Here is a 72089-nt window from a genome sequence, read left to right as displayed (position 1 = left end):
GTTGAAATCAGCTCTATAAAATCTGCGGGAATTATTACTTTTATAGTTTTAATGTGTTTTTAGGAGAAAATAGTAAAATAGGCATAAGTTTCTAACTATATAATTAGTTGTTACGGTTTGCAAACTATATCTTTTACTAGCATCTCGAGTCTAAGAGACTCGATTTTGGGTCTATAAATCGAGTTTTTGAGAGTCGATTTTTATGGTCTAATTTCATCTGATGTGGCATATTTTTCATGTGGCATCTAGTTGGAAATCGAGTCTTAGAGACTTGATTTACATCTTATATCTCCTTATTTTTCTCCGTTTCACATCTGAGCTCTCCCTTTGCTTCTTTCTTCCTCACTTCCTCTCCATGGCTCATTTCTTCCTCCTCCACGCTGCCACAGACTCGCCGCCGCGCCCAGATAGTGCGACCCAGGTCCAGGCGACCCAGGTCCGGGCGACCCAGGCCGCGCTCGCCCAGGTAGCGCGACCCAGGTCCGCGCGCCCAGGTAGCGCGGCCTGGGTCGCGCAGCGCAGTCCGCGCGACCCGGGCGCGCGGCCCGGGTCGCGCGGACTAGGGTCGCGCGACCTGGGCCGCGCGCCCAGGTTGCGCGGACCTGCGCCTGCGCGACCCAGGCCGCGCTACCTGGGCGCGCGGTCCTGGGTCGCGCGACCTGGGCGATCGGCCTGGGTCGCCCATCCGCGCGCCCAGGTAGCGCAGCCTGGGTCGCCCAGACCTGGGGACGTTGGTTTTTTTTTTTTTTTTATGGGTTATGCTCAGTTGTGATCGGTGGTGGATGGATTTTGATTTGAGATAGGTGGGTTTTGGTGATTGTGTATTTTAGGGAACAGAACTTAGATCTGAAAATGTTTTGGCTGGTAAATCGAGTGTTAGAGACTCGATTTTCAGGTAGACTCCACGTAGGAAAAATTGCCACATCAGATATTAAAAATCGACCCTCAAAAACTCGATTTTTAGACCCAAAATCGAGTCTCTTATACTCGAGATGCTAGTAAAAGATATAGTTTGCAAACCGTAACAACTAATTATATAGTTAGAAACTTATGCCTATTTTACTATTTTCTCCGTGTTTTTATAAGCTGTCAGTTGTTGCAGTCCCAAATTTCTTGATTTCTGATATATCATTGTCTACTGTCGTGACATTAGGTGATCTAGTGAAGATGGCAGCAGTGAATATTGAAAGCATGCTTCCTCCTGAGCAAAGATTTGAAAGGCTGTCTGGGTTGTTACCATATCTTTCTGTAAGGAGGGCTTGCCAATTGATTTTTTTCCCCTTTTCCCCTTTTGTGTTTTATTAATTAATTTCTTTCCTTCTGCTTAGAATTTTTACTATATTCAACTAGGTTTTTTTTTTTTTTTTTTTTTCAAAATGTGGTTTAGTTGTGAACTCTTTAGTTTCCATTTATTCAAGTTCTATAATGATTTGATCCTCAGGTGCTCCCCCTCCCCCCCCCCTTACTTGATCTTTTGTGTATTCGTTTTTCTTTTATTTTGTTTCTAGTTTTTTTGGACTTAAGAAAACATTAACAGTTCCGAAGGAGATATAATTTTTTTTCTTAGTTTGATTTTTTTGTTACCTCACCAATAGTCTCTTGCTGGTTATGAAATCTTTGGTTATGCAATGGGGTTTGTACCTCCATATTTTAATTCATACAAATTGAATTCTTCATACCAAGATTAATGGTATTAATAGCAATAAACCTCCTTATTCTAATGTCAACTATAATTTTTTTTCATCGCCTTTTTTTTAATCAGGCATTGGGCTATTTAGGCAATGGCCTAAGCCCCTAATCAAATAAATTATATTTTATTTGTCTTATAATATGGTAAAAAAATAATTAACTCATGATCAAGGCAGGCCTTCCACCAAGTAAAAAAGAACATTCTATTGACCAGTAGAATGTTTCGTCTTACAATGTTCAAATTTTAATTAACGCAGTCTATGTTATACAATTATTTTTTGCTATCATAATATCCTCTTCTTAATGTTGTGCATTATGTTTATGCCTTTAAGAATAAAAATATTATATTCTATTTATGCGTTTTACTATATTTGCAATAGTTTAAGAGTGAAAACTGTCATTCTCATTATTATTTTGTTTGCTTACTCTATCTATTCAAATTAACATTGGAATTAATAATTTTCCCGACATTCATTAGTTATAACTATGGACATTCATTAGTTGTGAAAAGAGTTTTCAAAGTTTCCATAGTTATAACTATGGATAAATGCATGCGGGGTAGAAAGTCAGAAAAATGTAAACTGTGATTTTGGAGGGAGTTACAGTACCAAGAAACTTTGTTCAAAAAAAAAAATTATCCTCACATTACCATTGGAAATGAAATATGCATTGAACTATTAATTAAACAAGAGTTTACGTCACTAAAAAAAAAAAAAAAGTCTTAAAGTGATTGCCTTTCTGCCCAATTTTACCTAACTAATATAGCCAATGGAACATGATTAATTGCCTTGTTTAGTGCTTCATGTTAGATTTAAAAATGTACGCACTCTTCATTTTTGTAAGACAATAGCAAATATGGATTTGAAGCTGGATTTGTCCCTCCATCACTAATAAACTTTGAAAATGGGCAGCCAAGAGACCATAACTCTTTCAAGATGCCTCAAGACAGTTAACCACAAAATCAGCTCTATATATTGAAAGTGGTTCAAGTCTCCAACAACTATATGTCCATAAACTCACATCATAACCCACGCCGCCAGATAAAATCAATCATTGGGTAGAAATGTTGTTGATTTCGTCATTTTTTGGAGGTTCATATGGCGGCAGGTTTTCAAGTTCTGCTTCAGTAGCAGCGAGATTCTCTTTAGCTTTAATGATTCTTTCTTGACGAGATTCTTCTTGCTTGCTCAGGTCTTCCATTTCTTTATATTTTTCCCTTGTACTTGCACCCCTATAGAAAATGTAAATGAATGTAAAACCTGAGGATTTAGGATTTCAAGAGTGATACTGTCATTAAAAGAAGCTAGAGACTCTCTTTCTTTTGAATTTCACAGCCAAGTGCCTGACATAGTGGCCTAAGTGAAAACCTTGCTAGAAAGTGATGCTTGTTTTGAGGCATCCAGATGATGAAGGAGTTGGTAGAAGATTGAGAGGAACTTCTTCGTAATGTCTCTTTTCACATTGACATGAATGGCTATTGATACTGCTACTAATATGTCTTTATGGAAGATACCTACATGTAATGGTGTTCTTATCTGTCTTGTAATGGGAAATTGAAATCATATCGTGTCACTTTAGGTGCTACATTGGAATTCAATCAAAGTTGCTCAGGTCTGGTTTCATATTTCTAAGAAAAAATTATTCATTTTTGTTAAGCTAAATTTTTATGAAATAGAATTGATTGATTCTCTCTACCCTGGTCTCTTTTTTTTGTCTCTCCCAGTGGATGCTCCAAATGTAATGGTGCAACTGGTTACATTGGCTCCATTGGAAAGGACAAGTTTGGAGAGGAGATGACAAAAAATTAAAAATCAGCGGGTGTTAATGTGAGTTTCTCTTTGTCTTAGACTTACAACTGAACTTTGGTTATGTCTTCACCTTCTTCCTCATGTTAAGACGATTATCAAAATTGTAATTAGGTACATTATTACAAGGATGAATCTACATCAATTGGAACATGTGCTGTTTGTGTGGTTGGTGGTGAGAGGTCAGTTCTATGTCATGTCTGCACGTAATCTCGAAATGCAAGCTCAGTTCTATAGGGATTGCTTTGGTTGCTTAGTTTCATGATCATTTACATGTTGAATTGGATGAGTTTGGTAGGTTGTGTTTCTTGGAGAGATTATTTTGGTGCTTTCACTTGCATAAATGAAGAAAATATTTTGTAATTATAAGTAGATAATGCATATGCCAAGCAATAGCCTACACGATTGGCCCATGTCCTACTCTAAAAGTTTCCAACTCATGGCTCCCATTATTACAAATCTGTTATATGAAAAATTGTATCTCCTTTATTATAATGGGACTTGTGTTGTCTATAGTAGCTTATGATTATCAGGTACACATCTTATATTTATGGAATTATGAGAAATATATTTGTCTATTGTGACTCTAGTGTTAGATGTTGGGACATTTACACTGTTCAATTCTAATCTGCAGGAAATTGGAGTTTTAGTCACAATATTTTTTGCCTGTTCCATGCTTGCGTTGGCCTGATTTTGCCTTCACTTGCAAAATTGAGGACAATGTATGTTAAAGTAAGTTTTCTATCTTATAACTTTTGAAGAGTCAGCTATAAATTTTGTCAAGAAAGAATCTTCTGTGGTGCCTCGTAGCTGTACGTTTCTTGTCACACGATTGTATTTATTCTCAGGTTTGGAGGTTCATTTACATTTTCAATAGGGGGTGCAAGTACGAGGGAAAAATATAAAGAAATGGAAGACTTAAGGAGCAAGAAGAATCTCGTCAAGATAGAATCATTAAGCTAAAGAGAATCTCGCTGCTGCTGAAGCAGAACTTGAAAACCGGCCGCCATATGAACCTCCAAAAAATGACGAAATCAGCAACATTTCTACCCAATGATTGATTTTATCTGGCGGTGTGGGTTATGATGTGAGTTTATGGACATGTAGTCGTTGGATACTTGAACCACTTTCAATATATGGAGTTGATTTTGTGGTTAACTGTCTTGAGGCATCTTGAAAGAGTTATGGTCTCTCTTTTTTTGCTATCATAAAATGTATTGGTGTACCTATAAAATAAACTGTGATCTTGTTGTTGTATTGGTGCAAGAGTCTCCAATGGACCACATTGTATTTATAGGTATTCTATTTGCAACTGTAAAGTCTGGAATTATATAAGGCCAGTAGCGCGCCTATGATTTAAGGTGGTTTGTAAGAGGGAAAAATTTAAAAATTGAAACTAAACTATTTAATTCCAAAAGTTTGAAATTAAACATTGAAGTTTTAGATTAATTTCATAGTTTTGTTATTTTATAGTGTTCTGAAATTAGTTATCAAATTTGGAAAAAAAAAATATAAATATATATATATATATATTCCAGTAGAAATCGAGCCTTTGAAACTCGATTTTTAATGGAAAATCAGTGGAAATCGAGCATTTGAAACTTTATTTCCAAAGGAAATCGAGTTTCAAAGGCTCGCTTTCCTGTTCAGTGGCTTTTTTTAATATATATATATCCCGTGGAAATCGAGCCTTTGAAACTTTATTTCCAAAGGAAATCGAGTTTCAAAGGCTCGATTTTCAGTGGCTTTTTTTAAAATAATATATCTCGTGGAAATCGAGCCTTTGAAACTTTATTTCCAAAGAAAATCGAGTTTCAAAGGCTCGATTTTTTTATCATTGGCTTTTCTTAAAATATATCCCGTGGAAATCGAGCCTTTAAAACTTTATTTCCACAAAAAATCGAGGTTCAAAGGCTCGATTTCCTTTTCAGTCGCTTTTTTTAAATTCGTCTTGCCACAATTTACGCATATGCCACCCAATGTAAATCGAGTTTCAAAGACTCGATTTCCACTAGGATTTTTTTTTTTTTTTTTTTTTTTTTTTTTTTTTGCAGCTACTCTTGCAGCAGTAAACCAGAATTAGTTTTCCCTTCCCTTACAGCAGTAAACTAGATCCAGAACACATCACATAGGCAGCGGTAAACAACTAGATACAAGCATATGATACCAATCAAAGGGAGAGTACATCAGAAACAAACAACCGGATTAAAACAGTTACTATTCATTGCTGGCATTATAGGCAAAAGCTGCACAACGCAACTAATGTAACGAGTACAATGGATAGCAAATAGTTCAATTACAACAACATTCAACAATAAACAAAATATAGAAGATAACAACTAACTGAAATTAACATAGTCTACATTCGGCAACAACATTTAGCAATAAACAAAATAACACTTGTAGATAACCACAACATTCAGCAACATCATTCAACACTTGTCCATACAAAAGATAACCACAAGTCCCACGTACATTGCCAAAACTTCAATCGAGTCTCTGCTCGCCTAACAAACATGAAAATACAGTCGTTAGTTTCCAAATGCGAAGAACAAAAACCAAATGAAATTCAGAGTATATTATATAAAAACAGTGAGGGCACTTGCCTAGTTTGTAGCACTACCACTTGTCGAAGCCCCACGGGAATTGGGACAGCTTCTACGGTTATGCCCCTCTTGATGACACACTCCACATCGCTGCCTCGGTTGAATCTCCCTCAAGTCCGGATCTTCCCTCCGGCTTCCCCGTTCTCGCCGTACCCCATCCATTTCATTCCTTATTCTTGAGGCCACAAGACGACCTTTAGCCCGCAACAGCTGTGGGTCAGGCACCCACTGTGGTCCGTGAACGTCCCTCCACAATGACTCTGACTTTGGCACCACAAAATGATGTGAATATGTGTGAATGGCGTTGTTCAAACTGTAACATGGGTCAATATAGCTGGTCGCATCGAAGTGCAGACCTTGAAGAACTTTAATTGCATGTGAACAAGGGATCTTCAAGTTTTGCCACTTTCCCCAACCACATATTCTATCAAATACGTGCACTTCATGACTGTGGTTTCCCCCTCCACCTCTATGGTCGTTGTACGGGGTAAGCACTTGATATACACCAGTTTCATGATTAAAATTCCTCATAGTGTGACCTGCGGTTTTCTGCACATTTTTGTTATAGATCTCCATTGCATAATCACTCCACACCTTACCTCGAGAGAGATCAGAAGTAATTTTTTTATGTCGATCGTGGAAATATGCAACAAGTTTGGACCAAGTGAACTCAACCATTGCCGCAATGGGCAAATCGCGGGCACTTTTAAGTACCCCATTAAAGCACTCAGAGATATTGGTTGTCATTGCCCCATAACGTCTTCCACCATCATGTGACTGGGTCCATTTGTCTAGATCCTCACTGATTAAATATGTGTATGGCATACAGCGTGCAACATGACGATCAGTAGGGTCTACACCCCTCAGTAAATTAATCTCGGCCTCCTTAATGATTTGCATTATGGATTCAAATTTAGCTTCATGGGTTGCATATCTAGCTTTCAAGGCCAATGCCTTTAGAATCGGGTCATCAAAGCGTCTGTTGAAGTTGCTAGCAACATGTCGAAGGCAATATCGGTGATATACCTATTCTGTTCCGTCCCTCCCTCTAGGCCACTGTCGAATGGCATTTTTGATACCCTTATGTCGGTCAGAAATAATGCAAATGCCCTTGGCAGGTATAACATGCTCAATCGAAGCCCAGAGACACTCTGAAAACCACCCCCAACTAGCCTCTAACTTCTTGTCCACAACAGCAAAGGCAAGAGGCAAAACCTTTTGGTTAGCATCGGTTGCCATTGCAATCATCAATACCCCTTTGTATTTACCATACAAATGAGTCCCATCAATACCGATCAATGGCCTGCAATATTGGAATGCAGCAATGCATGAAGGAAATGCCCAATATACATAGCGCAGTAACGCAGAATTCTCGTATGGCCTAGGTATGGTGTGATAGTTGTACTAGGTACCCGAATCCTGATCCAAGTATGCCAACAACAACTTTCGCAACCTTTGGTAAGACTCCTCCCAATCCCCAAATATCTTAGCTATTGCCTTTTGTTTTGTATCCCATACTTTATAGTAAGAAACCTCATGTTTATACTTAGTATGTATGATGTCCCAGAGATCTTGTATACGAGTAGTGTGATTTTGTCGCAATTTTTCCACAATTTCTGATGCAACAAAATTAGAATCCATCATTTTACCGTCTCTTCGCAGGCCAAAGGGTATACAAGTGTGTGGACCCACATAAGACGTGACCATCCATAGACCATTAAGTTTAACCTTCATGAATGCCCCAATGTACCACTTGCAATTGTCGTCAACGCATGCAGCGCACAATTTACTTTTGGTCGACCTCCGAATTATAAAATTTCTATTATCATTTGCTGCATATATTATCAATGCACGCTTCACCGCCTCTTTATTTGCAAAAGTCAACCCTTTATGAAAATGCATCCCATCTTCCCAATTAGAAACAAATGGTATTTGAAGACGTGAAGGATCAACCATATTTTCCCAAGTATTTGCGTAAAATGAGTTGGCAGGAGGTCTGTAGGTAGTGGTCGTATTTGTATCATGCTGGATGCCAATATCATCGTCTGCATCACCTTCATCATGATACTCCATATTTTCCTCTTCAAAATTGGGAACAACTTCATGGTCATCCATATCGTTCTCAAAGTCGTCTCGCTCAATCCTCTCTTCGTATTCATCCACATCATCAATATTTTCAACATCATTCGCGGTATGATCTTCGTCTTCGTCTTCCTCCTCTAAATGTGTCTCTTGAAGATGGATGGGTTCACTAGTATTGGCAACATGATCTTGAGATGGGAGTGTATAACCTCCCATTGTATACCCTCCCATTGTAGTACATCCATCATCTAGGGCTGTAAATTGTAAAGCCGTAGTTGTTTGTTGCACCACCTCAGTATCAACTTCTACAAGCGGTTCCGAACTTACGTACAACTCAGCAGCATTTATTTGGGGCATTTTTTGGATCCTATTAAACATCATCTTTACATGTTTGTCTTCTTTGATCGCCATATACCCGTAATTTATCCGTTCATGAAGGACTTCTTGTGGGTAACGATAAATAATCTTGATGTCATACCAAGCAGGGTTCAAATTCAATGAGTGCATTATTTTCCTCTTCAAATCATCCAACGTCTTCAACTTACGACGTATCATCATGTAGTTGCATTCAATACTTAGCCCTCTAAATGGGAATCCGTCAATCTCTCCAGGATTATCAAGGGGTCCACCATAGTATACATTTATATCAATATTCTTCAGAGATTGTGAACCTATTAGAGAGTAAAGTATAATATGTTAGTGACATATTTTATCTATTTTATTTAACATTAATTACAAAACCTTGAATATCTACTCAAAGTACAAAAATTACAACTTCTCACCCCACAATTGCATATACTCACCCCACATCACATACAAACACACTCAATCATTATCATTTCATACTCAAACAAATAAAAAAAAACTAAAGACAAAACTCACCCCCATTACAATATTTCAACTCAGTTCTAACAAAAATATAAATAAAAATATCAAACCAAACAACAAAAGTCATGAGGATGTGCAAATGAATGAGTGCAATTATGTAACATCATCATTCCAGTGCAAGAAAATTCATGGCATACCCTATTACACTACTATTAATGAAATAACATAGAGAAGGGTTCATCAGACAAAAAAAAAAAAAAAAACACACTAATGTAAATATGATCATGAGCAATCAAAATTAGACATATCATCTAATTTCAAAATCAAGGCATTAATATACAATTAAATATACCAGATGTGATATACAAACTCAAATTTAATACAAATTATGGAGAAAGGGAAGCAGATAAATTCACCGAAAGCTAGCAAAAAGACTTCCTAGAGAGTGAGGAGACCCTTACCTGACATGAGGATGTGCAAATATGCTACTAGGATTGTATGAGAGTGAAGAGAGGAGCAATGTATGTGTGAGAGTTGAGAGAGGAGCAATGTTTGCTAAATGTGTATGAGATGGTTTTGCTTTGCTGGACATTCATTGAATATGGGATGGTTTTGCTTTTCTGAAGAAATATGGAGATGGTTAGATTCTTGGACAGTTCTTTTTTTGAAGATTCCCGAGAGACCTACAAGAGACCTACAGACATGGAGACCATGTCTTCTTTTTTTGAAGACATACAGACATGGAGACCATGACTTCTTTTTCTGAAGATTCCCGAGAGACTTACAGGAGAGCTACAGCTGCAGACCAGACATGGAAGTGACAGATGGGACCTCTGACTGGTGAAAGACCCTATTTAAATATAGAGTTTCTGAGACTCGGTTTCATTTTTAGCAAACCGAGTCTCTAAGACTCGAGATCTAAGTGGCGTCTACGTGGACTCTCCGATAGGAATCGAGTCTTTAATGCTCGGTATAAAACTCGAGTCTTAGAGGCTTGATTTCCAAATGGAGGCCACGTGAATAAAACACCACATCAAACTGGAAAAATCGAGTCTTTAAGACTCGGTTTTATAGCCCAAAATCGAACCTCTGAGCCTCGAGATATTACTAAATTATATAGTTGGCAAACCGGGCCTGCTATTTTTGCCTCCTATTCCCTCATCTGTGGAAAAAAAAAAACATAGAAGCAAGTTTAACGGTCGACTTGTTGAGAGTTCGGAGTTGAGATCCACAGAATCAAATAAAAAGCGCGCGAAAGAGGTTCCTAGGGTTACTCTCTTGCAGAAAGAAAAGCAAAAATCTCAGCAATGGCGATCGACTCTCTCGTCCTCGGTAATCCCTTTTTCCTATTCACAATCTCCCAATCCTCACCAACATCTAACACTCACAACCACAAACTTTCCTCGTCGATTTTCTGGTTCAGGGGCAGGACAACAAGTCGGGAAGAGCTGCGTGGTGGTGTCGATGAACGGGAAGCGAATAATGTTCGATTGCGGTATGGATATGGCTTATCATGACCACCGCCGCTACCCCGATTTCTCTCGCATCTCCAACTCCGGCGATTTCGACAGCGCCCTCACTTGCATTGTCATCACCCACTTGTACCTAACTTTCTCAACCCAAGCTTATTGTTTCTTTGTTGTTTTTTTTTTTTTTTCAGTTTTGATTGAAATCACTGTATTTTCATTGATTTTGTTAATTGGATAGCCATTTGGATCACATTGGTGCTCTTCCTTACTTCACGGAAGTATGCGGGTACAGCGGGCCAATATACATGACGGTGAGTCTTTTACGTGTTCGATGAAATGTTTGGCTGAGATTTTTTTTTTTTTTTTGGCTTTGTTTTATAGGAAAAGTGCTTGACATATATTTGTGAACAATAACTCTAGAATCACGTTTTTTTTGGGCGGGGGTCTAGATGGTAGACAATAAAGTAATTTTGTGGTGAGCCCAGATGAGAATCCATAACAGCTTGATAACTTAACAGTTGTGAAAAGTTTTGTATATGTAGAATTGCGCATTTGTGAATGAAGTGTTATGCTACCTAATTTAGATTCTATGGGCCCAGTCATGGTCTAGCATCTTGGGAGTATTATGTGAGTTGGATTTGGAGACAGCTTACAATCATGTGAATTGGAATTTTTTGGTATATGTGTTGGAGCAGTGTGGTTTTAAGGAAAAAAAAAAGATGGTTGTCTCATATCTAGCCATGCAATATCTTAGGCTTCCAAAGAGGATGTTTCATATCTAGCCATGCAATAGTTGTGCCATCAGGTAGCGAACCTTAAGTGGTCGGGACATAAGGCGTTTTTATTTTGGTGCTGAGATGCTCTTGTTTAAATGTTGTATATTCCATGCAATTTTTTGTTCTTCCTTATTTTATGTTCTTTGGCTTGTTAGCTAGCAATTTTTTAGCAAGTAAACGATTGAGCAGGGGTGGGAGAGGCACGTTGACTTGTCAAATGGTTTATCAGAAGTTTGCAAGTGGACTTCCATAATCATGATTGGAATTTGATATTTATGTTGAAAATGATTGCACCACAGTATCCAACAAAGGCATTGGCTCCTTTGATGTTGGAAGATTATCGAAAAGTGATGGTTGAACGAAGGGGTGAAGAAGAACAATTTACTTCAGAGCATATTGTGGAATGCATGAAAAAAGGTACATGGATTTCCTTTTTCTGTACCAGCATATTTAATCTTTCTCATTGCCACTTTAAGAATATTTTTTTCCTTTTTGGTAAGACTAGACTTGTGCAATTTTATGATTCCTGCTTTTACTCTATGTTCTTGATGTCCTAGTGGTCATCCTGATTTTACTCTATATACTTTCCAAATTCAACATCTACTACTTCTTTCCTCATATATGTCTTTTTCTTTGTGTCTTGATTTGGTTCCTCTTTGCAGTTATAGCTGTGGATCTGAAGCAGACTGTGCATGTTGATAAGGATCTTCAGATTCGTGCCTACTATGCAGGACACGTATGGCTTCTGAAGTTCATCTATAGATTATTTTTTCAGTTGGCGGCCATGTTTTGCTTTCAATTGGACTTATTAGCCTTCTCTTTTAAAACTTCCAAAAATGTGTTATAATCTTTCTAGTATCTTTTATCTTGTCCATGACAATTTCATTTTTATTCTTACCTACATATTTTGTGATGTGGGAGACTCAAGAAGATTTTTCTTTAGTATTATTCATTTTTTCAGGTCAGTGTATTTTTGCATTTTTATGTTTTAGGTCCTAGTAGTTTATTAGGCTATTATTATTTTAATATTTGGAAGCAAGGTTATTTTTGTACTAAGGCAATTAGGTTTTTTTACACCAATTAGAACTAGGGTTTCCTATATAGGCAAGTTGTTGTACTCCTTTTAGAGATGATTTATGATTAAGATTTTGATGAGTGAAAAAAAAATGGCCTTTTTGTTTCTTAGGTTTGGTGCTGACTCCAGCCAACCCTATGTGCTATTTACTAGTGGTTTTCCTTACTTGCCGCTAACTCCAAGTCAGGCCTAGGTGCTGACTCCTAGGTTATATCCCTTTATTTTCCTATCTTTCAATTTTACTGTTCAGTTGTTACGGTTGTCTTGCGTCAAACTCCAAGTACTATTGTTGGTGTGTACCTCTTTATCCACAAGCTTCCTTACCCTGCTTGAACCACTCTATGTTTACTTGGTATTTGGGTGCTGCACTTTTGTGGCTGCTCTCCTCCCCATGTTTGACACCTTAAGGGAAAAAAAATCTAGGACTTAAAGCTCAGTTTTATTGTACCAGCTTATGCATATGGTGAAGCCGCATTCTGGAATTCTATGAATTTTAATTTGTACGAGCTATGGTTTAAAGAGGTGGTGGTACTCTAATGTTTTGACCCCCTCCTTTTTCTAGGTATATTTGACCCTTAATTAGTTTCCTTTTTTGATGCCATTTGGGATTTTCTGTTCGATTGGGACCTTGGTCTGGTGTCAAGCTCAAATAGACAGCTTTTCTTTCTGATTAGATTAAATACTTCCTCATTGATTGACACTTATTATCAAATTAGGATGGATTTACGGTCAAGTCCTTGACTTTGGTCAGTGCAGGACAGATTAGGAAATCTGCCTAGGGATGCTTATGTAATGGGCTCTAGGGTTTGAAACTTGAGGTTTTAGGCCTCCCAGGGGTTATGAAGAAAGCATTTTGGATTTGTTAGTTGGTTAGGGTTCCAAAAGGATAGAATTTAATTGCAAAGGACAGATACAGAGAACAACAAGTTGCAGGGTTTTCCAGAAGCATTTGATTTTATTTTATTTTAAAGGACTGAAACAGAGACCAACAGGTTACAGTATTTTCCAGTAGCATTGGAAAATTACGGTTTAGTGTTATGTTTTCAGTGTAAGTGGCTTGCTGCATCAGGAAACCAAGAATCACTCTGGCAGTGATGACATCAACTTGACCCTTCTTCCATGGCTGATTCAGAAAATCTGTTACATAGTATTGATATAGAGCATAATCATTAACATCTAGTTAAAGTTACATCATTATTGATAATTTTGACATGGTTTCCCCAAGATGATCTTTAACACAATCATTTCCTTAAGTAAGTCACTTTCAATGCTTTCCATAAATGATTTTGAGATAGCAGTTTATTTATGTTTCTTTTCAATGTTTATTATAGGCTCATCTCATGTTGTTAATTTAGCCTCCTTGTTATTTATGTCCCTAAGGTTCTTGGAGCAGCAATGTTTTATGCAAAGGTGGGAGATACTGCTATGGTTTATACAGGAGACTATAATATGACGCCAGATAGACATCTTGGAGCTGCTCAAATTGATCGACTGCAGCTGGACCTTCTTATATCAGAGTATGGAATATGTGTGTTTAGATTAATATGCTTCTCTATTTGTTGTTGTATTGCTTATCTGCTATTGTAAAAAAATATCTATGTTTTCACTCTTCCTATTTTTGTTTCTTATCCAATTTTCTCATTGATATTTTCTTTCTTTGAGATACACTTCATTGTTGTCAATGTGGATTAGGGAGACTTCATAGACAACATTCTGAATTGATAGTCAGACTTTGCTAATGGTTTATGGTAGTTTCTTTCCTTTTGGGTGTTATCAAAATTGTAGCTGTCATATGGGGTTAAGTCAAATTTAATTATGTCCCTCTTAAATGCCTTAAGATACCAAAATCAAAGGCAGACTTGAAGGTGAGAGTGGTTCTCTATAGGCCACCACATAGTAGACACTGGTCTTCCTTTCTCTCTCTTCATTCTGTGTGTTTTTAAGTGATTGTGAATGGGTGGATGGGCACAAGTCTTCCTGTAAGATTTAGAACAATGATAACAAAATCAGTGGATATTGAACTGCAAAATATATCTATGAATTTGACATCTATGTATATATTTATTTAATAAACGTCAAATTTTCCACTTTGTTTTATTCATTTATTGGTATAATCAAACATCAAACCATTGGAGCTCCTTTCTTGATCTTTTTTTTCCCCATGAGAACATATGCATTTTACTAAGAACACCACCACTGAGGGGTTCAACATCTCACTCTTTAGGTAATACCTTTGAAGGGATTGAGGATATGGGGATTGGCCCCCAGAAATTATAGCTGCAGGCCCAAAGGACTAAGTTGTGAGAAGCCCTATTAGCTATTCTAGGTGCGAAATTTACCAACTCAAGTTTAGAAAGAAGCTCCATTCTTACTTAGATATTATCATCTAAATGATTGGTTTTGTTTGGACAAACTATAATTTTCTATTTTAATGATATTCCTGTTGCAGGTCCACATATGCAACGACTATACGTGACTCAAAGTACGGTCGGGAGAGAGAATTTCTTAAAGCTGTATGGAATATCAACACTATAATATTTCAAATATTCTTATATTTCTACTGATTTTTGTTGCATCAGTTCTTGCCCCTTTTGTTCTCAATTTTAGTCTTTGGGATATACAAGTCATGGAACTTTTGAGCCTTTAAAATATTTTTATACCATTACCAATGCCCCAGTTGGTCCTATTCATGTGACTCGCTATCATGAAAAGAATTGTAATAGCTAAATGATGGTGTGCAATATTTGTTAGCCATTGATCAACATTTAAGACTAAGAAAGTCTTCATATTTTGACCGATCCAAGGTGAAAGGTGGGGCTGCTTCCCACTTTTCACCTTTTTCAGTAGCCTCCTTCGCTTACAATAGATATATTCTTTGTTGGGTAAGTGGTTATGGTGTTTTGCTACTGAAACAGATGCTTTTTGGAGGAGGGTTGTAGAGCTTAAATATGGTACTAATTGGGGTGGGTAGTATTTGAAGGAGGTTAAAGGAGGGTATAGGGTTTGTTTATGGAAGTATATTCGATCGGGATGGAATTACTTTGCCAGGTCTGTGTCATTTTCTGTTGGCAAAGGAACTGATGTTTGCTTTTGGCTTGACTGGTGGTGTGGTAATGGGGTCTTAAAGGATGTTTGACGTAGGAAAAATTGGAGAAATTTGTTTGTGTGGTTGTGGTGAGTTAAGGGTGGCTGTTTGCTTATTATTGTGCAGTAATATATTATTACTTTTTGTAGGGAAGTATCTAAACAGGGATCTAAAAAGGCAGAGATAAAATAAATAAATAAGTTGTTCCCTTTAGTATGTTTCACATTAAACATTCAAAGACCATGGGCAGGGCATGACCCAGACTTTTCAGTGACTGATGTAGAGAACCAAATCTAAATGCATCACTCCCATTTCCTTTTCTTTCTTAATAGTAATTTTCAAACTTTCTTTTGATATGCATGTGGTCTGCATATGTTTATTTGTTTCTTGTGTTAATGTCCTGATTATCATACTTTTTGAACTCACATGAAAACCTTTTTAGAGTAATATTATGCGTATATATTTGTTTGTCTCCTAGTTTAAGGTTTTGCGTGTTTGACCTACAATGATTCTTTGTTTTTCCTGCTTAACAAATGGATGTAGGTTCATAAATGTGTTGCCGGTGGAGGAAAGGTGCTCATTCCTACATTTGCACTGGGAAGAGCTCAGGTGTTCTAATCAATATATTTATTAATTTTACTTTATTTGATTGTGATTTCTTCAAACTTGGAGTTTAATTGTCATGATCCAAATTAACAAGAAACAAATTTAACTACATGATTGACTTATCCATCAAACAAACATCATTTAGAGTGCTTAAATCTTTTCTTTAGAACCTTAGTGGATTGGTCATCTGCTTTGCAAAACCAATCATTCTCTTCTTTTCTTGATTTTCATGATTTATATAATTTTTGTACATGATTTGTTGACTCCCTCTACACTTCTTGTGTACTAGGGCATCCCCTTTTTTTATATCAATAAATCTTATTACTTATCGAAAAGAAAAAAGACTAAATCTCAAAATTAAATAAAACTTAAATAAATGAAGTCTTAAATATTCTTTGCATAAATATCCTTAACTAGAGAGAAACTCCAATCTCATCTAGTCCGAAATAAAATAGGAACAGCTAAAGTTCTGTAAATAATGTCAACTATGGTCAAAGTCATTTAAGTTCTCCAAAACTCCATCTTCACTTACCACCGAGTACCCCAAGGCTATAAATCCTAGCTAAACCTTAATTTAAAAGTTATCAATGAAAGAGTGAGCTACACAGCCCAGTAAGCTATTGTACATAAAATGCAACTAAATAGAGTCAAGTTATGCCTGAATATTAACTTAGTAACCTTAAATATAGTTCCAAAGCATATATTTACATGGTATAAGTTCATTACGAACTATTCTCTAGTATTATAAAATTGTTGTGCACTATTTTTTTTTTGATAACCTTATCCCTTATCAATTAGGAACTCTGTATCTTGTTGGAGGATTACTGGGAGCGTATGAATTTAAAGATTCCCATTTACTTCTCTTCAGGTTTGCTTTATTAGATTTACTCCTTTTTTAATTGCATGCATGATACTTGGCCACAATGTATGTGGTGATCTATCAAATGCTGAGTTTCTTTTAAACCTTATCGTTTTGAATGCATGAGTTATATATTGAGATAAATAACAGGCGCCTGAATAATGGAATTATGTATATGTAAATGGTGGCATATTACTTCTATGTATAAGAAAAAATTCGTATTAGAATTATCATGGTGGTTATATAGTCCATGCTCTTTCAATTTATCTCCTCCTTGTGGTGTTTTCCCCCTGAATTGATGATATTATTTTTTGTTTTTCTTCATTTAGGTCTGACTATGCAAGCCAATATGTATTATAAAATGCTTATCAGTTGGACCAGCCAGAAGGTGAAAGAGACATATTCTACACATAATGCATTTGATTTTAAACATGGTACGTCTACTTTTTTATCTGCTATTGAGAGATTGTATTAAATTTAAGTTGTTCTGTAGGATTTGCAGTTACTGTTTCTTCTGGTGTATTTTCACAGTAAAATCTATTGAATTAATGGTTTTCTGAAGCTTCTCAATCAGCTAGTCTCAGTTTCCTTTTTCACTCTATTGAATTAATGGTTTTCTGAAGCTTCTCTGGTGCATTATGCGTCGGTGCTGTGGTGAAACAGTGGGTCATTTGTTGTTACATTGTGGAAAGGCTTATCAACTGTGGTGTTTTGTCTTTAGGAGTTTTGGGATTTCATGGGTTCCCTCATGTACGGTGTCAGATTTTCTATTTAGTTGGTGGAATTGGTTAGGGAAGCATTCATCTTACATTTGGAACCTAGTTCCGTTGTGTTTGATGTGGCGTATTTGGAGGGAACGCAATCGGCGAATGTTTGAGGATTTGGATAGATCTGAGTACCAACTGCTTGCTTTCTTTTTTGGTTCTCTTTTTGATTGGGCTAGGGCTTGGGGACTCACATCTAGTGACTCTCTTCCTCTATTCCTTAGCTCTCTTCTTCTTTGTAATTAATGTTTTTCTATGTTTTTCGCTTTTTCATCTTTTTTGTACTTTTGTTATGCTGGTGCTAATTTTCATCTAGCAGTTTTTTTAATATACTTTTTCTTACCTATCAAAAAAAAAAAAAATCAGCTAGTCTTAGTTTCCTTTTTCACAAGATTAATTTCTTAAGCTAGTCTACAGCAAGGCTTCCTAATCTTCTTGTTACAACCTCTCAGAATTTTAAGCTGCATATTTAATAGGGGATAAAAACTCTGAGGACAATTGAACTCATTTAGCCATATTTTTCTGCTTTAATTACTAGTGTAGTTTTTCAATGAGAAAAGACTACATTTCATTAGATGAATAGCTTACTTTCCCATTTAGTATTTACAGAAAAACAAGGGACAACCTGATCTTTCACATATTGAATTGCTTGCTATAACTGAATCCTGTCATGTAGTCATATAGTTTTAATTTACTACAAGTGGTAATATAAATTTCTGCCATGGACTCAATTCAATAGTAATAAAACATGTATAACCAAATCTACTTTTTTTTTTTTTTTTATAAAAAAATATATGGATCCTACTTCCAATCAAGAAAATTCTTGATTGTTAATTCACTTAATGGTAACCTCCTAGTCTTAAACAAAGCAATACAAGAAAGAAACACAGGAATTGATAAATCAGAACACATAACATAGAAGGGGAACTTTTTTTTTTTTTTGCAATTTCTTTTCACTAAGATTTATTTTCACAATAAAAAAAAATTAAAATTTTCAGGCAAGAATATAGGGAATGACTAAGTCTTTCTGGCTTTCTTGAACTTTCTTCTAGTCCACTTTCAGGCTCTTCTCTGTCCGGCACCCCTTTTTCTTATTTCCAATGATATGGTCTTTTCTTTTCTTCAGATTTTCACCTTAAAAAGCTCCAGGCCTTCAATAGAAACTATTTCATGCTCTTTTTAGGGTATTCATCTTGTAATGAAAAAGATTTTCTCACATGATTTGGGCAGAGTTTCTGCCGTCTCTTCCCACAAATTTTCTTTTAATTCAAGCAGAGCATTCTCACTTTTTTTCTCTCAGAACTCTCTATCTCTCAATTTTTTTTCCTGGAGTGCAGCCCCCATCTTATTAGAGCAAGCTAAGTGAGTGTTTTGATTTAACTTAGCCTCCAAAATTCCTATCACAGAGATCCAGCCACTGTTTCATCTTCATAAAAAACATTTCCCCACTGGATCTCTAGTTCTCTCTCTCTCTCTCTCTCTCTCTCTCTCTCTCCCTAGCACCTTTCTATAGTTTTGACTTGTACACTTTTGATATGCCATTGGTTTTCTTTGTTTGATAAAATCACAATTAGCATGACATAGTACATGTTCTCACCAGATTCTGTTTCTGTGATAAATAAATCTCACCAATGGATTTAATTTTTAAGTTTTGCAATTAAAAGTATTAGAAAGGCAAAATCATCACTATTTTCTCTGTTTCAAAAATTAGAGAAAAATACACTATTGCTATTCAGTAACTACTCCTCCCTTACTATGATGTAAACTGTAGATTTTCATTCCCACAATAGCATGTTTAGAATGCTTGCTGCACTATCTAAATAATTTAAATTTCTCAAGTCTTTACTTGTGTTTATTTTTGTACTCCTTCCCTCAAGCTTTTCTGGTCAGAATTTTTTAAAGGCTAAAAACTGGCCTCACTGTGTCTGTAGAGATAATTATCATTTCAAATAGTGCTCTCAATATCATTTAATTCATTGGAATTTATATTGCATTGCATGATGGTTAATTATTTGATAGATTCTGTGCCATACTGACTGTGTTTGGATGTTGCAGTTCTTAATTTTGATCGTTCTATGATAGCTGCTCCTGGACCCTGTGTTCTTTTTGCCACACCTGGTTGGCTCAGTGGCGGTTTTTCACTTGAGGTTTTTAAGCAGTGGGCTCCATCTGAATTGAATCTTGTTACATTGCCTGGGTACCAACCTTATTATTTTTTTCCTTTTGGTTAAGAATGATTTTACGTAGTTTGGAACCTAAATAATGATTTTATATACAATCTGACTTCCAACTCTCTGAAATGGTGGCAGGCAACCATTTGATGTGAATCACCTCGTAAATCTATAATACTGTTATACTTATCAAAAAAATCTATAATGCTGTTATAAATGTTAAAATGAAAAGCACAATGTCTTGTTCATAGGTTTATTGGGTCATTTATACTGTTTCTTCACATTCTGATGCTACAAATCAAACATGCTGGTATTGGTTTAAAAAATCTTGGACTAAAGGTCTCTCAAATGGCATCTATCATTTAGTTAAACCCACTCACTTGCATCACTCTTCTCATAAGGTGATACTCAAGGTTAAACTCATATCTGACTACTGAAGTTATTGTAATGTATCTTCATATGCTATTTTTGCATACTGAATAGAGATATCAAATTGTTAACTGCATGATGCTCAGTTTATAATTTGCATTGTGATTAATACCTCTGTTAAAATAGGTTGAAGTGAATCCAAATTTTCAGCATGCCCCATCATGCATTCCCTCTGATATTCTTATTTGATTTTCTGAGTTGGAAATGTACACTAGAACTAACCTCCTGACAGAACGAATTCTTATTGTACTGTCTCTAGTAGCATTTATTCTAAACTTTTTCACTAGGTGCATATGAGCTTGAATCACAGAGATCTTTAACTGATATATGGTTCTCTTGGACGAAACATTAAATTTGAAGCTTCTTAAGTTTCATGAAAAATTAACTGAGAATTGAGAATCCGTTTAAGCATGATTCTCAGTTCAAAGGTACATGATGTCTTTTATTATCTGAAAATGCTGGATTGTAAAGTTAATCTTATATGAACCTAATAAGTAGCACAAATGCAACACTTCTTGGGTGCTTTTAGACACTAATCAGCACACATCCAACTCTAGGATATGGCCATCTTTTACAAAGTAACAGGGAAGTAACTGTAGGAAAAAAATACAATTAATGTTTTTAACATTCGTTCTGATCCTTTTGTCTTTGAATCTTACTTCAATGGATAATGTAGGAATGCATGTTTGATAAAATTTCTAACTAGTGCACAAATGAGCATCTGCGAGAGCTTGCCAGGCCCACCCTGTGCAATTTTACACAAAACATGTGGCCCCACTCATACACATGTTACAAACCCACCGACAACTGATGCTCTCATTCCTCAAAGTTATTATAAATTACAACTAAAATGCTATTTGTTTCTCAGAAAAAAAGAAAAAAAAGAAAAAAAAAGGCTATTAATCTTCGTTGTACTACGTCTATTGTAGGTACTGTGCGGCTGGAACCATAGGACATAAATTGATGTCAGGTAAACCCACCAAAATTGATCTGGACAAGAATACTCAACTTGATGTGCGATGCCAGGTTAATGTTTATCTCTTAATTCACATATACTTTCTGCATCTTATCATTTTTTTAATGAGTTTTGTCCTTGTTTAATGGTGTTAAGATTCCTCTTGTTTTATCTTAACCTATATTTCAATTGGCTAACAAAAAAGTAGGCTTGATGATGCTTGAAGCTCGAAGACAATTTTATTTATCAATTGGATTTTATTTAGGTCTTATTAGTTAATTAGGTTACTAGTATTTTATATAATTTCTTAGTGTCAAGAGTATATTTGTGATTCACTAATTGGATCTCCTACGTCAATTAGAATTTAGGCTAAGTCATAATAGTCTATATAAGTATACTATTGTACTCTTATGGAGACAAGTTTATAGCTTGCTTGATTAGTAAAAAAATTTATTGAAATTTTCCAATGGTCTTGTTCTGATTCCAGCTAACCCTAGGTGCTGATGCCTAGGTTATTTTATTTAAGTTTTTTTTTTTTTTTTTTTTTTTGTGTGTGTTGTTACATCCGTTTTAGTGTTGTCCTGCATCAAATTTTTGCATCGGAGCTTGCTTGTTCTACATCGTAAAGCCTTCTGCCTTAGGCTAGGCCCTTCATTGATTGTTTTGTTTTTGAGCTTGGCCAATTAATTTAAGAGTGGTCCTCTTCACTCACCGTTCTATCTGTTTTTGTTTCTTCTAGAATATTAAATCTGGTTTCTGTTTTTAAGGTTTGCTAATTTTGTTAGGAAAACTTTGCACGAATCACTTTTTCTCCATTTGTTATGGCAGCATCTACGCCCAGCACCCAGGAAGAGAAAAGAAAATCAAGATTCTATCATCCTTTTCATCTGAAATAGTAAATCAATGTCATAAAAAAAATCGTAATATTATGATCTTGATATATATTCTTGAAGGGCAAAGCCACAGTTTAGGCAAAAACTGCCTCTACTTACGACAAAAATATTAATTGACACATGAAACCAACACCAAGATGATCTTGGTCTGAGAGTGAGGAAATAGTTGAGCTACAATACTTTCTCTGTGATATTCAAGATTATTGCTCTTCATAAAATGAAAGGATTTCAAAAGAAGAACAAGACAGTGGGGTTTAAGAATGGAACTGATGAACATAGTCTCAGCTTCAGATTTTATTCAATTCCTTCTCGTTTCTCCTTTTGGTGAAAGTTTGGATAGGAGTCAAAAGGAAGAATTTCTGTTGTTTGGAGCCATTCTTTGCTATTCCATTTGGAATTTATGGAACCAGGTGTTTTTTGAAGGGTTGTTGATCAATCATGATGAGTTGGTCCCTAGAATTCTAAATTTCTCCCAAAAAACGCTTCCTAGAGTGTTATCTGATACTTCCCAATTCTTTTGGAGATTGGGAGTCATCGAAGAGGGCGAATTCCTTTTCGTTTTGAGAATATGTGGTTAAAGGCAGAGGGGTTTTTAGATAAGGTGAAGTCCTGGTGGGAGAATTACCATTTTCAAGGGACTCCTAGTTACATTCTTGCCAAGAAGTTGACTGCTCTAAAAACGGACCTAAAGAAGGGGAACGAAACAGATTTTGGCAATATCACAGTTAAGAAATAGCAATTATGGAGTAAGTTAAATGCTTTAAATGTAAAAGAGGACAATCAACCTCTATCAGAGAAGGAAAAATTGGAAAAAGCAACATTTTGCGCTGAACTTGAGAAGGCAGCATTGTTAGAGGAGATTAGCTGGAGACAAAAGTCCAGAGTGTTGTTTTTAAAGGAGGGCGACTCCAATACGAGGTTTTTTCATAGGATAGCTAATTCTAATAGAAGAAATAATTGTATTGAAAACCTTATGATTGATGGGACTTTGTCTTCCAACCAAGATAGGATCGTTGACCATATTGAGCAATTCTATATGAACCTATACTCTGTGCAGCAAGGGCAGCATCCTTTCCTAGATGTATTGGATTTTCCAAGGATTTCAGGGTATAATGTGGATTGGTTAGAGAGACCCTTTGAGGAAATTGAGATTTTTTAAGTCATCAAGGAGTGTAATGGGGATAAATCTCCTAGACCTAAAAGTTTTTCAATGGCTTTCTTTCAAGCTTGCTGGGGGATTCTCAAATCAGACATCATGGCTGTGTTCCACCATTTCCATGTTACAGGTCAGTTTGAAAAAAGCTTGAATGTAACTTTCATTGCTCTCATTCATAAAAAAGCTGCACAAGTGGAAGTAAAGGACTTTCGGCCTATCAGCCTTGTTGGGGGGTTTATAAAATTCTTGCTAAAGTTTTGGCTATTCATCTTTGCATGGTCTTAGGAGAGATCATCTCAGCTCCTCAGAATGCCTTTGTTCCAAATAGGCAGATTCTTGATTCCGTTCTTATTGCTAATGAATGTCTTGACAGTAGATTGAAGTCTGGTCAGCCAAGGTTGTTATGTAAATTGGACATAGAGAAAGCCTTTGATCATGTGAATTGGGGGTTTCTTACTCACTTACTTGAGCGTTGTGGATTTTCTGATAAGTGGAGGCGAAGGATTTTTTTTTGTTTATTAACGGTTCTTTTTTCTATTCTTTTTTCCATGGGTTTTTTGGAAATTCAAGGGGGTTGCGGCAAGGTGATCCTTTGTCCCCCTTGTTATTTGTGTTGGTTATGGAAGCCGTCGGTAGAATGTTGGATAAGGCTGTCCATGAAGGTTGTTTGTCAGGTTTTAGTGTAGTTGTTTCTACTGGAAGATCCTTGATGGTTTCCCATCTTCTTTTCGCTGATGATACTCTAATTTTTTGTGATGCTAATATTGATCAAATGCTGATTCTCCGTATGGTGCTCATTTGGTTTGAGGTTGTGTTTGGTTTGAAGGTAAATTTGGGTAAGTCTGAACTAGTGGCTGTGGGGGCAGTTCATAACATGGATATTTTGGTGGCTGTCTTAGGCTGCAAGCAAGGGTCCCTCCCAATGAAATATTTGGGTCTTCTTTTGGGGGCAAAATTTAAGGACAAGTCAATATAGAATCCAACTCTAGAGAAGATGGAAAGAAAATTAGCAGGTTGGAAAAAATTATATTTATGCAAAGGGAGGTAGAGTCACTTTAATTAAAAGCACTCTCTCAAATCTTCCTACTTATATTCTTTCTTTATTCCCTATTCCTACTTCTATGGCCAACTGTATTGCTAGACTTCAGCGGGACTTTCTATGGGGTGGCCTAGGAGATGAGCCCAAATTTCATCTGGTTGATTGGTCTACGGTGTGTACTCCGCTTTCTTCAGGTGGGTTGGGGATTAGGAACCTGAGAACTTTCAATGTAGCTCTTCTAGGAAAGTGATTATGGAGATTTGGGCAAGAAAGGATGCTCTATGGCGTTAAGTGATAGAGGTGAAGTATAGTTGTGATTGGGGTGGTTGGTGTTCTAGTTCTTTCTCTGGTCCATATGGAGTCAGTTTGTGGAAAAATATTAGAAGGGGGTGGCACTCCTTATCTTGGTTTATTATGTATGAAATTAGAGATAGATCAAAAGTGCAGTTTTGGCTAGATCGTTGGTGTGGAACTTTTTCTCTCACAGACCGCTATCCTGAATTATATAGGATTTGTCGTAGCAAAGAGGCAAGTGTGGCGGATCTAATGACGTACACCAATGGAGTCCTCCATTGGGAGATTCAGTTTTGTAGGGAGGTGCATAATCGTGAATTGGAAGCTTTTAGGAGCTTCATCAATACCATTTATAGCACTCCTGTTAGGGGGATCGGGGAGGATAAGAGATGTTGGCTGCCTTGTAAGAGTAAGTGGTTCACGGTTAGTGCATACTACCATCTTCTAGTTGGCCATAGTAAACAGTTTTTCTCTTGAAAAAGCATTTGGAAGCAAAAGATTCCCTCTAGAGTGGCTTTCTTTGTATGGACCGCAACCTTGGGAAAATGTTTGACAATTGATAATTTAAAGAAAAGAAAGGTTTGCATTTTGGATTGGTGTTATATGTGCAAGTGTAATAGTGAAAGTGTTGACCATCTATTCCTTCATTGCTCGGTTGCTTTGGAGTTGTGGGATATGGTCTTTGGTTTATTTGGAGTTTGTTGGGTTATGCCTAAGTCTGTTGTTGGGCTTTTTGCTTGCTGGCAAGGTTGTTTTGGTCACCATCGTAATGGAGATATATGGAAGGTCGTTCCTCATTGTTTGATACGATATATTTGGAAGGAGAGAAATAGTAGGTGTTTTGAAGACAATGAGCGTTCCATGCCTGATCTCAAGCTTCTATTTTTCTGAACCTTACTTGACTGGTTCTCTGTGTGGAGAAACCAACATTTTTCTTCCATTTTGGAGTTACTTGACTTTGTAATGTTCGTTTTTGATTTGTTCACACCCCTATATACTCCCTGTGTACTTGGGTGTCTCTCTCTTTTTGATATCAATGAATCATTATTACTTATCAAAAAAAAAAAAAAGAATTCTAAAGCTTGTAGATGAGCACAAGCTCACCAGAAGGCCTGCTGTTACCCAATTACCACTGAGTCTTCTTCCCTAAAGTTGTCTCCTCCAGATAGACAGGCCTTAAAAATCGATGTAGGTGCAGCGGTTGGCCCCAGGTTCTCTTCAATAGCTGTTATGGCAAGAACCTGGAGAGGGGAGCTGGTATTTGCTTGCTCTCAGAGAATAAACACCTCCTTCCCTCTCCAAGTTGAAGCTAATGCCATTAAGTGGGCTCTGATTCTGTCCTCGAGGCTGGTGGCCAATTCCATTTCCATTGAGACCCCAAGATTTGCTATGATGTCCTAGCTGACCCCAGTTTGATCCCTCCTTTGAGAATTAGAGCCATTTGTCTTAGACATTCGTAAGCTGCTTTCTGATGCTCCTAATGTTTCTGTTTGTTGGGTGTAAGAAATGTAAATGGGGCAGCGCATTTTGCTTGCCAAATGGTTTCTTAGCTGTAACCTGTTTGGTTTTTTTGATGTAGGTTGCTGCCCACCCTGTTTTGTTTCTGTTATCAGGGACGAGGCTGTTATCTGTGTATATATATTTTTTGGTTTTGGTTTTGCTCAAGAAAGTCTTTCATTCATAAAAAAAAAAAAAAAAAAAGAAAGACAGTTTGCTCTGTCTATGCTTAAAATAACGGTAAATTTCTTGTTAAATCTGTGTGAACGAGTCTACCTGTTGAATGGTCCCTTTAACTCCTTAAATGAGATACAATATGCATACTCTTTAAATAAAGCTCTCTCTCTCTCTCTCTCTCTCTCTCTCTCTCTCTCTCTCTGTGAGAAACTGAAATGCTTTTGTGTTAAAAAATTTCCCATTATCTAAAGTTTGCCGGAAATTGTGTTTTATATTGCCAGATTCATCAATTGTCTTTCAGTCCTCATACAGACGCCAAAGGGATCATGGATCTTGTCAAATTTCTCTCCCCCAAGCATGTGATACTAGTACATGGCGAAAAACCTAAGATGGCTACTCTAAAAGGAAAAATACATTCTGAATTGGGAATTCCATGTGATGACCCTGCAAACAATGAGACAGTTAGTATTTCTTCAACTCATTATGTGAAAGCAAGAGCCTCAGACACTTTTATCCACAGTAGTTTGAATCCAAACTTTAAGTTTTCAAAAAGCATTTCAGAAGATGAATCTGGTTCGTGTTTGAAAGATAGAAGGTTCATGCCGCAGCTGCAAGTAACAGATGAAAGGACAGCAGAAGGGATCTTGATTGAGGAAAAGAATAAAAAAGCAAAGATTTTACACCAAGACGAGCTTCTTCTCATGTTGGGAGAAAAGAAGAATGAGGTTCGGTTTGCTTACTGTTGCCCCATACATGTTAGCAACTTGGAAGAGACCAAAAGCACATCAGATAATGTGCTTTGCACATCTGACAGATGCTCTTGGCTTCATTTGTTGAATAATAAACTTTCAGGTCAAATTTCTGGTGGAAACATCCAAGATTTTGGGGAACATCTTCAAGTAGAATCATTTGATATATCTGTTTGTCTGAATGACAGATGCCCTTACAGAATAATTGACAGTAAAAAAAAATCTGAAGCAGTGTTTTTTTGCTGCACTTGGTCAGTCTCAGATGAGAAGCTTGCGTGGAAAATCATTTCGATAATGGAGAATTTTGATTGTGAATCTCATTGAGTTATATATGGTGAAGTCTGCCATGAGTTACTTTCTGTAATCAATTTATGACATTGAGCTTAAAGGAATCACCTTATAAAATAGTACGATTCTTGTGAGTAATTTTTGTCTTTATTTTTAATTATGTTCCAATGATGGGGTGGTAGGTTAAAGTACCATGCTAGCTAACCATTTCAATGTTTGGGAACTTTCTCTTAAGTCAAGGCGTGCAACTTCTCTGATACTTTAGGGGGTGTGTTGGCAAGTAAGTTCTAACACATTTTTACACATTTTAAACAATTTTACACATATTTTAACACACTTTTTCACCCACACATATATCAAAAACACTCAAACAACATTACTCAAACTAACCAACAAACATGCCCTTAGTTTTGACAGAAGGGAAACATTGTTGTGCGTGCACACTTTCACACATCTGTGCACACATGCAAAAAACAATTGAAAACGTAACAGTTTTTTTTTTTTTTTTTTTTTTTTTGTGCATATGTGCACGGACTTGAATATGAACGAATTTGAAATTGTGTCTTCAATGCACAATTTCAATTGTTTTTTTGTGCATGCATAGACATGACAGAAAATAGCTCAATCAATAGTCAATCTAATTCTAACCTTCATTCTTCAAGTTTGGTGGGTTGGTGAGTAGAATGTCATGTGCTTTGAAAAATGCTTTGGTATGCAATTAGGATAATAAAAGTGTTTTCTTCATCATTTCTTTTCTATAGATTTTCTTTCCACATTGATTTGAAAAATAGACAATGATGTTCATTTTAAAAATATTCTATTTTCAGGATAATTTAATCTCCTAATAATGTGAATATAATTATGTAAGTAAAATGTGACAATTTTAATTTCTAAAAATACAAACATAGAGTCTATTCTAATTTTACAATCAAACATACAAAAAACTTATATTTTTCAGAACAACTCACTTGATATTATAATTAAATACATTAACTATAATTGTTACAATTTCTCATTAATTAATTCATGGATAAATTGTAATTTCTCCCCTTAATGAGCATACAGTTGCAATATCCTTCTAAACTTCACCAAACCAAGAAATGTTCCTCCTGATTATTGTAAATAAGCAATCTACCCTCTGCGTTAGGATTTAATTCAATTTAACACACACCAAAAAAAAAAAAATCAAAATTTTAAAGTTGAAGTTAAGTTAAAAAATAAATAAAAAAACTTAGAAATGTCTAACGAATGGCACGTTTCTATTTTCCTTTAATTTTTTTTTTTTTAAAAACTCAATTAATATTATAATAAAATACATTAATAATTATTATTGTTATAAGGGCACAATTTGAGCCCGAACCCACAGTCAAAGGGGGATGGGCCTAGATGGCCTTTTTACAATTAAATTTGTAGAAAGTGTGCTTAAAATCTAAGTTCTAGTGATGTTAGATAACAAAAATGATGAGTTTTTTCACAATAATACACACAAAGAACTGTTTATATGAAAGAATCTTCTCCTCGGACACAAGCCGAGGATGATTTATATTATTTCTTTCCAAGATAAATTGCAGTCTGGATATTGAGGCATACAGTGTTTTTTCTATGTTTTTCTCCTCCCCTCCTCCTGAAGGTCCCTTCTTCCTTTTATATCCCCTCCTTCTTCTCCTCTTCATGCTCCACGTAGGGGTTAGATTGTTGATTTAGATCCTTGTCTCATCTACCTCCACTGAAGTCTTTGGAGACAGAAGCCAAGCTCCACTTTGACGCTCAGGTCTCACTTTCCCATTAATGCGGCCAGAATAGTAATTGCAAAGCATTCAATGCGGGGGCGAGGGCGGTGGCAACAACTTTATCTTAGATATTCCACCGCCCTTCTTCTTATCCTCCACATTTACCATGTTTACCCTTACCTATAGGATTTTCTAGCATATTGCCCGTGGATTTTTAACCAGCCCTTCTCTTACCTCCGCTTTACATAGCCGTGGACATAATCTTCCTCAGACTATATCCTCGGACATACTTGTTCAAGTATCACCTCTTTACTTATTTGTATTGCTTTATAAGTTGACATTCTTACATCCTAGACCATTTAGTGTCCTCGGATTGGGCCTTTAGCCTAAAAAAAAAAAAACTCTTGGGCCAACCTCACACACATTCCTGGGCCCAATGACCCTACAATTGTTATTAGTGTTTCATTAATTAATGGGCAATTTGCACAATCTCCCCTAATTATGATGCAATTACAATGTCCTCCTAAACTTCAAATACCAAACAATCTTGGTAAATAAGCCATTTACCCCTACTGTTGAGATTTTTGTTAAATTTAATGAAAATTTCAAATTTTTGTTAAACATGTTTATAACTTCTTCTTCTTCTTTTTTTACATTTCAATTAAATTTGACAAAAATCATAATACTTGCAAACAATTTTATTACCAATAAATCATGGAAGACGATGTCATAACTGCACTATAATTAACAAAGAAAAGTGCAATTTTTTTTTTTTATACAAGATAGAAATTCTACTCTAGTCTAATCTAAGTGTATATGTGGGTGAAGCTCTCTCCTAGAAACTTGAACCTCGTCTTTTGCCCCTTAGTATACCCCACAAGCACTTATACTTGTGGAGTAACCATTACGCCAAGGGTGCGCGGTGGTAAAGAAAAGTGCAATTAACCCTTGATTAATATCACAAAAGTTCCATTATATATCCTCATTATAACCTATTCTACTTGTTCTTTTAATGAATCAATTATCTCTTTGATTATGGTAACTATTTAGCTATTTCAATTTTGGCTAAATTACAAACTACACCCCTAAAATTTGAGGTGTTTGGATTTTACATTCTAAAATTTTAGAATTTAGTATTACTCCCTGAAACTTGAGAGTATTTAGATTTTACATCTTGAAGTTTCAAAATTTGAATTTTACACATTAAAGTTTGGGGTGTTTGGATTTTACACCCCCAAACTTTAAAGAGTAAAATTCTTACACCTCAAACTTAGGAGGTAAATCCAAATGTTGAAATATCATAATATAAAATCCAAACACTTCCAAATTTCAGGGGTATAATCCAAATTCTTAAATTTCAGGGTGTAAATAAGAGGTGCAGTTTGCAATTCACCCTTCAATTTTTAATTTTTACTAAGTGATATTTTTAGAGTTTGGCTTACTTTTAATACTTTTTTAAACTAGAAAATCGTTTTGTTTTAATGAGAAATTGTCACATCACCCATTAACTAAATAGAATGTGAAGATTAAAACTCACTACTGCATCATTCTATCTTACGGAGAAACTAATTAGATGTTCAATTGAAAAAGTATAGAAGGTATGCCAAGCCCATATTTTTAATTCAAAATTTTGATTATACTAAAGGCATGTCTATTTATTATAATATATTTAACTAAGGTTTTTGAAACAAATTATTTACTACAAGTTGGGTATTTTAAAATTATTTAACTAAGGATTTTGAACATATTTTTTTAATGTCAAGACATAAATTTCATTTTGTTTCTTTTAAATAAACCAAATTACAAAGAAAATGCAAAACATAAGCTGCCACAAGCCACAGCACTAGGGCTGGATATCCGATATCCTATAGCTACAATGAATTCTAGATGCAATTTCCGATCAACTCAAATCTATTCTCCTGATCTGCTCTACTTTCCCTCCGTCCAAATAAGAGTTTAATCCTTCTTTCTTTTCTTTTATTTTTTTCTTTTTATTTTAAAAAATACTAACGGATACTCTTATAAAAATCAATTTAAAAAAAATTCTTATGAGAAAATGAGAAAAAAAATATAATTAATATTTTAATAGTTTTTTTATTTCCCATAAAAATTGTATTAAAATTTTCCTAAAATAAATGGTAAACTATTATTCTAAGAGCGCCCATTAACATCACCATTTTTTAATTGAAATTTGAGATGAAATTTGATATGCTTTCACAACTACATTCTGGCATCACACGACATTATCATTAGATTCATTACTCATTATTATGTATGACTCAGACTCTACAAGGGACAATAACTTGCACATGCAAGTGCAATACGTCGTTGTTAACACCAACGAACGTGTATATCTAAGGTCCTTGTTTATTAGTTTATTAAAAATAAAAAATAAAAAATAAAAAATAAAAAAAGGTCCTTGTTTATTATACGTTGAATTCTAGGTGAGCAACACTTTTTTCGGCAGATATGATAAATACATGCTTAACGAATGACATTTCCACCTGCCACTTCGCACAATTTTAATGAGAGGGAGAGAGAGAGAGAGAGAGGGAATTTTGATTAGTTGAGACAACGTCGCCATAAAATCACATCCCATATTCGTGGATGCCTTCAGGCCCTTATAATGTGTTTGGTTGGAGTGTAAAGAGGATGATTATTTATAATGGTACTCTTATTAAAGTTATTATTTATAAACTATTTTAAGGAAATTATGAAATTATACTTTTATAAAAAATATAAAAAATCGTTAAAAATTTGATTATTTTTCTTATAAAGAGTTTATAAAAAAAATTTTAAAACTAAAAACCCCTAAGCATGCGTTAACTTCTTAAGAACTAAAGACCCTATGACATATATTTGTTGCACTTAGATTATTTTATTATTATTGAACAATTGAAATGCTTAGGGTTGTCCAGATTGATCTGGTAACTTGACCCACCCAGAGAACCGACTGGATCCAACCCGAATCCGGCCGACCCGTCGGGACCCAATTGCTCCAGCGGGTCTTCAACACCAAAAATCGATTTCGGCGGATCGGTTTTGGTTTCGGTTTTCCTCCCCTAAAACTTGAACCGATTGAGAGATTTCCATATTCCGACCAAAATTTCCAGATCCCAGTGATAGTTTTCCAAAATCCGGCGAAGAAACCTAGATTCCGACAATATTTCCCTTAGATCCGATGAGATTTAGACCGAATCTGGCGAAATCTCATCAAATCCGATGAAATTTTCGCTGATCTTGCGAAATCTCACTAGATCTGAGGAAATATCACCGGAATCTGGAAAACTTCGCTGGAATTTGGGTTTCTTCGCCGAATCTGTGTTTTTTTGCCCATTTTCTCGCCATCTTCTCAAATCTATGACTCCAACCGACCCGCCTGCCACCTGTTGATGGTTTGAACCGCCTGACCTAATTACTTCGATGGGTCGGCGGCGGGTGCATTTTTTCCCACCTAATTCCGGCGGGTCGGTTCCTGGTTGGACACAAATCCGACCCGTGGACAGCCCTAGAAATGCTTCTATCAAATTGACCACTAAGGTCTTTCATTGCCCTTAACGTAAAGAAATATAGTTCTTTATAACAAATGGTCAATTTTGTTCCAATTATTATTCCATTTTATTCAATTAAAATAGAATATTTGATTATTGATATAATTCACATCTCACATTCGTGATTGTAAATGCCTTAACAATGTGTTTGGTTGGTAATGGAAAAAAAAAGAAGAAGGATGGATTACCCGTTACAGCCTGTTTGCTCAACGATAACGCTTGTTCCCTTCATGTGTAGAAACATAGCATGGAGGGAAAAAAATTAATAGCTAAAGAGAATTGCCTTGTGTATATGAGGGAACCCAATTTTCACCCCAAAAAAAAAAAAAACCAACGAGGGAACCCAATACATCAAAATAAAGGGCTAAATTGGGGTAACAGTTAGGAATTGCTAAGAAAGCTATGGGTGAAGATCATTTTGCTATTAGCAACATTGATACATGCAAATTTATTATGTATCAATTATAATATGTCATGTCAATAGTTGTGGAAAAAAAAATGTATTACTAGATTTATTGATTTGGTACAGTCCGTGTGGCATGTTAGAGATATTACAATTATGTGTATTATAAATAAATCAATGATACTTGACCATGAATTTGGCCACATTTTTCCCCTAAGGTAAATATTGATAGAGGTGGGTTTAAACTCCAAAAATTGGACATCACAGAGGGTTTTAGTAACAAAATTTCTTAGTATATGCATCTGAAGGGAATTTAACTAAGTTTATTATTTCAGTTCGCCTGGAAATTAAAATGTAGACAATTTAAATAAGTGGAATTGGTTTAAAAGAAGTAGGCCATTAGTTTGTCAATTTATGTGATGGGAGGGCTTAGTGTATTAGATGTATTAAATAATTTCACATGAAGGAGTAGCATTTCAAGATTAATTTTACATTAAGAATTAGCATTTCAATATTTGAGTTGGTTTCGTTTGTGTAGCTTATTATTTTGAGGTCATTGTTTTTGTTTTTGGATAGAAAGGAAATATATATAAAAGGAAACATCTAAAAGAATCCTGGGAAAGCAAAAAAACATCATCCATGGGAGGATCATTACAAAAAACAAAATCTTATTACAGCTTAGGTCACCTTCTAACCAGATCATCGGCACACTTATTTGTCTCTATGAAGCAACATTTGATTTTAGTATGGGGCATCCTGGATATGAGAGCCATGCAAATATTTAGGATAGGAGAAGAACATCCCGTTAGACCATTGTTTTTGAATCAATGAATCTACAATAATCTTCGCATCTAATTCAAGCTCAACAGGACTAAACTATAAATCATTATTTAAAGGATAGAAAATGATTATGTGTTACTTGTAATCTTTTTCCTTTTTAATTAGCATTAGGCTCTTCAAAACCACATTTGCTAACATTTGAGCTGAACTCACCCAAATGCCTTGCATCAAGCTCAATAAATTGTCAAAATATTGTACAATGAATAATGAGCTCAATACATTTATTGAAAGCTGTTCACTCAATACATAAAATATAATAATATTAAAAAAGATTATTCTCTCTCTCTCTCTCTCTCTAAAAATAGAATAGTGGTAAGAGTATTGAGACCAATGTAATTGTCTATGAATAGTAAATTAACTAAAGTAACAAAAGTGCAATTTTTAAACCAAAATAGACTAAAAGTGCATTGAGACTAATGTGAATGCTCAAGCACCCAAAGCTTCAACTTTAATGAATTTAATTTTTTTTTCCACCCAAAATGAAGGGTAAGGCATCATAGCAAGCTCCATTTAGATTAAAAAAAAAAAGGAAAAAAGTTCCTTTAAAAATAAGTGAGGATGGGAATTGCAATCTAGTTTCTTTGATTCGTCCAATACCTAACATAACCATTCACATTAGAGGTTGTAAACCCACTAAAAAACTATTTTAGATTCCAAAATAAAAAATATAAAAACTAACCAAAAAAAAAAAAAAAGCCACATAAAAAATGTTATAGCTAAAAATATTTAGCAACTAGCTATAGTGATCTATTACTAGTAACAAATTACTGTAGCAAGTTACTATTCATATTTTATTTTATTTTTTCTCCATCCTCTCTCCTCACTGCCTTTCACTAAACCAAATCCACTTCTCTCCTCTCTCCCCTCTCTTCTTAGGTACTCTCCTCTTCACTCTCTTATCGTCTCAAATTCCTCATCTCTTCATACTCCTCTTCTGTGTTCGTCTTGTTGCCATGGGTCACTCGTCATTGTGGATCTCTAGATTTGATGGGCAGCTCATTTGATGGTTTTTTGTTTCTGGATCATTTGTCTTCGTGGGTCATTTGGTTTTGTGGGTGGCGTGTTGCCATTGGTTGTGTGGTGGTTTTTTCTATGACTAGGTTTTAGCAGAATTCGGTTGAGTTGTGTTGGTTTCTGGTTGGTTTTGATAGGTACATTAGACAAAAAATGATTAGTTCAAAAGAAAAGAAAAGAGGATATTGAACCGTGTTAAAAACTATCTTAAAACTATTTAGCTCTCAGAATTTGATCTCTTTTTAAATAATTAATGATATGCTAGTATTTAGACACATACTTAAAAATAATTACTCGTTACTATCATATTAAGATATTGATTGATTTGTTATAAATATATATATATATATTAATTAATATTTGATATAGCACTTATAACATTCACTTAATAATGATTGCTCTTCATTTAATCATAATACAATTATATAAAACCCACTGGAGTTTAATTATAAAAAGTAAAATATGTATTTTATTTTATACTAGTAATAAATATATTGTGCCGTTTTTTTTATTCTTTAAAAGTAATAAATATATTGGTTTCGGACAAATAAAAAGATAAGCATTCATTATGTACGTTAAAAAGAGAAGTTACTTTATTACCGTAAAAGGGAGACTGATGTTAGGACATGTTGCTCTTACCTTGTCCAGTACATTACATACGTTAATTTTTAGCGCCAAAGAATAGAAGGAAAAAAAAAAAAAACCCAACCGGCGAGTCAAGCGACCAAACATCATAAACAAACACCTAAATCCCCATTTTTAGTTCTTAATAACTATTGCCAATTCTCTCTCTCTCTATCTTCCATCTACCGTTCAACATCAACATATGAAAACAAACGCCTCTTCTCTCTTCTCTCTTCTCTCTTCTCTCTCTCTCACTTTCAAATTGTAGAGAGTGAGAGAATTTAGACAAAACCTTCATATACCCATATAATATTTCTCTACACACACACGCACACAGTTCACTTCAGTTATGCTTATGCTTCTACCCTTCTCTCTCTAACCATGTCATCGCAATCCTCCTCCACCGCCACCGCCACCGCCACCACCGCGCCTGAGCCACAAGCTCCACTCCTCCACCCACGTCAGGGCAGCTCCGACACCGCGACCACCCGCCCCACCACTCTGGCCTTGCTCCTGGGCCGCGCCACGGGGCGGCGCGGCCCGTCCATGCTGGTGCGGGAGACGGCGGCGCTGCAGCTGGAGGAGCGCAGGGCCGACTGGGGTTACTCGAAGCCCGTGGTGGCTCTGGACATCATGTGGAACGTGGCGTTCGTGGTGGTCTCCGTGGCCATGCTGGTGTGGACCCTTGACGAGAAGCCCAACACGCCGATTCGCCTCTGGATCTGCGGCTACGCGCTGCAGTGCGGGGTGCACGTGGTGCTGGTTTGGGTCGAGTACCGGCGGAGGAACCCGCAGAGGGCGGCGTTGAGGGTTAGGGTTGGGGGGGATGAGGAGAGTCTGAGCCAGCAGGCGTTGGAGGTTGGGAGAATAGAAGGGAATGATAGTGAGGACGAAGACGATAACGGCAGTTTTTCGCCCCGGTCTACGTGAGTTTTTGTCGTTTTGATTTTTTTTTTGTTTATAGTTTGGGTTTTGTGTTTGGTGTTGAATTTTGAAGTTTAGGAGTGTTTGTTTGTTTGTGTTTAAGACTGAGGAACATTTTAAAGCCAGCCTTGAATTTCCTAAAAAGAGTACTCAAATTTTGATGCTAGAATAGAAATTCTACTTCCTTATGAATAGATTGTCACTATAAGATGATTTGTGCTGATAATGGGCTTTGTGAAGATTGGAATTTGATATTCTGAAGGCATTTTAAGGATCTTTCTATAATTGACTTGTGGAAAACAAAAACTAAGGATCTTTCTATAATTAGTTCAAAAGGTGTACGTTGATATTAATTTTAATGTGTGATAAAAAGAACAATATTAGGGTTCTTTTTGTTACTACTTATGAACTCAAGTTGGCACAGCCCATACGTTAATCTTTTTCTTCCTCAAATTCTTTACTATCTAGATCACACAACGTCCATTATGAGCAATAAGAAAAGGATTCTTAGAAAAAGACATATTGTGTCAACTGTCTAGTGATAAAGAGATTTCAAAATGAAGAGAGGACCAGGGGGGGGGATGGTTTCTTGTAGTAGTCATAGAAGAGCTTTTACGCAATTTGGTTCATGGAAACGCCAAACAATGAGACATCCATGAGAAACAATATGCTCACGCTCATACGCCCAAACTGTTTCAAATCGACATAGCCTTAACCCAACATTGTCATGTGTCCAATAGAGGGGTTATGGGCAATGGGTTAAAAATTAAAATAACCTCTTGTGAAATAGGAACAGGTTCACTCTCCTACTTAACCTGGGGGATTGGGTTATGACCTTATGGGCAAATCAAAATTATTAATAATGCCCTGTTGGCTAAATGGCTTTGGGAGTGTGCAACAGAAAGGTGCCATTTATGGAAGCAGATAGTTGAGATGAAGTATGGGCTGGATGCGATGGGATTTGTGTTGTTCTGCTGGAATCAAAGTTATGTATGGGATGTGCATGTGGAAGAGTTTCAGAAGCAGTTGGGAGGAATTTTCTGGTTAAGTTCATTATAAGGGATGGTATTCGTGTTAGTTTTGGCATGACTAGTGGTGTGGGGAGGGTCCATTGAGAACTTTGTTTCTAGAAGTTTTCTATATTGCATTGGATTGAGATGAAATTTTGATGTTTTTATGGTGCATTCCAATCGTACCTTTCATTGAACCCCGGGGTCTGTTAGGGCAGTGCAGGGTTGCGAATTAGAATCACTGTTTTTTTTTTTTTTGCTAGATCTATTGCACTTTCTGGGAAAGTCTAATGTTGTGATGATAGAATGGATTGATCACAGTGGAAGAGTCATAAATTTGAGGTTAGAACTTACTTTCAAGCACCAAGTGGAAGATTGGATTGTGGATTTCCTTGGAAAAGCATTTGGCAGATAAAAGAACCTAAAAATTGGCTGTCTTTGGTCAGTTATTGGCATTGGTCAAGACTTGAACGGCAAATAATTGCTGAAATATATATATATATATATATATATATATATATATATATATTTTAATTTTATATTGGTGTCGTGTGTAAAGTCAGTGATGAAACATAGGACCGTCTTTTATTGCATTTTCTTATTGGTAAGGAACTTTGATGATTCTCTGTTTTCTTTTTCTCTTTTCTGTTTTCATGTGTTATGTATAAGATTACTTACCAAAATAGGTAAGCGGTTGTGGAAATGTTGACTTGTTGGGGAGAGTGTTTTGGTGCATCTAGGTACCATGCTTTGGAATGCAGTTCCCTTATGTCCAATGTGATACATATGGACAGAAAGAAATGTTTAAACCTCTGAAGGCATCAAGCTATCAATGGCTATGCTGAAATGCTGTTCTTGCCAGACCATGCTATAACATTAACTTTTATATTCCTTCATGCTTCATGTCTCATCTGCAATTACATTTTAATTATATGCTTTTCTTTTTCTTTTTTTTGGGGGGTGGGGGGGTGTTAATATTATTATTATATGCTGATTTAGCAACTATTCCTGGGAGATTTATGAGATATTGGCCACTTACTGATTTTATTATGAATGGCTTAGTGTTGTTAAACGTTGTGAATCGGTGAATACGATGGCATCATTTCTTTGGTGGATAGTTGGCTTTTATTGGGTTGTCTCTGGTGGAGATTTACTTCTGCGAGATGCTCCACGTTTGTACTGGTATGCTTGAACCACTCTTGAATGTCCTTTATTTATTTCTATATGTTACATATTATATTATTTTGAGACGCGCGCGCACACACATATATAGTTTTCCTTTTTTACTTTTACCTGCATGTAAGGTGGGAAGAGGGAGGAGTTTATAGATTTGCTAAGTTTCTGGAATTTTTTGTATGAGTCATCGGATCATATTGACACGGATCTTGATCTACTTTTGTCCCTTTTGATATTTAAAATTTTCTTTCAGTTTTTATAAAGCAAGCTTGCTGTCACAATGACAATTATCTTGTCATTGTAAATTCGATTCTTCTATGTCTATTATCACAATAGAATCACAATTCTTTCAGATAGATTGTAGATCCAACTGCCTCTCTCTTTCTCGTGATCACAATGCAGTATTTTTTTGCAGAAAATAACTTCAGGGATCTCTGGTTCTGAATTTTTGCAGGTTGGCTGTGGTGTTTCTGGCATTTGATGTCTTCTTTGCCATATTTTGTGTTGTTTTGGCATGTTTGATTGGGATTGCTCTCTGTTGCTGCCTGCCATGCATAATTGCAATTCTTTATGCTGTTGCAGGACAGGTACAAAGAAAGAATTAGTTACTATGACTAAATATGTGAAACATGTTCTTTCAACTGCTTACTGTTGTTTCTTCTGTGACAAAATAGGAAGGAGCATCAGAAGCAGATCTTAGCATCCTTCCAAAATACAGATTTCGAGCATTGAGCAATGAGGAAAAGCCTACTGGGGGAGCAGGGTCAATGGTTCCTGTGGAAACGAGTAGTGGATACTTGGCAATTGAACGTATACTTCTACCTGAGGACGCGGTATGCTTTTGTTCTTTGTTTTTCATCCTTCGATAAGTGATCTGGTATTCCATTGATTTATAATGAAAAGGCTAATCATTTCACAATTTTATTACCTATTTTGTGGGACTTCATCTTTATATATGAAAAATTCTGCCCATTTTGGTTTTGAAGTGATGACCCATTCTTCCGTATTTTCTGTTGGATATTTATGTAAACACATATGGTGTCGATTTGGCATTGCTATAGGAAGTAGGGCTTGTAGAGATTTAGTAGTAGAGCTTTTGCGATATAGAGCTTTAACTGAAAAGCTCTTAGCATTTTGAGTGTTTAACAAATTACTGTAAATATTGGTTCTAGTTATCTTAACTAGTAAAGTTCCTTGTCCTTGAATAAGGGACATGGGTTTGAATCTCACCTACATCAAAAACTAATTGATGTCTTCGCCTAAAGAGAACAAGCAATCACCATGGAGCAAACGCCATATGTTCAAATCTATCATTTGTATCCTTTCGAAAATTATAGTGAATGGTTTTTTAATGTTAAGGATTTATCGATCATGAACAGCGAATTGTAGGGTTTTTTTAAAAGTTCTTATAAAAAAAAAGTTTTTCTTAAAAGCTGCAAATATCAGATTTAGCATTAAAAGCTGTTAAAGACCCTCTTAAAGCTTTTTTAAAGAAATCTTCTAAAAGAGCTTTAAGGCTATTAAAGTACTTTTTCTGGACATGCCCAAAATCTTTTGCACATGCGCATATGAACATGGGTGCACAATGAAAGGAAATAATTTATTGCTCAAAGATTTGGTGAGGGAGTTGTTTTCCCCACTTTTTTTGCTTAACAGTATTTTATTGGAACCATCTCATTTTGGATTTTGAAATGCTTCATTTGACCATTGTTGAGACATTTCTGCTGAGTAGCATGAAGCAAGGCACATGTTAGGACTTGGATGTTGGTCATGTAGGTTGGATCCCCATTTTTTCTTAATCATGGTCATGGATTGGCTTGCTTGTGACTTGCAAGAGTCTCAATCTGTATGGAGTAATTTGTAGAAAAAACTTTAGGACTAGCAAATCAATGAGATTTACTTGGAACTATCTATTGGAAGTAGTTAAAATTCCTAACACATTTACAATTTGCCTGAAGATTTTGGTTCTGACTTTCCTCTTGTTTATCCAGGAATGTTGTATATGTCTCAGCTCATATGAGGATGGAGCAGAGCTCCATGCTCTTCCCTGCAACCATCATTTCCATTCTACGTGCATTGTGAAGTGGCTTAAGATGAATGCAACATGTCCACTCTGCAAGTACAACATTCTCAAGGGAAGTGAACAGGTATAAAGGAAAAAAATAGGAACCCCCAAATGTCTGGGTTCATCTACCCACAATTTGTTTGTTTGTATGTACAGAAAGTTGAGGCAGAAAGAGGAAAGTTTCTCCTAATTTATTGACAACTACTTACAGCAACTTGTCAATTGAGCCTCATTTTCTGTTTTACGGCCATTTGGAGTTGCCCTTTTACTCTTCATGCCTTTGTATGAGTTGTTAATTATGCGTATGCAAAAATGGAGCAATTGATATGCTGGTTTTACATAGATGCTTCTTCTTCTTTTTTCCTGGTTTTGTAGTATATAGAAAACTGATTGCTTGTAATATGTATGTACCTTGTACCTCTGTGATTCTGGGAATTATATATAGATGATTGGATTATTTCACTTTTTTTTTTTTGGTTCCAAATTTAGTTATTTATTATTGTGGCAATTTATACCCTGTATGTACATATCAAAATATACACCTTGTATGTACCTGATTGAAAAGGATAGATTATTAGAGAATTTTGAGAGGGATGGCAAAATTTTCTGTGGGATAATATGTTGTTGTTAGTTGTGATGAGTTGTGTTTCTGCTGAATAGAACTGAAAAGAGGAAGAGTGAGTCCCACTTGTGTCAGGACTTAGGAGTGCAGACGAGCCAAATTGAATGTTTTGAGTCTGAACCAAACTTGAGCTGAGTTCTGGTTTGATCCAAACATGTAGGACGTTAAGCTGAGAGAATGTAGTTTCTTCCATACTTATGCTTGTTGACAAGGCCAATTGCGCATCTACGGTTGCTTGATCTTGCATTCATTTCCATGCCAAAATTCAAGAACTCGGTCACTATCACAGTTGATGTTTTGCATCTCACGTCACTTTTACCCCTTTTTTCTCTCATTTTCTCTCTTTGGCCATCTGCTCTTTATTATTAGTTGGGGTTTCTTTTCTGAACCCTTGTTTGGGGTAATTTTTAAGTTATGTTACACTGCCACTCCAAGGCTGAACTGAACTATTCAAACTGAAGACGGTATTTATTAACTCATAAGCTTGGCTTGTTAAGCCATTGAACGTGAAAAATAAACCCTTTGCGTTTCTGCATTAGTCATCTGTCTGTACTTCATGGAGCTGGAAGAACTGTGGGTGGGAGTGGGATACGGATAATGAGACTCAGCTTCTGATAGGAAGAAAGAAAGCTTCACCTCTTAAACCATTAGTTTTGAGCTGCTCTCAACTTCTTTAGGTTATCAAATAAGTTGAGCTTTTGCAATGCACAAGCAATCCCTGTCGATAAACAGACTGGGAAATGAAACTCTAATCTATTATCTATGCAGTGCTTGTATAGCTATTTCTGCAAAGTTCAAAAGAGGTAAACTTCAACATCTATTTGGTAGTCTCACTTATAAATTAACCAAAGATAACGTTATCTCCTCTCATCGCATATAATTTTTTACCTTATTCTTTGGTTTCTAAATTAAATGGTTTGTGGGGCGTGTAAAAGATCTGGAAAAATTACTCCTCCAAACGATAAAAATCAAATTTTGGTACTATAAAATGTTTAATTTCTAATACTGGTTTTTTCATCATCATCATCATTTTAAATAAATATTCACATCACAAATTCTAGCAGCTAAATTATATTGAAAACATAATCATAACTGTTCCATTTTTATGGGACAACCAAATCTATCAGAAAATGTTTAGATGCTCATTAACAAACAAAATTTGTCATCCGTTTTATGTGCATATTAAAAGAGGAGGAGGTGAAAGAGGTGAATTAGATCCTTGACAAGTTGACAGTGTGCTAGATTTACAAAGATAATGTTACACATCAAAGGACACGCACGTTGCCAACATCTGCCCTCAATAAGCCAAGATCCTTGCCATTTGAGTAGTAATGAATTCGATTTATTCTTTCAAATCTTCTCTTGATTGTATGATAGCTGACGTACCATATCAGTATGTAGCGTATGGCCACCCTGCATCAAATGCAAAAAGTCGTAACCCAATTTAGTGTCTTGTAATCATTGTCTCATAAGCACAACGAAAATTTGAGAGTAAAATAAACTTGCATAAAATTAATCAACACTTTTTTTCCATGAGCTTTCAAACAATGCAATCATCTAATCTTGAAACAGGAAGAATTGGATTTCAACAGATGGTGCCAAAACTTGTGGAGAATGAAAACGATGGGGAAATCAAATGGCCATTAATGCAAGCAAATGTGCTTTATTATTATTTTTTTTTATAAGTAATAAAGATTCATTGATATTAAAAAAGAGAGTCACCCGAGTACACAGGGAGTATACAAGGGGGAACAAATCAAATATGAACATTACAAAAGTCAAGTAAATCCAAAATAGAAGAAAAAAGATGGTTTCTCCACACTGAGAACCAGTCAAGTAAGGTTCGGAAAAAAAGAAGCTTGAGATCAGGCATGGAACTCTCGATGTCTTCAAAACACCTTCTATTAAAGCTACTTCTATTATTTTCTAGTGCGTTCTTTTTCTGCTAGTTGTGACAATGGGGGGTTAGCTTAGTAAAGATTACACTTCTACCCACAGTGCCATCAGCACAGATGCTTGCTAGATTCGATGCCTGGTTTGTGGCTGTAACAAGTATATATTTCAGGGATCAATCGAATACTACATAGTTCTTGTTAGACTTATGGTTAAGTGATTAAATTCACAATTTCCTAGTAGCTTAAGCTTTTGGAACAGTTGGTAATTTAACAGTTCTTATATTCATAATGACTAAGAAATACATTTCCAGATGAGAACTATAAATCAAATCTTGTTAATGATCAACCACAATCAAATCATAGAGATCCAGTCACTCATTCTACCTTTTCTTTCTTTTTGTGTTTTATCACATAAAATCTTTTTTCTCTTTTCTGTTCTTGTTTTTGCCCCTTGAAACTAATATATTCAGAAATAATTAGATAGATCATAGATATATTATGGCTCCATACTAAAACCAAATGCTGCAATTGATTACAGAGATAAGTACCACCAAAGTAGGTACTGGGTGAAGGAAAATCTTACCGATCAACCTCATGATCTCTAGATTCTACTTGTTAAAGAAAAAGATCAAAGACCCCCAATGCAAACCAATCATTAAACTAATCATCTCCATGGATGAGATCAATGCCCTCTAGTGTCCCCATGATGCGCATTTATTTTTCATAAGTTTGTAACAGCATGTAAAACATAAATTAGTAAATGGAGGAGCAACTCAAGGGTAATGAAATCTGATGGCTATTAGTAATGTTCTAGGTATTTTCAATTGTCATAAACAACGTTGGGCAGGTTAAACTGAGGACTTTTATTCAAAGCATTGAACTGAAAGAAGGTTGTTCTCAAGTGATGTGATTGCATATCAAATTGTATGACAAGGGAACTGTGCCTTTTTTGTTGGTCGGAACTCCACATACATTATTTTAAATAGCCAGAGGAAAGGTATCCACAAATAAAGATAAATATAAAGTGAGTCAAGATAATAATAATTAAATAAATAAGAGATAAGAAGTATATATAGAAGTAAGGAGCCTACGAAGTAGCAAAATTGAGTTCGATATAAGAAAATTGGCAAAGATGGTACCACTGGCTGCATCCATAAGAAGAAATGGTTTAATTTGAGGCACAACAAGACAAGGAGGCATAAAAGTTTTATCAGTCAAGACTTTGAAGAAGACATGATGGCCAGTACTGTAACTATGGCCCAATACATAGCCTAGTGGTCAAAGAGACAAAGAGGGACTCATGAAAGCCAAATACAGGCAATTGGGATCAGAATTTGTTAGGCTGCCAATCAAAGGCAGCTGGATGATTCATTATTAAGCCAAAAGGTACTTGGTATCTAAAACAAAAAGGCAACTTTGCAAAAGGGTAAACTAAAAGCTATTTGCAAAAAGCAGAATGCGTGAAACTTTTTCAAAGTGTTTTTTTGTTCAAATTTTGCTCTTCCTGCATCATATCACTTTTTCAAAAAGCTGTCCTAAAGGACAAGAACAATTCCTTCCCTGTCCCCACAATTTCAATATAATACAAATCCTGATTTTCATGATAAAGGCAAAGCATATGACCACAGCAGAACTTTCTTGATAATTAATCAATAATCAACAAATTATAACAGCCATAAAAGGGGGGGGGGGGGGGGGATTGGGTAAATACACATGCCTTGTATGCCACTATATGTGCCACTGGAAGCCCTTGACTGCCAAACTGTGCAAAAAGGGAAAGGTCACCAATAAGATCTAAGACCTTATGGCGACACGGTTCGTCAGGGAAACGCAGTGGGGGGTTCAACCAACCTTTGCTGGCACTGCAGAAGAAGATTAGGATTAAGTATGCAATGAAACTTGGAAAACACAAAAGACAAACTAATTTTTGAGGTTTGCATAGCTATGTAAAATTTCTTATCTCCTAGTTTGAACCTGGAATTTTTCCTACACACTTCTTTTTTTTTTTTTGGGGGGGGGGGGGGGGGGGTGGGTGGTGGTACACTCAGGGCTTGCATTACCCACTTAACTCACACAAAACTGAATCCAAGAGGAAAAACATTTGGAATATTACATTAATGATTTGTTCTATATTAGTCTAGTTCAATTTAATACCAGCACATGTTGTCATCATCTATTGAATTTTGGCAAAGAAAACATTGGAAGTATTTTCCAAACTTGTAAGAGCCCCTAAATTTAGCAATTTGCATTCTCACCCTAAAAATAGGAACTAATCTATAATTGCTTTTCTATGTCAGAGCGGGCCATCTCTCTAGGTTGCACACTCCCTCTAGATCATTTTATTCTTTAAAAAAAAGCTTCGAAGTGAGCAAGTTCAAAAAAAGTTTTTTGACATGGACTTTTTTAGAAAGCAAAATTAGAACATACAGTGTTTCTCCCAATTTTTTCAAATTGTAACTATTAGGGCTTTATTATATGACTCCTTGTCCTTTAATACCAAGTTATGTTCACAAACAAATCATTTTGAGCAGTGCCCACTGCCAGTCCAGTTGAGAAAACCGTTATAATGCATACAAAAATGAAGCATGTACCTACAAACAATGGCATTGTCCAGTGAGCCCCCTTTTATGAGCCCAGAATTACGCATTTGCTCCACCTGCAAGGCTTTTCCAATATAAAATTGAGTATTAGAAGCATAAATTCAACAATATAACAAAAATTTTGAAGTAACCACAATTTGTTCCCCCCCTTGTCCTATGTCACTTGCTTGTCTAGATTTAAATTCTGGATTTTTTTCCATAACAGTAAACTTCTCTTTATAATGCTTCCAACCACCTTGAACATAACTCAGTGTCAAACAAAACCACCATGCCTTCAATAATAATTTTAACGGAAAGAAAGAAAGAGAAACCTTAATATCACAGTTTTTAAGTTGATTATAAAGTCAATCATATCAAAAGAACATATCAAAGTATGACAGCAACAAGGAAGTGAGAAAAAGACTATTATTGGTGATTTTAAACAAACCTGCTCATAAACACAAAAGGTTCTTGATGAAGCTATCTGCTTGGAGTAAAAATAATTATCCAGGGGTGCTGAAGAAAACCACTGACAGCCAATAGCATGCACCTGCGATATAATTTTTTTTTTTTAAATGTGGATTACCATATAGAAATTAAGACAATTGATCTTTTTCTTTCTTTTTTTTCTTTTTTTGAAAAGTAAATTAAGACAACTCATCTTATCTTATTACTCACAAGACTACTATTGAATAGTTAAAATTGACATTCGTAAATATGTTCCAGGTCTTCTAAATCACCCAAATCACATTTCCAGTATACCCTAATCACTAGAAATCCCAAGTAACCAGGTATTGCAGCAACTTTACTCAATCTCAGGAAGAAAAATAATCGGTCCCTATTCTATGTTAAACAAAGCATTTCACTTATAAACCGATTATGACAAATGCCAAATTCTATAATTGAAAATCCTGCAACCAAACATTTTAAGCCTGCTATTTTTTATTAGCAGTAAATTCATTCAATAGAGGCTATGGCTTCGGATAGAATATAATGCAGGAAAATAATACATGTAGCCAACCCTGACTAATCTTGTTGAGGATCCATAGCTGACCCCAAAAATTTGGGACTAAGCTTTGTTGCTGTAGTAGTAAATTCATTCAACGCGCACACACACACACAGATTTTTTTTTTTTTTTTTTATGACAAAGGAACCTCTTCAAGGCAGAGCCACTTCATGTACCGACCCCTATCAAGTAAAACCCAGACACACACACACACACAAGAATATATGCAATAGAAAAACAAACAAAATGAATGCAGATCCAACACTAATAATTTGGAACAACTATATATCCAAGGACCAATGTTTCATTGCTTCACGACATTGTAGATAACTGAAGAAGAAGAATAAGATAATTATAGCAATAGCACATTAAGGCACTTCACCAATATTTGGTGACAGTTAGTCCTATCTCGAATTTACAAATGCCAAATCTGACCATTAAGTGTTATTATACAAGTTAAATGCCCAAAACTTGTATCAACCCAATCAACCTACAAGATTTTCCATTGCACAAGCAGAAAAGGCAAGCAAGACAAAACAGGAGCAAGGCACGGACCAATAATAGCCATCCCATTTATTTAGTTTGTGGTCCCCATCCAGTAGGGATAACACATAAAGAGTTTAGAAGCCAGAATTAAATTCTTATATGCTCTAAAAATAATAATGTACCAATGCAAGGAAGTGGCACCAACCTTCTCCATTTTCAAATTACACACCCAAAAAAATATATATATATATATATATATATATATTCAGAAATTGACAGTCTAGCAATATTCATACCTGTGGGAAGTCAATCCCATAAGTTATGTGAACCTTTTGTGAAGGATATGCAGCAACAAAAGAATCTTTCCTCCACGCATGCACTGGTTCATTCACATAAGGTGCCATTTTTTCACAACTGTTCCCACACTGATCTGTGGCCACCTTTAACCCAACTTGTTCTATGGCCTTCACCCATTCACTTGCCGAGCCATCAAAAATGGGAACCTGAGTGAGTAATTATAGAAACCATCAGTCTCCCCACAACATGTTCAAGCCTTACCAGTTATTGGGCATGATCCAAATGCATAAAGCTCCTATTAAAATATAATTCAATACATTATTGCATCTGTTACAACAAGTGTGTCCATCATTCACATATTCTCTTGAAATTAACACCTTTTGTACTGTTTTTCTCTATTCCACCAAAACAAATATAGTTAAGTGCTGCTTCAACAATAGAATGTAAGAGCATAACATAATCTGATTGCATTGAAACAGAAATTGATAATAACAACTAATATCTAAAGAGAATCCAATCCATCAACCAAACCACCCCCCCCCCCCAAACCCTATGCTCTACTTGTTCAAAATTGTTGCGAGATTGACACGTCTGACATCTCACTCCAATTAATCTAGAAAAGGCCATGGAAAATTTGAAGACTTAATACAACATCAAATCCAAAATTAAAAGCCCCGGTATCCAACGATTCCCTAAATCAAATTTCAGTATACATTGTTGGACGCTCTCACATTAACACAAAGTGCATAAAAATTCAAATTTGAAGTTTATCACGAAGAAATACTTTTAACAAGAAACTTTGTATGAGTTGTATCATTTTCCAAAGCCATAATTCTAACAAAGATAAGCTAGAGATAAAGCAAGCTTAAATTTGAACATTATCGAATCCATTCAGTAAGTCTTAACAAAATCACAGTACCAACCTCAACCTCGCAAACTTTAGGATCCGAATTCTGCAACTCAATCCTGCAATTATCAACACCGGCGGCCTCCAAAGCCGAAAGCAAGTGCTCAACGGTTCGAATTCTGAACCCATCCTTGTGAAGCGTGGTACACAGAGGCGATTCTTCGGCAAAATCGACCGAGGCCGGAATCAAATTTGACCGGAAATCGAAGTACCTCCCTTTTCCCGCGAGCTCCGGCCAAAGTTTCACGGTGGAAACCTCGCCGGAGTGCAGAGTGTTCCCGGTCCGCTCTATGCATCCAGCTACGGTTTGCTGAAGCCTGCCAGTCTGGTCATCAAAGCAATCACATAGATCAGATTAAATGTTACTTTCCGTTTGGTTACTGAGAAAATGTACGAAAATTACCGAATATTCAGATTTCAACAAACTCCGATCGAGTTTTTCAATCAAAAAAAAAAATTATAAAGCTCAGATTATTTTTTCGAGAAGGTTCCAAAAGTTCAGCTCAGATTATAGAGAGAGAGAGAGAGAGAGAGAGAAAGAGAGAGAGAGTACGGATTTCCAGGAGGTGAGTTTTGAGGACTTGAAGGCAGCGGCGAGAGTCATTGAGGTACTACTGGTACTGGTTTGGATCAGTGGCAGTGGCAGAGCGGCGTCGTTTTGGGGGGAGAATACGGATTGGGAAATGTCGCGGAAAAACAGGACATTTTTGGCGGGAGTCTTCTTCTGCCAGACAAGTTAGGATTCTTCTTTATGCCTGAAAAAGTAAAAAATGTGTAGTTCACGAAGACTAGCAGTATCAGAATTCATGTATGAAAACTAAAAATGACAATTTATTTATGTCATCTAAATTAACCAATTCCCTCAACAAAAAAAAAAATCTAAATTAAACAATAAAATAGTTAATTACAATATTTTTAAAAGGTTGTTGAGTTACTGTAAGATCAAATTTATTATTAAAACTAAAAATTATGGTAGATAATTATTATAGTATTTTAAAATAAATAATGAAAATTTTTAAAATATAATTTAATTGAAAAATACTAATTTAAATTTGCTAAATGCATGCTTGGAAATAGAATTTCACCGGGAGCAAAACTAGCATAATAATTTTTGTGGGCGTAGAAATTCAATAAGGTAATAGTGTCATGTGTCTTACTCAAGGCTGAGGAGTCCAATACCGTGCCGAGAAGCTCATATGAAGCCAAAGAGCCAAGCCATTGCCATGCCGATGGCGCATTATTAGAGGAGGACCACACCATAGAGGGAAAGCTTCAGAGAAGGGAAAAGCCCTGATGTGATTGGAGGAATGGTAGCTGCCACCACATTTATTGCACTTCACTAAATCCTCTGGCCTAATTTACATGGAGAAGACCCCTGAACAATGCTGTCTTAGTTGCTGCAACTCACAGAAAATTGGGGAGGGCATCTAATAGGACAACCGCTCAAGTGGTGGCTTGCATAATTAACAAATGGAGGACCAAGATCAGTGGAAATGAGCTATATAATGTGGGGATCCCCCAATATGAAGGGGAGCTGAAAAATTTGTGGAAGAAGACACTGTAACAACCTAGAACAGAAATTGTAACCAAATTTGAAGAGATATATTTAAGAACTACTCTCCTCGGACTTTGCCGATGAATGGTTTTCTTCGCATACAGCTTAATTTTCTTTACTTTCCTGCTATCCTTAATCTACAGTGCGTCTATGCGCGTTGGTCCTTCTATTGAAGCCCAACCTATAAACCCACTTTCTACAAATTCATTGTGTTGGGCTCTCTAGACCCTAGTCCTGTTGCTTTTTGGGCCTAGGATCCAAAACCTGCATTTACAATTTTAATGTTTATACTAATATATTAATTAATGATTAAATATATTTTTATTTTTATTTTCTATCTATTGTTAAGATTTCTTTTCATATAATGGTAAACATATATCAATTTAAGAGTAATAATAGATAAGTTTTCAAGACAATCAAACAGCAGTAGCATCATCTTCAACATGAATAGCTTCACTACAAACAACACTCTCACTAGTACCAATACCAGTGATATCATTCCCAATAAAATTGGCCTCCAACTTTGGTTCTTCAAGTGTAAGGGTAACAATCTCCAGAATTCCAGCTCTTTCATGTATGTTATTCTCATTCTAAGTATCTCCCACAATATTCCACTTCTTTGTTGCTCAAAGGATGTACTCCTCCTGGCTTCTTGACAAAAGTTGAAGCTTAGAATGCACAAATACCAAATCCTCAGCACGTGCAAGAGCAATTATGTTTCTCGTTAACGACTGAATGAATTTGTATGTGTTCTGATTCCTCTTAGCACACGAGGATGAACAATGTTGTCCAAGAAGTCTAAAGGCAAGGGTTTGAAGTTTTGGTAATGAAGCCTCGTTGTATTGCCACCAAACCAAGGGATCTAAGAGCCACCTATCCTTCAAGGCATCTGGTGAAGGAAACCTTCCTCTTGAAAATGTACCAAACTCAAACTTCACCACCGTTAATTCATACTCATCAAGTATTGCTCCAAACACTTGCTCATTTCTAAAGAAATTTCAAGATCTTGATGTGGAGGGATACGCTTTGGACTCACCGCAAGCTATTCAATGGAGTAATACCTAGTTAAAAATAAATAGATGAAACAAAAATTGAAGATGAAATAATCCTTTTACTAGAAGAGGGAATAAGGATATTATAAAATTAAAGAACTTGCTTAGGATTTAATGACTGAGCCATGCGCAATGTAGTAGTGTACAATTTTTAGTCTACCAATCAATGAATATATCATACACCACATTCAAAAATGAGCAACACTTATCTTCTTGCAAGCCTTCATACTGATATATTATCGTCTTCACCTTTTTCTATCATTGAATCCCACATTTCATACACAAGATGAAGACAAGGTTTATTTGTGTCAACTGCTCAAAGCATATTATAAATAGGTGTCGTGAATTTAATGATATAATCAACAACATCCCACCAAGCATTACTTAAAATCAATGCTTTCACTTTTTGAGATTTTACAACATCACCCTCCCTACAAGAAGACCTTTGGTCACTAATAACCATGGTTTGAAGACTTCATTCTATCAACTTCAACCTTTTAAGCACAACAATAACCGCAGCAAATCTAGTCACGGCAACATAAAGCAATTTTAAAGGTCAAAATTCATTAAACATTGCCAACCTCATTAAATGGTTCAAGATAAAAATATGTATGAAGGGCACATCATCAGCAACACTTGTAATCACACTACATTCCTCATATGTAACTTCATTCTTTTCTGTGTTTTTTGTTGCATATTCTTTGAAGCTAGATTAAGAGTATGGGCAACACATGGTATCCAAAATATACGGGGGAACTCATCTTTAATAAGAGATCTAACAGCCTTCATCACATTAGCATTATCAGTGATGACTTCGACAACTTTTTCATGCCCAATCTCTTTTATAGCATCTTTCAACAGCCTAGCAATATAATATTTGTCTTTATACTCCTTTGACCCATCTATTGTCTTTATAAAAATTGGACCTCTCAATCAGGTCTCAGTCCTCTCAATGATGTTGACGTGAGCCATTCTTGTGGGCTTTCTGCTATCGGGTAATTTTTTTTGATAGTTTATCATCTATTTGTACTTTGATAGCTTGATTTCACATTGTTGTGTATATGATTTTGATAAAGCTTTTAGGTTTTTATTTTTCCATGTTAACTAAGTTAAGTCAGATTTGAAAAATCATCAAACAAGATCTTAATTATTTGATTCTTTGAGAAATACAAGTAAAAAAAATGAGTAATTTAGAATTGCACACAAACTATTTGATAAATTCTTTGTGTGAGTTTATTTGTTGAAAAAACTAAGGGAGGCGCAAAATTTAATTCTTTCTCCTTCTTTGAGTTGTATGTGGTGATTTATAGATATGGGTTGTGATTTTGTGACATTATCGCTTGTTATTTCCTTTTAAGTTGTAGGTGAACAATGGTAGGAGTTATAAGCTTTTATACACACACTCACACACATATATATAATTTTATCAGTATACTAATTTATGTTCTGATATAACTAAAATATTTTTATATATAATTTTATCAGTTATGTTTGTATTTGTATATTGATTGATTCTTTTTTTTTTATCATACTCTGTATCTTGGTTTTTTTTTTTTTTTTTTGTGGCTTTTGTATACAAATATACAATGTCTACTTCTGCTAGAAAGAAGATTAAGCAAAAAAATGCACCAAGAGATAGATCAAACTCGGGATGGGATCATGGTGTTGAACTAGATGCAAGGCAAGTTCAATGTAATTATTGTCAGGAAATTCATATGGGCTTATATATCAGCTGAAGCATCATTTAGCTAGATCTAGGAAAAATGTTTCAGCTTGTCTTAGTGGGCCAGAAATGGTGAAGGAGAAATTTGCAGTTTTTTTGAATGCCCAAGCTAAAAAATCTATAAAAATGAAGATGTGGCATTATATAGAAGAAGAGGATGATGACATTGATGATGATTTAGTTGAAGTACAATAACCACATTCATCAAAAGGAAAGGAAAGGGCATATGCATAGGCTCCATGGATAAGTTTATTAAAAAAAAAAAAAAAAGCAAGTAACAATGAATCTTATGTTTAAAAAAAAGAACGTGATAAAGTGATCTAACAAATTGCTAGATTCTTCTACATTAGTACCATTCCTTTTAATTGTGTCAAAAAGTCTGAAGTTTCTTCGAATGACTGATATGATTTCAAGATTTAGAATTGGCCTTAAGCCTCCTTTCTATCATGAGATTAGGGAGACATGCTTGAAGAAAAAGGTAGGTTTTACACTACAAATGCTTGAAGAATATAAGGTTGAAGGGAAAAAAAATAGGTTATTCAATTATGTATGACGGCTGGTCAAATAAGAAAAGAATATCCATATGTAATTTTTTGTTGAATAGTCCCAAAGGAACCATTTTCTAGTACTCCATAGACACATCTAATATATCTAAAATAGCTAGAAAAGTTTTTCAAATCTTAGATGAAGTTGTAGATAGGGTTGGAGAGGAGAATGTTGTACAAGTGGTGACTGACAATGCTACAAACTACAAATTAGCTGGAAAGATGTTGATGCCAAAGGGAAAGTCCTTATTTTGGACTCCATGTGTTGCCCATTGCTTGGATTTGATGCTTGAGGATTTTGAAAAAGAGATTAAAGACCATAAGGACACAATTGCATAGGGGAAAAAGATTTACATATGTTCTAGATCTATGCTTTTAAATTGGTCAAGGGATTTCACTAAAGGGAGGGAATTGATTAGACTTGCTACCACTAGATTTGTCACATCATATTTCACATTGTCATGCCTTATTTAAAAGGAGAATTGATGACAATGTTTTTTACAAAGAAAGGGAGGTGTAGTAAATTTGCAAAAATGAAAGATGGGAAAGGCATACATGCCATAGTTATAGATAACTAAGACTTTTGGTGACTTGTTGCCAAATGCTTAAAGGCTACAATACCTCTCCTAAAGGTGCTTCGCATGGTTGACTCTGATACACATCCAATGTGATTCATTTATCAAGAAATGGAAAGTGCAAGGGAAGAATTACAAAAATCTCAATAATGTTCAAAAGAGGTAAATATTTGTCGGGGGCAAAAAAGTTTCCTTTCCGACAAATGAGATTTATGTTAGGTCGGGGGCCTAAACCGAAACTCGACGATGGGCTTGATGCACAGCCCAAAGGCTATTGGTGAAGATCCAAATAATTCACCATATTTTTATGCCTTGGGCCTAAATTGAGACTTACAAGAACAACTCATAAACAATCTTTACAGCAAACACGTCAGCTTGGTTAAAAAGTCTACTGTAAGAAATAGCCCAACAGTAAAGTGTTTCTGCAGAAAATAACCCAGCAGTAAAGTGCTTCTGCAGAAAATAACCCAGCCGTAAAATGTCTCTGGAGAAAAGAGTAACCCAGCCATAAAGTACTTCTGCAGAAAAGAGTAACCAAACTATAAAGTACTTCTGCAGAAAAGAGTAACCCAGCCGTAAAATGTTTCTACAGAAAAATAACCCAGCAATAAAGTTTTTCACAGATTAAGGGAAACATCCATATTTTCAGACTCATCTTCCGTTAGCTCTGGGGAAGAGTCTTCTAATACAATAATATGATAAAAAAATTATATGGTAACAGTTACATCATAACCATGAATAGTAAATGAATAAGTAAAAATCATGGGTTCCATAATGGCAAATAATGAAGAAAGCTTAGTGTGAGATGAAGGGAGAGAGAGAGATCTCAGCTAGTGCAGCAAGATCATTATGGTGCCAAAGCATACTCGTGGATGTAGTATATATAATGAGTACAGAGAGTCATTTGTGAGTAGTATGAGTAATGAGTGAGAGTGTATAGTAGGGCTGCTGGGACTTTCTGCTGGAGAGGAGCTGTGTGTTTTTAAGTAGAGGTATGAGGGGTGTTTTGGGCTAGGAGCTGAAGAACTCAGTTTCTATGCTTGAAGCTGAGAGCTTAGTGACTTAGAACTTTGCTGGAGTTTAGAGAAAGTTGAAACAGAAGGATCGAGTGAGAGTTTTTCTCTATGAGTGTATTGGTATGTTCCCCCCCCTTTGAAGTATTAATGGAGAGTTCTATTTATAGTTTGGTTTTAGGGGGTAATTAGCAAATAACTTTTGCTAAATCTTCCCCAATCTTCAGAAAATCCTTAGAGATTCGTTCTTCGAAATTTAGCTAAGAGTAGTAAGCTTAACTTTTGGAAAATTCTTGTTGTTTTGGGTAATAACAGCTGTGATTCTGACTTAGCATTAATGCTGATTGGCCTTGGCTGATGGGATTAGAGCATGCATTAAGCTAATGATCTTGGTTGAGCTGTTACTAGATTCAGAGCTCCCTAAGGCAGGTTGTATCACCCCAAGCCAGGTGTCAACCTTGGAGCCTTTGCTGGGAACTCTGCTGGGATCTCCTTGATGCCTTCCAAACCACATTTCTCTAAATTTCCCCATTAGGGGTTCATGTGCTTGGTCCATGAACCAGAAAATACACATTTTTAGCATGAAAATGAGCTGATTTCAGGTTGTTTTAGGAGCTTTAATGGCCTGGTCATGGCTGCCTCTAATGCTTGACCGAATGGGTTGGAGGAGAAAGAAGAGACAGCTAGCTGAAGCCCCTCAGCTTTCTGTCAAGTCAGCTTCAGCTTTTTGTCAATTCAGCCTCAGCTTTATGTCACATGAGAAATGATGAAATTTCAGCTTGTGAAGGAAGGGTTCAACCTCTGATGGACACGTGTCCTATTTTGACCCGATTTGACAAGTTGGAACCTAATGGCTGTGGGCTCCAGTTGTTGAATTGTGCTGAGTTTAGGCTGATTAGCTCATGTGAGCTTCAGCTGCTGGGGCTTAAATATGGGCTGGGCTAGTCCAGCTAGGCTTTACATTTGAGCTTCCTTGGGCTTAATTATCCCTACAAGATGAAGAGTTTTGCCATGTATGATATACAGGGGCTTTTATAAATTTTGTAAGAGAAGTATCTCTTAAAATATGAGTATTTATATTTCCCATGAGTAAGTGATTTAGTATATGTAAAATAAGTGTTAAGATAATATTTGAGTTTTGTAAATATGTGCCAAAATAGCATTTGGGCTTTTAGAAATAGTTACCAAAATAATGTTTGGGCTTTATGAAATAGTGCCAAAATAATATTGGGCTTTTAAAAATAGTGCCAAAATAATATTGGGCTTTTAAAAATAGTGCCAAAACAATATTTGGGCTTTATGAAGTAGTGCCAAAATAGTATTGGGCTTTTAGAAATAGTGTCAAAACAATATTGAGTTTTTAGAAATAGTTGCCAAAACAATATTTGGGTTTTATGAAGTGGTGCCAAAATATTGTTAGGCATTTAGAAATAGTGCCAAAATAATATTGGGCTTTTAGAAATAGTGTCAAAACAATATTGGGCTTTTAGAAATAGTTGCTAAAACAATATTTGGGCTTTATGAAGTGGTGCCAAAATATTGTTGGGCTTTTAGAAATAGTGTCAAAACAATATTGGGCTTTTAGAAATAGTTGCCAAAACAATATTTGGGTTTTATGAAGTGGTGCCAAAATATTGTTAGGCTTTTAGAAATAGTGCCAAAATAATATTGGGCTTTTAGAAATAGTGTCAAAACAATATTGGGCTTTTAGAAATAGTTGCCAAAACAATATTTGGGCTTTATGAAGTGGTGCCAAAATATTGTTGGGCTTTTAAAAATAGTTTGCCAAATTAGCATTTGGGCTTTGTAACATAGTTTGCCAAATTACTATTTGGGCTTTGTAAAATAGTGTCAAATTAGTACTTGGGATTTGTAAAATAGTTTGCCAAATTAGTATTTGGGCTTTGTAAAATAGTTTGAGATTTTGTAAAGATATTGCCATGTAGCAACGGACTTTGTAAGGTGCCGTGTAGTAACGGTCTTAGAAAGGTGTCGTGTAGCAACGGACTTAGAGATGCCGTGTAGCAACAGGCTTAGTAAGGTGCAGTGTAGCAACAGGCTTAGAAAAGGATTTTGTTGGGCTTTTTTGTGGAGGAAGTATAATTCGTGGCCCAACGTTGGTAGCAAGGTGATGGGCGTTTTTTGTAAAAACCCAAGTTGGATAATATGTGGAATATAATAGGTAATGTTTGTGAGAGGGCCCAAGGTAATTTGTGGGGCTTATATATGTAGTAAATATTTGTGAGAGCCCAATAACGTGGAGAATATTTAAGTAATATGTGGGCGACATTTATGTGGGCTTCAAAACAATTATTGGGCTTGTGTGGGTATTTTTTGTGAGTAGGCTAAAGAAATTAGAGCCTGAAAATTTGTACCTCAACAATATTTTATTTATATCTTCCTTAAATTTACATTTTTTTAATTCATTAGTTTATTAAATATATAGTCATTGTTTTTTTTTTTTTATATATAATATCAACTGTTTCAAATTGTAGTTACAAAGAGATATGGGAGATTATTGATGATCGTTGGAAAATGCAACTTCTTAGGCCTTTGCATGCTGCAGATACTATTTGAACCCTCGTATTCATTATAATCCTGATTTTGATCTAGGTTCAAATATTAAAATAGGACTATATGTGTGCCTTCAATGAATGGTTCTAGAAGTTGGTGATAGGAAAAAAATAGATGTCCAACTTGAACAATTCAAACAAGTAAAGGGGCTCTTTGGTATTGAAGTTGTCATACTAGTTAGAAATACTAAAAAGCCAAGTAACAAATTTTGTTTTGTTTTTTTAATTTTACATTCAAATTCATCTTTATTAGTTGTAAACTATAATCATAAGACTAAGACATTGTAATTCATAAATGTATCAACTAAGTGGTGGGATTCATATGGAGATGACTGTTTTGAATTGAAAATTTTTGCTATAAGAATATTGAGCTTAACATGTAGGTCTTAAGTTTGTGAAAGAAATTGGAGTGTATTTGAAATGATAAGACCAAATTAGTGCCGTTAAAAGCGATGAGTGCACTTAATGCAAAGCGCAATGCTCACTTGATCGATGTGAATTGCACATTTAAAAAAAATTAATAAATTAATTTTTTTTATTAATGGTCAAAACAACAATCAAGTGATCAAATAATCATATAAATTACAATAAAATATTTATATAATTCTCGCATGCTTTAAAAAACATATGCAACCATGATATTTGATGGTCATGATTACAAAACATGGTTGAATCAATATAGAAGTATAGAACCAAAAAGACAAAGGCTAAAAAGTACTAGAATGTTAAGTATTGTTATCTCTGCTTAACAAAATCAATGCAAATATGCAATGCAGTCCTAATTTACATAATCATCATCCTCATTAAGCAAGGCACCATCATCATTGTCATCACAAGATTTGTAGCCCTCATCAATTTCATCTCCATCATGTGGAGCATATTGTGAACTAGAACTTGAACTAGAACTTGTTGCTTGCCCTAGTGGCCCCATTCTTGATCTCAAGCTGAATCTTTCTTCTTCAACTCTAAAAGCTTTAGCAACACTACCCCATGTCAAAATATCATCATCAAACACAAGATCATCTTCAGCAAATTCATCTAGTTCATCTTCTTCTACTCTTCCAGGCAACCACTTATTACTATCATCTATATCTTTCAAGGAGATTGGATCAATTGTGTCACGCAAATTATATCTCTGCTTCTAGGCCCTGTTGTACTTAATACATACCAAATCATTCATTTGGGATTGTGCTAACCTATTTCTTTTCTTGCTATGCACCTACATAATTCATATAGCCATATATTAATATGCATAAATGACGATATCATGATAATTAAATCATGAAATAAATTTCACAATTAAGTCCCTAACTTTTTAGTCACTCACATGTTCAAATATCTTTTAGTGCTGCTCGCACCCTAATGAACTACAAACTAGGCTAAGAACTTTTATTGCAAATTGCTGTAAACTTGGAGTTGAAGCTCCATGAGCAAACTACCAATCAGTTGTTAAGGAAAATAAAAAATGGTCTTAACTCTTCATCCTTAACTCAAACTTTATAAGGACTAAATAATTTTCAATTTATTAAAATGGGCAAACTAATAAGTAACAACTAAGAAAAGCTAAGAAAGCGAAATACTTGGTGCTTTTTTCTCTCTCTATCTAACATTTATAGGCAGCCCAAAGAGGCCCTCTTCTCTCTTATATGATGTCAGCTCTTCAATAATTGTATCTTGTTGATTAATTTTTGGAACCAACCTTTGTATGCATTTTTATAGCCCAGACATTACCTCTTCTTCTTGCTCAATTTTAGAGCGATTATCATAAAAATATTCTAGATTCAAGAAATAGTCATTCGCATGCAAAGGCCGATGGAGTTGACATTCACACCTTCGATCTATTATTTCAAAGATTTCTTTGTATTTTTCTTCCTTTTCATTAGAAGATTTTTCAATTGCTTCTTTAGCTCAATCCATAGCCTCATAAATGTACTCTATAATAGGTTTTTTCTCCCATCAACCAATCAAAGCACACGTACAAGAGGACCTGACACTTTAAGGCTATAGATCCAAAATATAGCCTTTAGAACTATTTGAACCACCTTTTTTCTTGTTCCTATGGGTCCAATCCTCAAAAGTAAACATCTTTCTCAACTTTTCATTTTGTTTATGTATACTTGATAATGTGAGAAATGAAGTACCAAATTGAGTTTTAGCGAGCCTAAGTAAGTTCCTTTGCCTTGTAAAGCATCTCATCATGTTTATGAGACATGTACGATTATATATATCCAGTAAGCATCTCATGATTGTAGGAAGCTTTGCAATGTCTTTCAACATGAAATCCAAACAATGGGCAGTACATGAGATCCAATACAAATGATGTCGTTTTACCTCCAATAATCGTCCTAATAATGTAAAAATATAAGTATGACAATTAGTAATAATTAAGATAAAAAGGAAAATATAATATGAATACTATTTTCCAATTTCATGAGATTAAGTTATATAGTTCTATTCTCAAAAAAAAAAAAAAGATATATAGTTCTATAAATAACTTCTTACCTGCCATCACATAACCTGAGTCATTATCAATTATAACTTGTACAACTTTTTTCTGCTCCAATTTTCTCCACCATGCTATAAAATAGTTGAAAAATCCTTTCTTCGGTCTTCATATATGAAGACGCACCAATAGACTCAATAAATATGCTTGCCTTAGAGCAATTAAACAAAAAATTTATCAAAGATCAATGACTTTTATCTTGCCACATCAAACATAGTGGAACATCCAATTCATGCCCATTCTTCTTTATGGCTCTTCATTATCATCAATCCGGGCCACTTCCTTTTCCAATAAATGAACTCTCACTTCATGGTAACTTAGGGGCTTCATACCAATTCCATATCATCCAATGAATTGAATTGCATCTTTGAAATAATCATAATTAACAACATTGAATGGAATTGTTTCTTCATACATCCACCTTGCTATATCAGTATAAGCCTTTTCTCTTAACTCTTTATTATAAGAATCATTAATTGTTGTTTAGAACCCCTTTCCACTTTTTCCCATTTGTGCTATTTTAGGAGGAGTGACAAATGCATCCATAGGACCTACATGCCTTGATTTCTCTTTACTAATACCACTGCCACCTATATTTTGCACTCGTTTACCACGAGCATCAACTTCAGCAACCTTATCCTCCTTTTCTTTATCAAAAGCCACATCATCAAAATCAGCCATCAAATTTATTTGCTCTTTTACTATTTTTTTTTCTCAACATATATTGTTTAACTTCTTCCTTCATATGTTTAGGGCATTTTTTACAACCAACAATAGCTCTATAACCTCCAATCAAGTATTGCTTAAATCTATTAGCCCCTCATTTTGCAACTTTCCCAAAAATTGCAATCAAATCATTTTGATTGTTTTGATCAGTTAGATATGCATACTTCCATACAATATCTTTTCTTGAATTTGAATCTCCAGTAGCCATAATGCATTAATGCCCTATAACTAATTACTAACATTAGTGAATAATTTAATCACTTAATAAATCTAAGAAAAATTCAATATGAGTCTAATTGATATGTTGACATCTATTAAAGTACTAATGTTACTAAACAATTACCACATATTAATAATTTCATACATTCATACATGCTTATTTTTTCATGAATGATCCAATTAAGAAAGAGAGGAGTTTTGGGTTTCATAATGAGGGAAAAAAATGGAACAGGTTTAAAAAATTTGGAGAGAAGCCCAAAAATGGGTTTCTGGGAAGAGCCCAAATAAAAAATTGGGGGGGGGGGGGTAAGTAAACGAAAGAGAATAATTTGTGCTTTAGGGACAGGTTTAAGAAAAAAAAAAAAAAAAAAACAGAGGAGTTGTGTCGTGAGTTTCAGAGAGAGAGAGAGAGAGAGATGCCTTTGAGCTTTCTCGTTTTCCTATTGACACTGAGAGAGCAGTGGGGTTGGGGTTGTTTGACTTGAGTGTTTGTTTGTGTGGTTGTAGTCCAAAAGGTCTAAAATATCTAAAGAGGTAGGTTTAGGTATATGGTAGCACACTACACTATTAGTTTTTATATATTAAATCAATGACTTATATCAAACATATTTAGATCTAATAGCTAAAAATCAAATTAGGATTTAAAAAAATATATATATACAAAAAGCTCAAAAAAGTGCGCCCAAGGCGAGCTTTCGTGAGAGTGCCTTACTTTAAGGGTAGAGAGCCCCAAGGTCTATGCACTCTGCTCTTTGCGCTTAAGTGTGCTTTTAACAATATTAGACCAAATGACTTTGATATATTATGGCAAGATGATTTTCCATTTTCTTTCTTAGTCAGAAGTTTGTTCCTTCCCCCCCCCCCCCCCTCTCCCATTTGTTTGAGAATTCTCTATTAAAATTGTTACAACTATAGATACACTAAAAAAAAGGAGAAATTGTTCACACCAAAAAAATGAATGACTTGGTTTTCGTTACGTACAACTTGAAGATAAAAAGAGAAAAGAGCTAAACCATTGAGTGCAAATTTTTTTTGGAGAATTTGTCTTCTGATGATGAGTGGTTAGCATATGGTGTAGAATCAAAGGATAATGGCACAGATTTTGATGAAGACAATGATGGTGTGCTAGTTCATGATGTTAGTGATGAATCTCATGATAATGATGTTGATTCTAAAGATGATGATGGTGATGGGGCCCCACTTGGATTTGAGAAAGTTAGGGATTTTGATGATTATGCTATGGATGTTGATGGTAGGAAGGACATATATGATGAAATGAGTGATGATTATTAGGATAGTGTTTAGAAGAATCTTAGAATATGAATTTTCTTTTGGATTTTATATTGTAATTAGCTAGTTTTCATTTGCTAATTTATATTGGATTTTGAAATTGGAACTAAGAATTTGGAAAATATATTCCATATATGTAGATAAATATTTTGATACTTGGTTGCTAATTAGACATGTATTGATACATTGTCTCAAAACTTAAATATATTTGTTTCATTAGTATATACGTAATAATGTAGGGCATGCAAATTACAAGATATGATGCAAATCTTTGTTTTTTTATGGATAAATTCATATTTTACATGATTATTCAACATACAAAGTTACTATCAATGTATTTTTTTTCCTTCAAATATGAAAATAAGTAAGATATTACGATCTATGATCCACAATCCTACCAACCTCCCGTGATCCTATGTAGGATCCCGATCTTGACAACCTTGACCTTAACCTCAGAATAAGATTCCTTGAAAACCATATCACAATCGTTTCACTTAAAAGTCACGATTCCACCTGTTCTAGATCTACTAGCCTTTTCCAATTTAATAATGTATTTCCAAAGAGAACCTTCATTCGAAGATAATGAGCTAGTAGTCTCAACTAAAAATTAAATTGAACCTACAAGTATTTTGAAAATTTTATAACTAAATAAGCAATCAACATTTTTTTCAACATTCAAATAATCAACAATCAATAATTCAACATTTTTTTTTCAATCATGTAATCAACTTAATAAGCAACTCATGAACTCAAACAAGGAAAATAGAGAGAGAGTGAGCCAAAGAGAGAGATTGAGCGATAGAAAAAGAGAAAGAGAAGGATCGAGTGATAGAAAACACACCGTCAACCATCGCCCTTACCATCGTTGGTCTTTGCTTTCACTGATAACCACACTGTTGGACTTAGCTACTTCCGCCATTGGATAGACACTGAGAGTGAAGTGAGAGAAGGAGAGAGATCAAGAAAGAGATTGAAAGATGCTAAAGCAAGTTTTTTACGACTAGATCACTTTTAAGCTAAACTAATATAATTAGTTCAAGTACAAGTGATTAACCAATTTCCATATACCAAGAACTAAACCAAACAAAGCATATTAAATATAAAGCAATATGGAAAGATGGTAAAAGCATGCGAAGCACAGGTAAACACCAAGATGTGTTTAGGAAGAGAAAGACCAAAAACCCCAGGCAAAAAAACCTCTGCTCAACCACTCGGCATAAATCTCCATTAGACAAGATAGTTGCAGTACAAAAGATTACTATGAACCCTCCAAGCCCATAAGCCTAAATGCACTTGAGCTCTCCAAGCTCCAAGTAGCAACCAACTTCACTGAGTCCTTTCTCTTTCTAGCTTACTGGAGAACCTTTATTGAAGCACCAATAGAAACATCACCAAAATGAATTTGATTTGAAAATGACTCCTCAAGTTTCTAAGAAGCTTCATTCAACATGCAGGGTTTTTGTATGGGTGAGATGAAGAAATACAAAATCTCAATTGAAGATTGAAAGAGATGGAAAAGAGATGATAGAGTTGTTTTTGCTCAAAACTAAAAGCTCTCTCTTTTCTTACAAAGGTTGGCCTCTTGGATATTCAACTTGTGTTCTTGGGTTTGTTAAGACCCTCATCTAAAGGTGTTAGAAACTGAAAATGATATGAATGGACACCTAAAGTGGGTATGTCCTTTTGTATACCCCATCCAAGAGTTATGGAGTAATGGCTTGGACTGTTACTCTACCCCACTAAGTCCACTATCCCACTCAATATTAATTGAGTGGTGTGTATATGAACACCAAGAGTGGTATCCATTGTACATGAAAAATGAATTCTCTATTTCTCATAGTATTTATAGAGTGTTGTGAGGCTCTTAGGTTGTGAGTTATGTTTGCATCACTCTAGTAGTGTGCAATACCGTCGGAGAAACGTTTTTTTGTTCGTGGGTTACACAAACTGGAATTGAAAACGTGTTTGGATAGCTGGTCGGCGTGGAGCCTGGCTCTAGACAGCGTAGAACAATCTCAAAGTTCCTGTGTGATTATCAGTTTAGGCCAAGAGAGCTATACCGAAAAATTGATTACTTATATTCCGTTGCAAATCTCTATTTCTTACATTGGTATCAAAGTGTTTATAGGTTGTTCTCGATGTCATAGGCATATATGATGAGTTCTTTATGCGTTTTATGCTTTTATGATTGCTATGGATTTCTATGCACCTTACATGACCTTCAATGGCAAGTTTTGATTCTGAGAATTTCGTGCCTTGAAATTAATATATGTTGTTTATATTACATGTATTAATATCTTCCTTAAGTTTTGTAGCAAATCTCTAAGTGTGCCATGAGATATAGTTTAACAAAACTTAGAACACCGAAACTTTAAGGACAAAACTGCTCTTATATGATTTCTGTTTACAGAATATGATTTCATATTATGAATCTATATGTTATAAGCTTTAAATCGGACTTGAAATGAAGAAGATATAAAATTTTGAAGTTAACGTCTGAAACTCGGTTTTTGGCTGAAAGAAACTGAAGGACAAAGGTTGAAGACAACATCACGTGTCTTTCACTTGCTGGCTAGAGTGGTAATAAAAAAAAATTAAAAAAAAAAAAGGGAAAAGGGGTCCCACAAATAGAAGATAACATCATGTGTCTTTTAGAGTGGTAATAGAAATCAAAAGATTAAAAAAAAGGAAGAGTGGTACCTTGTGCCATATTTAGGATCCTGTTTCCTGTGAGTTATTGTTTTATGCCTATTAAACGTATCTGTTTCACCATTATTTAAAAAAAAAAAAAGGGAATCCCACAAACAGTTTATTTCCTAAATGTATTAGCATGACATTTGAATAGTGTTTATATATCATGACAATTCATTCTTATTATATTTAAAGGGCTGCTGCAATTTACTATTGTTGATGTGGCTCTTTATTGGTGGTGTATATATTTTTAAGAAATATTTAATGATGTGAAATTGATTGATTCTTTAAATTATTTTTGGTTATTATTCCTTAGTAAAATATGGTATAAAAAATATTTACACAGCGATAAATACAATATTTAACGTGACAAATCAATAATTATTTCATAGTGAAATAATGAGATGCCTATATGAATCGTTTTCATGAGTTTAAATTGTGATAACATGTTTGGCTCAATAGTTAATTGAGAAAATTGGTGATTTTTTTTAATACGTATTTTTTGTAAATATGAAATAGTGGGAGTATGGTTGAGTTGTGTTATCTCCCATACATAATTTTGCACGAATAGATTAAAATTAAGCTTAGTAATAAACACGAGTGGCGCAAGAGATGATTAAGAAGCTTAGCGAATTTTCGATCTTGCGACATGTGTTGATTATCTAAGTTTATTTTAGATTAAACGTCAAATTTTTTTTTGAAATGTGTGTGTAATGTCCCATTTGTGAAATTTTGTAGTGAAATGGCTTCCAAAGGTATAGTTGCTGATCTCAATAAGGGAGAGAAACTGGATGGTGAAAATTACAATATTTGGCACTGCAAAATCCAGTATGTGCTAAATGAGCAAGAAGTCCTAAAGACTCTAACTTATTCGTTGAGTAAACCCGATAAAGGAAGCACTGAGCAACACTAATGTGATCTTGCTGTCTATGAAAGTTGGCGCAAGAAGGATTTATGTGCGCGTTTTACAATGTTGAGTAGCATGCACAATGACTTAATTGGTGAATTTGAGTAGTATACAACTGCACAAGACATTTGGAATGCTCTAAAGTTAAGATATAGAGGAACATCAGTCACTAGACTGCGTGGTTTAACAATGAAATTTGATTCATATAAGATGCGCTCTGAACATACGATGAAGTAGCATCTTAGGGTGATGTCCTCCATGATTCAAGAGCTCAAATCAGCTGAAAACAATCTTACTGATGAACAAGAAGTCTAAGCAGTGATTCATTCACTACCAAGTTCACGGGAGACGATGTGTCAAAACTCGATACATAATGAGAACATCAAAACATTTGATGATATGACTCGTCACTTGGAACTTGAAGCAGAGCACCTTAAGCAGCCAAGCCGATTAGTTCTGTGCACATGGCTAAGACTAGCTCGCGTAAGGCATCTAGGCCTAAACGCAAGTAACCTAATTATGCTCCTAGACAAGAGAGACCTAATGGGCCACCGCCTAAGAAGGCTAAGTTTGTCAAGCGCGATACTAAAGGAAAGTGCACAAAGAAGAACAAGTCTAAGTTGACTTGTTATAATTGCAAAAAGAAAGGACATTTTGCTCATGATTGCACTGAGCCAAAAAAGGTAACATCTAATCCTATATCTCACCATGTTTTTGTAACTAGTCATGTCCTTGTTGCTAATTCTGCTCCTATGTGGACTATAGACTCAACAACAATAGAACATGTAGCAAGAGATAGAGTAGGATTTGTGGAGTACCGCCAGATTCCTGTTGGGAGTAGAGACATCAAGGTGGGAAACGGAGCTAGCATGGAGGTACTTGGAATTGGTACTTACATGCTAGAGTTGCGAGGTGGTCGCACTTTATTACTCCATGACGTATTGTACACTCCAGAGATCAAGAGGAACTTACTTTCCATAGTTACTTTGTTAAGACTTGGTTTCCGGTTTATTTTTGAGAATAATTATATTTAATTGCATTTGAGAACAATTTATTATGGTCTTGGTTTTATTTCAAATGGTTTTTTAATTTTGGATATTGAATATTATAATAATGATAGTTCAGTTTTTTTGACTTCATCTCATAATGCTTCTGATAATTCAATTATATGGCATGCTAGGCTTGGCCATATAGGGCAAGAGAGGATGAATAGGTTAGCGAAAGAAGGCCTTATGGACAATCTTGCTAAGGTCACTTTGTCCACATGTGAATATTGTCTTATGGGAAAGTAAAAAAGAAAACCGTTTGAAAAAGCCACAAGGGCATCTTTTCCATTGCAACTAATCCATTCTAATATGTGTGGTCCAATGAATGTGAGGGTAAGGCATGGAGGTTTCTACTTCATCACATTTATAGATGACTATACACGTTACGATCATGTCTATTTGATTTCTCATAAGTCTGAGGCTTTAGATTGCTTTAGACAATACATGAGATTGGTTGAAAATCAATTAGACAAGAGCATTAAGGCTCTCAGAACTAATTGTGGGCGTGAGTATCTATCTGAGCAATTTAAGGAGCTCTGTGATGAAAAAGAATTGAAAGGCAATTAACGATGCCTTATACACCGCAACAAAATGGTGTGGCAGAAAGGAGAAATCGAACACTGCTAGAGATGGTTAGGTCAATGATGGCGCAATCAAACTTATTGATTTCGTATTGGGGGGATGCACTTTTGACTGCAGCCTATATACTTAACCGAGTGCCCTCTAAAGCAGTATCTTCCACACCTTATGAACTATGGACCAGCAAGAAACTTGACTTGAATAACTTGCAGCCATGGGGTTCAATAGGTTATGTTCACAATACTTCTCATAAATATGGGAAGTTAGGGCCTAGAGGAAAGAAGTGTATCTTTATAAGATATTCTGAGCATTCCAAAGGCTATGTGTTGATAGGTGAACAACCTGATGGAAGTGTGACTGAATTGGAGTCACGTGATGTTGATTTCATTGAAAATGAATTCCCTAACATAGGTGAGGTTGAAAAGAACTTGACTAAATGATGGATCAAGAGGTAGGTGCCCCAAGTAGACTGGTAGAGGACAAGGAAGAAATTCCTGAAACTCCTAGAGACAGTGAGAGTGACTCACAACCTAGTGGGAGTACACCACTAGAAGTTGATCCATAACAACCTTAGCCACGTAGAAGCAACCATGGTAATGTTCCCCGTCGTCATTTTGAGATTGAAGGGGATGCTTTCATGATTGTTTCACAAGATGATGATGAGCCAAAAACTGTGCAAGAGGCTTTCTCATCTTCTATTAGTGATGAGTGGATGAAAGCAATGAATGATGAAATGGAGTCTATGAGGGCTAATCAGGTCTAGGATTTGGTAGACCTACCGTTAAGGAGAAAAGCATTTGGGAACAAATGGGTTCTTAAAATCAAACGCAAGGCGGATGGGTCAATAGAAACGTATAAAGCTCGATTAGTGGCAAAAGGATACACTCAAAAGGAGGGTGTTGACTACGAGGATACCTTTTCTCCGATTGTGAGGTTTGCCTCTATTCGACTTATTCTAACCATTGTTGCAAACTTGAATTTGGAATTATACCAAATGAACATTAAGACAGCTTTTCTCAATGGAGAACTAGATGAAGAAATCTATATGGATCAACCTATTGGCTTTGTGACCAAAGGTCAAGAGCACAAAGTGTGCAAACTTAAGCGATCCATATATGGTTTAAAGTAGTCATCTAGACAATGGTATCTAAGATTTCATCGAGCCGTTCTATCGAATGGGTTTATGATGATCGAAGAAGATCATTGTGTCTACATAAAACAATCCAAGGGAAGTTTCATTATTTTGTCATTGTATGTCGATGACATATTATTGGCCGGTAATGACATGGAGATGATTATCGCCACAAAAGGGTGGTTGTCCTCTAACTTTGAGATGAAGGACATGGGTGAGGCAAATTATATTCTGGGTGTTAAAATCCTCAGAGATCGCTCAAAGAAACTTTTAGGTTTATCACAACAAACCTACATTAAGAAACTTCTTAAGCGTTTCCAAATGCATAATTGCAAACCCATAGATACTCCAATTGCAAAGAATGAGAGCTTAAGCCTAGATATGTGTCCTAAGACTCAAGATGAAAAAGAAAAGATGGCTTGTGTTCCTTATGCTAATGCAGTTGGAAGCTTGATGTATGTAATGATGTGTACTCGGCCTGATATATGTTATGTTGTTGGATTAGTTAGTAGATTTCAGTCTAATCCAGGACTTGTTCATTGGAAAGCTATCAAGAGGATATTAAGGTATCTTAAAGGGACAACGGACTACATCCTTTGTAATCAAGGTTCAAATTTGCGTATGATTGGCTATAGTGATGTTGATTGGGGTAGTGACCTAGATGAACGCAAATCTACATCTGGATATGCTTTCTTGCTAAATAATGGTGCCCTCACTTGGAGTAGCAAGAAACAACCCTGTGTAGCATTATCAACTATGGAAGCAGAGTATGTAGCATGTTCAGCAGCTGTTTAGGAAGCAGTTTGGTTGAGGAGGTTCTTTCAGAATCTTGAGTTTGTCAAGGATGCCTCAGATCCCGTTACGGTACATTGTGATAGCATGGCAGCACTTGCCTATGCTAAAGACTCCAAGTATCATGGTAGAACCAAACATATTGATATACGATATCACTACATTCGAGACATGGTTGCTCACAATGAAGTGGTTCTAAAACACATTTCTACAAGCCTCATGACTGCTGATCCTCTTATAAAGCCTATAGGAAGGGATGTCTTTCAGGCTCATGTTAGGAGTTTAGGGCTAGAATATGATGATATGTTGTTACCATTTATTGTACTCTTTTGGGATATTTTTGTTTAAATGCATATAATGTTATTCAATTAATAATATGTATGTTTACACACACATATACCATATGATGAGTTCTGTGGTATGAAAGGTATGTCAGTAGGCTTAGGTCGGCTCACTCACACGAGCGATCGCCTCTGGCACTTGAGTAGTGAGCAGAGATGAGACATTATGTCATTTAATGCTTATGCAGCATATATAGATGGTTGACACAAACAGATGTCGCCTTAGTAGGAACTAAGATGAGGTCTATAATATAATTATCTTAATTAGACTGTACATGGATAGCCCATGATCCATGTAGCCTGTGGTTAGCCAGATGCGAGACCTTATTTGATGCCTGAGTTGGCAAGCGAATAAAGGACTCGAGTTAGGTGCTTGAGTAGCGACTAGACTAAGATTTGTAAGGTGTATTGAGTTGAGACATACGCTCTTACTTAAAAAAACTCCACCGTAGCATGTATTTCATACTACATGTCCTTACTCGACCAAAAGTGGAGGTGAGAGAATAAATCCCTGCTTCTTCACCGTGTGAGTCCCATGGATCTTTCATTAAGATCCTACTTATGCCATTGTTACTTTTGACTATGTCATGAAGCTGAGCTTTTGATGTCTGCTACTTTGTCATGTTACCAATGGCCATATTGGATTCGATCTAAAGAGACATTGCTGAGAAAACGATTGGACCAAAGTTAAAGGACATGAGTGTAAAAGGAAGACTATTTTTGTACCATATCCTTATATTTGTACTCACTATTGACAGGTTATAGCGCTTATGGTAGCAAAATAATCGTGAGTACATCTAAATAGTTATGATGGATCAAGCATAAGTCTGAGTATTAAACTCAAGAGGGGTTAGAGATGCTTGATTCGATGTGTTAATATATGTCTAAGGCATAACGAGACACTTTAGGGATGTTGCTATGTTGGTCTTGGTATAAGATTTAGTATAGTGCTCCCAAATATGTTTTTCAAGTGTGCTCGACGGTCGCACAGCCTATTTGCCAGTATGAACGCACTGAGAAACACATTGAGAGATGGATAATAGGGCCATGCCCACAGTGGATAAGTGGGAGATGTTAGAAACTGAAAATGATATGAATGGACACCTAAAGTGGGCATGTCCTTTTGTATACCCCATCCAAGAGTTATGAAGTAATGGCTTAGACCGTTACTCTACCCCACTAAGTCCACTATCCCACTCAATATTAATTGAGTGGTGTGTATATAAACACCAAGAGTGGTATCCATTGTACATGAAAAACGAATTCTCTATTTCTCATAGTGTTTATAGAGTGTTGTGAGGCTCTTAGGTTGTGGGTTATGTTTGCATCACTCTAGTAGTGTGCAACACCGTCGGAGAAACGTTTTTTTGTTCGTGGGTTACATAAACTGGAATTGAAAACGTGTTTGGATAGCTGGTCGGCGTGGAGGGTGGCTTTAGACAGCGTAGAACAATCTCAAAGCTCCTGTGTGATCAGAGGTATGCCGAAAAACCGATTACTTATATTCCGCTGCAAATCTCTATTTCTTACAAAAGGCCTAGCCACGCACAACAACTGTGAGAGTTGGCAGAATCATAGTGGCCAAAAAATGTATAGAGAGAAAAGTACAATGATCGTGCAACTTACTACCTTGTCGCGGCCTGGTTGGTTGTGAGATGGTCGCGACTTGCATGCAACAGTGTCCCAAGTGTACACCGTGTTACGTATGCGTCCGACACAAGCACATTAAACAATTTTTTGTGTCTTTGCTTTACTGATAATAACCACCTATCCAAATATCTAAACCACGTATGAAGAAAGTAAAAAGTGAGAGAGAGAAGCCTTTTGCCCATAAGCCTTCTTTAAATTTCTAAAAAGAGGTGAATGATTTGTTTTTTGGATACACAAGCCTAGATGCCTCCTGCATAGTGAATCTAAGCCACTACTAGAGTTTTATTTATTTATTTTATATTTAGCTTATTTTGTATTACAACATCATTCACCCCCATTGCTAAAGTATGCATCAAGAAATGGTAGACAGTAGTGAGAGATGCAAGATCAAAGGTGAAAGATTGAGGGATGGTGAAAAACTAAATGTTTGAGGGTAGTTTCGATATTAAAACTTAAAAAATGTGGATTGTGAAAACGTAATTGTGTTTAAAAATGGGCATTTCCAAAAAAAAAAAAAAAACAGACCCTTCCTTTAGTTTCAAAACAATGACTTTTAAATTAAAAAAAAAAAAAAAAAAAGCAATTTCTTAAAATTCACTAAGTCAAATGCATGCCTTTTTGCATTTTGGTGTTGAAATCAAGGTTTTAGCCTTTTTGGATTTTAGTGTTGAAAATTGAAATGTGCGTTATGAGCGCACTGTCTTGCACTAACTCATTGTGTGATTCATGCCCCCAATGGAAAGTACACCTTAGTC

The 72089-nt window shown here is 35.6% G+C and overlaps 4 protein-coding genes across 6 annotated transcripts in view; 3 read left to right on the top strand and 1 right to left on the bottom strand.

The window, feature by feature from the left end:
• Positions 1-1305, top strand: part of LOC142628716 (phytyl ester synthase 1, chloroplastic-like) — a 5484-nt gene extending 4179 nt beyond the window's left edge. Inside the window, exon 4 of the mRNA XM_075802760.1 lies at positions 1154-1305. Within this exon, the coding sequence (XP_075658875.1) occupies positions 1154-1305 (152 nt within the window). The remainder of the gene's footprint in view (positions 1-1153) is intronic.
• An 8880-nt stretch (positions 1306-10185) lies between these two features.
• Positions 10186-27427, top strand: LOC142627459 (cleavage and polyadenylation specificity factor subunit 3-II). Its single transcript, XM_075801324.1, has 13 exons — positions 10186-10342; positions 10434-10611; positions 10718-10790; positions 11555-11672; positions 11918-11991; positions 13711-13847; positions 14780-14843; positions 15959-16024; positions 16820-16889; positions 17210-17314; positions 19700-19841; positions 21174-21270; positions 26537-27427. The coding sequence occupies exons 1-13, from the start codon at positions 10318-10320 to the stop codon at positions 27326-27328; spliced, it is 1941 nt and encodes a 646-aa protein (XP_075657439.1). The 5' UTR covers positions 10186-10317; the 3' UTR covers positions 27329-27427.
• An 8059-nt stretch (positions 27428-35486) lies between these two features.
• On the top strand, positions 35487-41091 carry LOC142629407 (E3 ubiquitin protein ligase RIE1-like). Its single transcript, XM_075803384.1, has 5 exons — positions 35487-36380; positions 38451-38570; positions 39019-39151; positions 39239-39397; positions 40556-41091. Exons 1-5 carry the CDS (start codon positions 35836-35838, stop codon positions 40715-40717), a joined length of 1119 nt encoding a protein of 372 aa, XP_075659499.1. The 5' UTR covers positions 35487-35835; the 3' UTR covers positions 40718-41091.
• A 1281-nt stretch (positions 41092-42372) lies between these two features.
• Positions 42373-49230, bottom strand: LOC142627358 (putative UDP-3-O-acyl-N-acetylglucosamine deacetylase 1, mitochondrial). Of its 3 annotated transcripts, XM_075801201.1 has the most exons (8): positions 48976-49230; positions 48439-48747; positions 47515-47721; positions 46174-46275; positions 45878-46018; positions 45738-45802; positions 44864-45008; positions 42373-42664 (listed from the first exon to the last, which is right to left on the bottom strand). In XM_075801201.1, the coding sequence occupies exons 1-8, from the start codon at positions 49024-49026 to the stop codon at positions 42602-42604; spliced, it is 1083 nt and encodes a 360-aa protein (XP_075657316.1). In that variant the 5' UTR covers positions 49027-49230; the 3' UTR covers positions 42373-42601. The 3 variants fall into 3 exon arrangements, with proteins under 3 accessions (XP_075657316.1, XP_075657317.1, XP_075657318.1); XM_075801202.1 differs by lacking the exon at positions 45878-46018; XM_075801203.1 differs by lacking the exon at positions 42373-42664 and having other exon boundaries at positions 44869-45008; positions 45742-45802.
• Positions 49231-72089: the final 22859 nt, after the last annotated feature.

This window comes from Castanea sativa, chromosome 3, assembly GCF_040712315.1.
Source record: "Castanea sativa cultivar Marrone di Chiusa Pesio chromosome 3, ASM4071231v1".
Taxonomy (NCBI): domain Eukaryota; kingdom Viridiplantae; phylum Streptophyta; class Magnoliopsida; order Fagales; family Fagaceae; genus Castanea; species Castanea sativa.
The sequence above is the reverse complement of the archived record's forward strand: the minus strand, read 5'-3'. Positions and strand labels throughout refer to the sequence as shown.

Coding starts and splice junctions, on each gene's coding strand:
- LOC142627358 (XM_075801201.1), bottom strand. CDS start 49,026: ATGACTCTCGCCGCTGCCTTCAAGTCCTCAAAACTCACCTCCTGGAAA. Junction 47,722..48,438: donor CTAAAGTTTGCGAGGTTGAG/GTTGGTACTGTG, acceptor TTACTCACTCAG/GTTCCCATTTTTGATGGCTC. Junction 42,665..44,863: donor CACATATAGTGGCATACAAG/GCATGTGTATTT, acceptor CATTTGATGCAG/GGTGGCCATACGCTACATAC.
- LOC142629407 (XM_075803384.1), top strand. CDS start 35,836: ATGTCATCGCAATCCTCCTCCACCGCCACCGCCACCGCCACCACCGCG. Junction 36,381..38,450: donor AGTTTTTCGCCCCGGTCTAC/GTGAGTTTTTGT, acceptor TGAATGGCTTAG/TGTTGTTAAACGTTGTGAAT. Junction 39,398..40,555: donor TACTTCTACCTGAGGACGCG/GTATGCTTTTGT, acceptor TTGTTTATCCAG/GAATGTTGTATATGTCTCAG.
- LOC142627459 (XM_075801324.1), top strand. CDS start 10,318: ATGGCGATCGACTCTCTCGTCCTCG. Junction 10,343..10,433: donor GATCGACTCTCTCGTCCTCG/GTAATCCCTTTT, acceptor TTTCTGGTTCAG/GGGCAGGACAACAAGTCGGG. Junction 16,890..17,209: donor TCCCATTTACTTCTCTTCAG/GTTTGCTTTATT, acceptor TTCTTCATTTAG/GTCTGACTATGCAAGCCAAT.